At 45.3% G+C, this 72,089-nt stretch overlaps 2 protein-coding genes and 1 long non-coding RNA gene across 3 annotated transcripts; all 3 read left to right on the top strand.

Moving 5' to 3' along the window:
- The first annotated feature begins 15,079 nt into the window (after positions 1-15,079).
- LOC143002180 (uncharacterized) lies at positions 15,080-18,152 on the top strand. Its single transcript, XR_012963760.1, has 3 exons — positions 15,080-15,225; positions 16,660-16,761; positions 16,871-18,152. It is a non-coding gene; the product is annotated as an uncharacterized LOC143002180 (long non-coding RNA).
- A 9,219-nt stretch (positions 18,153-27,371) lies between these two features.
- On the top strand, positions 27,372-50,931 carry etv4 (ETS variant transcription factor 4). The gene is made up of 12 exons (XM_076152321.1): positions 27,372-27,557; positions 28,112-28,202; positions 28,393-28,440; positions 32,764-32,817; positions 43,448-43,577; positions 43,969-44,151; positions 44,285-44,706; positions 46,809-46,877; positions 47,233-47,280; positions 48,272-48,453; positions 49,722-49,823; positions 50,389-50,931. The coding sequence occupies exons 1-12, from the start codon at positions 27,501-27,503 to the stop codon at positions 50,614-50,616; spliced, it is 1,614 nt and encodes a 537-aa protein (XP_076008436.1). The 5' UTR covers positions 27,372-27,500; the 3' UTR covers positions 50,617-50,931.
- Positions 50,932-56,935: 6,004 nt separating this feature from the next.
- LOC143001909 (ADP-ribosylhydrolase ARH1-like) lies at positions 56,936-63,880 on the top strand. Its single transcript, XM_076151757.1, has 8 exons — positions 56,936-57,028; positions 60,381-60,515; positions 60,648-60,756; positions 61,064-61,162; positions 61,250-61,355; positions 61,876-62,142; positions 62,920-63,134; positions 63,681-63,880. Exons 1-8 carry the CDS (start codon positions 56,936-56,938, stop codon positions 63,878-63,880), a joined length of 1,224 nt encoding a protein of 407 aa, XP_076007872.1.
- Positions 63,881-72,089: the final 8,209 nt, after the last annotated feature.

Below are 72,089 nucleotides of genomic sequence, written 5' to 3'. Positions count from 1 at the left end.
AAAAAAAAAGAAGCTTACCGGCTGACCACTTGCGTATGATGGAAAAGGGAAATAATAGGTGGGTATGGGTGAAAAGACAGCTTCTCAAGTACAGGATGTTGTTGTAGCAGGTAGCCAGTCATCCAATTTCCTGCTTCCCAAAGAAAACAAGAGCTTGAGCATGGAGTCTCACAATGGTGGGCCTATGCTCAGACTCAGGCCAGCCAAACAAAGCCTTCAGAGGTTACTGCCCTTTCTGCTGGTCTGCAGGGACCAGGGAGGGGGGGGGAGGCTGGTGTGAGAGCAGGACGGCCGTTCCAACACACACACACACACATACACACACACCCACGCTCCTGGTGGGGGTCAAAGTGTGTTACTGTACGTCTGACCCCTCCGGGCCCCCGCCACAGCTGCTGGGGGGCTGGAATGACTCCGAGCCGATCTGTGCCAGTTTCCGCCCCCCCCGTACTCAACCTCTATTAAGGACTATTATTGTATTAGTGGTAATAGTAGTCAAAATAAACGATGTCCAATTGTAATGATAGTATTAATATCAGCAGTGTAAACTAATGAAACTGGAATGTTTGTCTTTCACCGCGGAGGTTCCTTTTAAAGACGCAGGGGTGGCCAAATTTATGGATTAGATTTAATTTAGTGGTATTGTGATTGTGGGGATGTACCACGGTGCCAAAAGTCCCAAGACGGCAGAAAGTGCAGGTTTCCCTTTCACTTATAACACAGAGAAAGCAGCTCATCCAAGCTGAGTGTCATTAGTCTCGTACGGCTTGTTATGTTTTCCTTGATTTAGTACGAGGTGATTCGGTCTGGAGGCGCACAGGTGCAAGTTCAAGCCCCGGATTTCAAATAAAAAACACTTCGCCTTCTTCACTTGCTAAATCTGAGCTGGCAAGTGGCAGAGGCCGGAACACACTGAAAAGTAAGGACAGACGTAATCCTCTCGCGAGCTCCTCCGACGTGATTATAAAAACAGAGTCAAACGCAGGAAACAAACTCCCGATTCAATACAAAAGCTTTCCTGCAGCACATAAGACAACATTTGTAAGCCTTGGAAGCAGCCGGTGACTTCACCCTTTGCACTCGACACAGAGTCTCAAAATGGGTTCCCGACACGCAGAAGGTATTGCCATTAAAAGCAAAAAATATTGGGCCAAACATTCTATTTATGTGAAGGGGGCTCTCAAGAAAACCACGTCACCGGCATTACGCTAAAAATGTGGAGAAATGCGACTTGTGGTTGCACGGGCAGCTGCTCGACACAGTTTCCATTTAAAAAACATTTCCAGTTATGAATCATTCCTCTGGATATAACAGTATTAATCAGTAATGTGGCGTGTACATAGTTGTTAACAGTTAGCGACCAAAACGTCTGACCTATGACTAATTTTGCTCTTTCAGACAGTCTCATATTTGTGCTTTTCCATCACTCCATCAATTCTTTAGATACCCTCCGTCTGCCACGCCAACAACACGCTCCGCTGCGCTTTTATTTTGAAAAGCCAGGGCTCTGCTTTTTGGCTGCAGCTTCTGGCGGGAAGGCAGCTTTGATGGACCGCCGGAGGTGTGAAGGTCAACCCTACACGAGGTGACCATAGAAGTTAAAGCGTGTCCTTCTCTGCTCCAGCAGCTCCATCTGCACGCTGTTGTTCTGCACTGAGGTGTCGGTTCAACGCTCACATCAAACGCTCCCACGTTCCCACGAGCCAGGCGGCCTAATAAGGAAGCCCACCGCTGTGAGGACGCGAGATAGCGAGGGGCTACGACAACAGGGTTATGTGATCATATTAAGATATCATGATGGCTGCCTGTGTGTGTGTAAGTGTGTGTTTGTGAGGCTGTGTTATATCCAAAATGTTTTTTTCTGGGTTTCATTAATTAGCAGGTCACAAAATATGTTGTAAATGTACAAAAAGAAGAGAAGAAGACATTAGAGACAAGTTCAATTCTGGACATTGCTCAAAACTCAACATCTGGAGTGATTGACACACACAAGACATTCTCTGCCTTATTTTCCACTCTGTCTGTTGTCCTTCCTTCATCTTTACTCCTCTTGACACACGTCAGGTCTGTCCGGGACATGTCCGTCTCACCCTGCCTGAAGGACTGCAGAGGAAAAGACAAAAAAAGAGAAAGAAGCACGCTGGCTTTTGTCAAGTGAAATGGACCCGGGAGAAAGTTAATGTAACAAAACTGTTCTCTCTCTCTCTCTCTCTCTCTCTCTCTCTCTCTCTCTTTTTTTTTCCTGGCCCTGTCCTCTGCCCTCCGTCTCTCTCTCTCTCTCTCTGTCCTACCTCGTCCAGTGGCCTGCAAGTGGAAAGAGGCCGAGGACGCACATCCTCTCTTTCTTTTCATCCTTATTGTTGTTTTAAGGCCACCTGCGAATCCATTTCTCCTCTTTCTCTCTCTCTCTCTCTCTCCCTTTTCTTTTCTGCTCTTTCGGGCCTCGCAAAGACTTCTGTGAGAAAGCGGCAGAACGGGAGAGGGAGGGGGAAATATGCGATGTCTTCCACACATCCTCCCAAGACGGCCGTTGTGTTGAAGGAGGCATACAAGGAACGCGTGTTTCCTTTTATGTGTGTGTGTGTGTGACTAGTAAGTGTGTCATGCTAGAGTGAGCGTGTGTCTGTGTGTGTGTGTGTGTGTGTGTGAGGTTGCGTGTCAGCCGGTGTACCTGTGGGTAAGGGATAGAGCCTGACGAGTAGGCCCGTGTGTGCGCTCGGGGTCGGATGTAGCCGGCAGTGGACACCGATGCTGCTCATCCTTTCCCCCACAAGCCTCTCGTCTCCGGTGATTAGTGACTCCTGCAGGGGAGATAAATCGTCCGTTTCCATTGCAAAATCAGTCGAGACGGGCCCGAGTCGAGGATCTGCACAACATTAAATTATCTGAGACTTCCTGCCAAGGCTCCTTTTGGATGTTGCATCTTCAGCAAAGTGCAGAGCCCAGCCGAGGGTCAGGGGGACTCCGGGTCTACGGCTCCCTCCGGTTGGTGCTTCTGACCTTCTGCGTCCCGCCCGGTGTGGAGCCAGGAAATCCAGCAGCACTTTGACTCGCTCATATCATCACACAGAGGACCACTCAATCACGGCTCTCGCCGCGTGTGCACGGTGGAACACTGAGGGCCTTGTGTTCGCCAGGAGCAGAGTACACAGCGGTGTGTAGGTGGAGGCGTGGGTGTCTGTTGCGCAATGGCGTCAACAAAACCAAAGCAAAAGTGTGTTTAAATATATTTTACACGGAAACGTCAGTGGTTCACAAACTGCAGATCTTCAAAGGGCTTTTTCCTCATCTATGGTACTTCAGTATTTGAGGCCCTAATCTCCTTTTATTCCACACATTTATCTTTCCTTCCTCCCAATGCAAGAGAATAAAACTCATCTCAAAATGTCTCTTGATACACATCAGTTAATTTATTGAAGTTAAGTATTATTTGGATGCTAAACATGATGTGACTCCAAAACAATGTGATTCTTCTGATCTTTATGTACTAAATAGTACCATCTGTACCAGTTAATAGTCACCACAAACAGAATCATTTTACTATCACACATATGACGTCATCTATCCAGACTGTTGGGGTAAATAGTGCTCAGAGCTGTTTCCTAACATGTCAGATCAATTTTGTTCAAATTTGAGTTCAAATGTAACGTCTGTAAAGAATTCCGCAACAGCGAGAAACATTCTGTATGCATTCCACCGTAAAGGACGGGGGCTCGGTCCACAGAAAAACATATCAATCACACACATCACCAGCCTCACACTCTCTCTCTCTAGAATAGTCAGGCTTTGTCCTTCATGGTAAACCAATCCCGCATTTAGAACTTGTAACCCTCCAGCCTCTCCATCACGCGCACAAGCTCAGCGAGCCAGCGAGATCTCTGTCCCTCCGTGAGCGAGTAGATCCCCTATCCAAACAGCTCAGGTTTGGGGGGTGGACGGGGGCGGGAGCGGGGGACGGCCCTGGAAGTCAGTGGCATCGGGCGGCGGAGGAATCATCCATCAGCGCGAGGGCTCCCAGAGTGCACTGGGAATCATAAAGGTGTCATGGCTGCCGGACAGCGGCGTCCTACAGGACCGCAGAGGACACCGGTGTCAGTGTGACTATGAGGATGCAGTGTGTCCGGTTTCACAGAAGTATGTGAAGACTGGAGACTGCAAAGGAAAGATTCAGAGGAAGCAATAGATCTACACGATTACGCAATTGTGAATGTAAAATGAATTGAATTATGTCATATCTAGAAGGAAAACATATGTAAACAATGCAGCACTTTTATGTTATCTTGATATAGGCAGAACTTTGACACTTATTGCATGATCAGTAAAGAGTCGAGGTCAGTCAGCATCCGGTGTCGGTTCACTTCCGCTAGTAAATTCGAAAGACTTGTGTTTCCATACAAACTCTGAGACGAGAGATGAAGGTTTTGGAGTACAGGTGCTGTCGTAAAGAAAAGGCCAACAGGATCCGACAGCCCAGAGTCTGGGTCAGGTAAAGCGATCAACATGACGGCTTCGCAGTTTGCCGAAAATATGTACGTTGACGTTTGAGCCTTCTGCAGTCCATCTGTCCATACCAAATTTTAAACCAAAGCAATGGAGTGAAATCGGCGAGCGCGAGTCTCAAATCGTGTCAAATTCCATCCAATGTGAGCGAATATTTGCTAACAGCGTATCATCCAGGTCTGTGGACCATTTTGAGCAGCCGCGCAACGAAACGGGGCTCCTTTGAAAATACACAGACTCGCGTTTCTGCCCCGTGTGTTTTAATGATCTGGCGGTGAGGCGGCGGGCCAACAGTGTGACTGCGCTCACCTGTGCCAGCATAACTCCAGCCTGGCCTCCATCCAAACCCCACTCTCAGCCAAAACTCAGCCCACGGACCAACCAGGTCTCCCACCATCTCCTCATCCATCCACTCACCAGCCACCCATCCCTCCAACCGCCCTGGACTCACACACTCCCAACTCCCTCAAGACCCTCCCCAGACCCTCTATATCCTCTATACGTCTTGCATGTCTGCGCGCGTGTGTGCCTGTGTTGCGTCTCGGCAGGTATGTGTGTGCGTGCGTGTGTGTGGGGTGTATAATATCGACCGAGCCTGGCGTTTGTTATTCTCTCTACAGTCGCACTGTCTTTCATCAGAGCCCGTCCCCGCAGCCCACAGACTCTCGGTATACAGTTTCACAGTCTCGGGCCCCCGTCTGCTGCAGCACGTGGGTGGATGATTTCTAACACATGGGAGCCTCGGGGGCCCACGCAGCGCTGGAACAATAGAGGACCTGTCAGTGTCGGGGCTCGCTGGAAGAGGACGAGACGGCAGGCGGTGATGATGTCAGAATCATTCACACCCACCCACACTTCATCCGCCCCTCCTTGGCTCTCATTTGTAGGGACACACACTCACACGCATGCACGCATACAGAAGCGAGAGAGGAGGGGGGAAAAATACTTACGGTTCATAGAAATCTCCCTTAATCTCATCCTAGGCTCCTACGCAAGCACACGTAGCAAAATATACATTATGTGTGTCGACGTGATTGTATGGGCGAGTAGTATATGGAAGGGGTGTGCGTGTGTGTGTGTGTGTGCCTCCTGTGTGTGCCCAGATCTCACTTGAAGCCCTGAGGATTAGGCCTCTCCGAGCAGCCGTTCTCCAGCTGCAGACCTCTTGCACGCCCCGGCGGATAGCAATCTGGCTTCCCGTGACACCTCCACCTCCCTGAAAGTGAGAACATGCACTTCAGCCCCCAGTGTGGGTAGTGTGTGCATGCGTGTGTGTGTGTTGTAGCCGGCTGGCAGAATGACCTGGGGCGAGATTTGGCAAACTTCCACAGGATTACGCCGTCCGCTGGGGCTGGATTCACCGGCTCGAGCGCTACGTGTGTGTCTCTGTGTGTGTGTTTCCGTGTGGTGTCTGTCAGCACGTGCGTGGTGTATTTACAGAAAAGGAGGAGGTTTTGATTGGACAAAGTGTAAGATGATTATAGAGTTACGGTCCAGCCCTCCTGTCACATCTTTCCGCGACTTGAAAAGGAACCAGAAGACAGTCATCGGCTCTATTCCTCTATATTGTCTGGAAACAAATTTAGGAGCAATGGCAGCCTGCTCGTCTGCCAGCGTTGGAAAAAATAACAGCCAAAATGGTCCGTAGGGGGGGGCTGGTTTGGGACCGTGGTTAACAAGCAGAGTTGCTGACTGTTTAGAGAGTGAAAAGGGTCGAATGGAGTCCGGCGAGGCCGCAGCACACGCCGCCACACCGCAAGCGAGGAAAGCAATTCCATCAACCTGGAAGTCCAGACAGGAGGAGGACAGCGGGACCGGGAACAAACCAAAACAATACAGAGTGTGTGTGAGGCCATTGTTAGCCGGCCCAGGGTCATTGCGTGCTCGTTTGGTCGCATCCACGCCCTCTGATTTTCAGTGAACGTCAATACACGGAGACACTCCCAGGAAGGGGGCAGCGCGGAGGAACCTGTGGGAATGCATGGAACATCCTTTTCCATTCTCACACATAACACACATAACACACACACACACACGGATGGGAAAATGCCCCTTTAAGAGCAGGAGGGGGGGGGGGGGGATATGTTCTGTAAATAAATCTGCCCTGGCTTTGGTATTTTCTGCTTTTGTCGTAAATCATTTGAATTTTTCGCACCTATCAGGGTTGGGAATGACCTCAGGGTGCAGAGCTTCGTACATTTTGACCTTTCGAAAGTACAAACGCATCACGTGACTCCGGCCCGCTGGTCAGAAGGCGAGTTTTGACGAAGCAACACAGCCTTTGGAGATCACCACTGTGTTTGTTTATTTGCTTGTTTGTTTACCCAGGGCCGCCCCCCTACCCCCATCAACCCCACCCCCGCTGACAGCGACACCAGCCGTCACTAACGGACCATCTGTGGACACGGGTCAATATTGACCTACAGCTCTCCAAACGCCATTCAGCACCTTCAGCGGGAATCTTTCAGCAACACAAATAGGATAACAAGGGAACGCCGGCTGTCTGTAACGCTCCAGTTCCATCCCACTTACTGATCCGGACCGGAGTTTTAGTGTGTAGTGAAAAGAAATAATCATCCACCAGCACACACATGGGATCATTTATTTACTTTTTAAATCATCACCATTCAAAGCTGATTTGAACATATTTAAAAACAATTCTTCTCATTCTGTTAAAAAGTGATTTAAAAGCCGGAAACAAACAAATTGAACTGTATTGCACGTAACTTTTCTGTTTGTTTACCAAACAATTCACACGCGGCCTTGAGTGGGATCTTGCTCTGGAAACAAACTGGTCAATTCATTTACGATGGATAAAGAAATCAGTTCAAACTAATAATTAAGAAATGAAAGGAAAACTATAAAAGAGTCACTAAGATGATTAGCGCTGATTAGATTCAGGTGTTCCAATCAGTGAGATGGGATTCAGGTGTGTGTGGTTTGTACCCCACTCTATAAAAGGACACACACTCCTGTGCTCTTAATTGTGTGAAGCTATGAAAAGTTAATAAAGTGCTGTTAAGAAGAAGAAGAACCAGAAGAACCAGAAGAACCAGAACCTTTTTATTATCCCACAACTGGGAAATTCAGTTTCCAAATCACATGCAAACACACAATGCAGTTACATGATGCATCACATGAATTTGAAAAGAAAGATCTGTGTGTTAATAAGACAAATAGTCTACAAATGAAGGAATGTTAAGAAAAAGACACTGGACATTTGTGGAAACTTCTGTGGGATGAAGATCTCAGACGAGATAGATGTCATGAAACATTTATATGGCCGCAAATGTCGAAAAGTTGACATCTCCAAAACATTTTTAAACAGGATTATAAATGGACTGGCAACTCTCCAGCTGCCAGTTCACTTTCTTGGTCCAGAAGGGGACTTGAGCCGGCAACCCTCCAGTTCCCAGCTGAGTCCCCTTTGGATTGAGCTACTGGCGCCCCAATTCATATCTATATAATTATATATTATATTATATATAATTCATATCTAAGAAAGAAAAAAATCTATTTTTGATGTGTCTGTGAGGAACTGCAAAGTATAAGCAGAGTCCTGGAGGGATGTATGTAGATTCTATTGTTATGGTTTGGAATCAATCTCTTCAGGCTTTGACACTTCCTACTGTCAGATTATAGCGGCCATTTAACACCACATCACAAAGATTGGCGATTGAAATACATAAATGCTGTAAACTCTGGCACCAGCTGGTGTGAAGCCAGCGGCCTGTATCCTATTCCCTAATCCAGTCCCACAGATGACAGGAACTATCGAGGAGAACGTCCAGCTCGCTTTGGCTTTGGGGCGAAACACCTGGACGAGGCCGGGGGAGCCAGAAATGCCAACTCTCCCTCGTACATCATCGTCACTGGCTTTCACGGCGCCGTAGTCGGCCTTCATCGCTCTGTCCTCTCCCATCAGCTCGTTTCCACAGCACCGACTAGCTGCAGGTCTGCAAGCACGAGCATTGGCAGACAGGAAGTCTAGCCTTACACCGATTACACTCCCGTTCGCCTCCTCGTCTGAAGGGGGGAAAGTTTCTGCGTCCGTGTCTTGCCTTGGCTGTAAACCAATTCCTGCCAGGCTATCACCTTTCAGCCCCCCGGCCCTTGAGTTATTACAGTGCGGCTGTTCACAGCGGCCCAGGCCTGGCATGTTCTGGCCTGGTCCAGACCCAGCGCTGAGCCACCACCCCCCTACCTCCCCTCACCCACCCCCCGACAAAACAGAGCGCTAAGGGCTTCCGCCGCAGGTGTCTGAACCTTTCTTCTCCTCCTCCTGTCAAGTCTTCTCCTCTTTGACGAGAGCTTTAACTCCCCCGTCCTCCTCCTCCTCCGCTGCTCCCTCCCACGCTCCCTCGCCCGCTCGTTTCCTCGCTCTCTCTCTCTCTCTCTCTCTTTCTCTCCGGGTTCGTTAGCTCACACAGGCAGTTCCAGATTGTTCTCATTTAGTCGGGTGAGGTCAGGGCCCTGTATCTCACTTCAGACTTCAAGTTCTCGCTGTCCCCCTCTCTCTCTCTCTCTCTCTCTCTCTCTCTCTCGCTGTCTCTATGTCTGTTACACACACACACACACACTTTTCAGTCCCTTCTGGGTTTTACAAGTCGGAGCAGCTGGTTTGGCTACTAAATCTCCGGGGATTTGGGATAGTTAAAAAGATAAAGCTTGAAGAGAGTGACAGAGGGAATGTTGGAGGCTCAACACTAAAGGGACATACAATGTTTGATTTTAGCGCGTGGACGGCCGGGGGTCAAAGGTCGTGGGTAAAATGTGAAACTTGTTCCCACCTACTCTCCCCTAAGCCACCTTCTCCTCCTTTGACACTCAATGTGACGGCGAAACTCATTTTCTCCTCTCACGCTTTGCACAAAATGTGATATTGCACAACCAAAGAGCGACACTCTGAGCAATAAACTGCCTACAAATGTTCAATTATTTTATATGGTGGTGCAGCCTTTATGCCCTGGTTCTTTTCGTTTTCTGAAATACACCCAAAACACTAGATGTGGCACCGAAAACAGCTATAAAGGCACTTGCAGCTCTGTGTAATTCTTCTTTGACATAATCGACAAAAAAGTGAGAAAGCGAGAAGCCGTCCAACACGGTAGCACCACCTCGCCCTCGGCCGTATGTCCCAGCGTGTGGGAGGCCATGATTGTTTGTGTTGTGTAACTACCACTGGTGAACCAAAGCACCAGCGGTAATAAAGCCTAAAAATCACAGCCTGTGGTTGAATATTTACCTTAGACTAATCTGACCTGGGGTTTATTCTATCCGAGTTCAGCGAGTGGATGGAAACAGACATGTCTGAGGAGGGAGAAGGGGGGTGGGGGGGGAGTGAGGTGCACCCAGGCACCTCATTCTGACCCTTTGTGAAAACCAGTAGACACGTTTGAGGAAACCCGATCGGCAACGAAAACAACGATGAAGTCAGATCTTTATTTAAGGTAGTCGGCAGGACCGGCGCAGAGCTGTGATATCCAGAGGAGAGGAGACAAGAGAGGAGGCGAAGGAGGTGTAGGAGCGTGGAGTGACAACACCCCTCCACCCCCCACCCCACACACACACACACACGCACGCACACACACACACACACCCCTCCTCTCTCTCTTTTCTGGGTTGTTTTCTGAATGCCTGCCAGGAAAGTTTAATGGCTGTGGAATTTGGACAGGAAAAAAGCGGCCCTGGAAGTTTCAGAGGAAGTGGGGATTTGTGCCTCACGAAGGCAGCACCTCTGTTTGTGTTGAGCGAGAGAGAGAGAGAGAGAGAGACAGAGAGACAGAGAGACAGAGAGAAAGAGAATGAAAGACGAGGAAGAGCGTCAGAGAGCCTTTCCAATGAGCCCATAGCCCTTGTGGGACAAACCTCAGACAGACAGTCCATGATCATTCAACCTCACATATACATGACCATGCATAGAACAATACAGAGACAGACTGCCAACAACACACACACAAACACACACACACCGTTCGCAAGTACGTATATGCAGAAATAAACGTATGCAACTGCACAAACACAATATGCAAAGAGTATCAGCTACACAACCGCAAATATACACACAACACATGCAAACACACACTGCTTCATCAGGTTCTTAAGTGGAGCCTCAGACAGTAGTGACACACGTTGCACTGGCAGATACTTTTGGTTAACAAAAATAAGTACACACTGAAAAGAACAAACAAAACAATAACGTTTGAAATTGTGAGGGTCAGAGTTCCAATTTCGGGGGGAATTATTGAATTGGAGGGTTCTTTCTTTGTTTCTTCTGACATTTCAGTCATATAACAAGAAAACATATATGTAAACATCAGAATAAACATCTATATTCAAAGATGATCAATTATCCAAACAAACCACCATCCATTGTTTAACACCACAATATCAATTATAGACAATGAGAAATTATTAAATGTAAAAAAAGACTAAATGCATCAGGGACAAAATGGTTACATATTACAGGTAAACCTATATGTGGTTTCCTTAGGGTATTTCCTTTGGTTTGGTATCTGCCTGTGTCCATTCTCTGCCTTCCCTCAGGTTTCTCAGACCTGAGGCTCTCACCCATGTCACCACTTAAGAGCTGTACATCTGCCTGGCTCCCAATCCTTCACCCCACACCTCTGTGAGCCGAGCCCAGAGACAGATGGGCAGACATGGGGACAGACAGGCCAGGCGCCCCCCAGCCAGCCAGCCAGTCACTCATTCAGCCCTGGGAAGAGGGCCCTGATGTTTGGAGACCACTGTATCCATTACACACACACACACACACATAAAACACACTCATGGCTTCCTTAAGCCCGCACTGTGCCAGCAGCTACCAAGGGATTCCCAAACACTCACGTGGACTCCCAGACTCACACACAAACACGTACACACATGTGCGTCCAGTGTCCACACACAGAGACAGAATTGATGGGGACGCATCCACCTCTCATCACGCGGAGATGTTTCTAAGAAGCCACACAGACTTATGGGTAAACTGTAGCAGATGTCAGTCAGCGCAGTGGCGTAATGATGATGATGATGATGAAGGGCCATATAACACACTCCTAGAATAAGCAAGGTTAAAAGAGTAATAGAACAATTGAAATACTTAGATGAGGTATAGAATGCAGTCAGAGAGCATTGATCAGTGCAGCACTACACAACATCAGCTGTGTTGTGGGGGTGCAGGGGTGTGATGTTTGACACTTTGCAACACAAACACACCCAAAAGAGGAAATGCCGATCGACAAATGGCCCCAAAAGTGAGCGCTTTATAGGGCCCCCCTCCCTGTTACATCACCTGTGAAACAAAGTGCAGTATAGCCGGCGTTTAGAGTCGTTAGAGCCCCCATGCTGAGTCTGGAACATAACGTTTGACACCGCCGACCGACATGAGAAACAAACTTTTGACACCCGGCTTGGCCCTAAAACAAACTCAGAGCTCTGCTGGACGCACAAGTGCAGAGAAGCAAACAGCATCTCCATAAACAACACAAAAGGAGAGAAAGTCAGCAGAGATTTGTCGTGATTTCTGATTGTATCTGACTCGCGGTGTTCCTGGATGTGGAAAGTATTTCTGCGTTGTTGCGTGCTGGTGGTTCTGGTAGCAACTACTGCTGAATAAAGCTGTTTTAAATTCCATAAGCTGTTGGCCATTATGCTGTTTGCTACCCACAAGTAATTCCTTTGTCGTCTAGGTATCTATTTTGATTAACCAGCCTGTCAGGGCGTCAGATCCATCCCCAAACATGCTGCCAAAAGAGAATCTTTGCAAAAATCTGGATTTGCTCACATTGGATATTTCTGCAAATAAGCAGACAAAATTCATCCCTCAGAAACTCAGATGGTTCCTATAAAACTCTGCCAGACTTTATGAGATGTGTGTAATATTTCTAAGAGAGCGTGCTGGTTATTTATGGCTTTCACTTATTATTCGTAATTACAGAATCCTTTGTCTGAACGATGCAACATTTATGATGACGCTGAATTTATTATAATTTAACAGCTGAAAGAACAATTGGACACAGAACAAGGCACATGTGTGTGTGTAACTGATTCCATCCCACTATTACTCACATTCATTCATTACCTCTGCTGACATGGCAGTGTGTTATTATATGACAGATATTCACTGAAATATACTTCACACAGGATCCATTTATATTTAACGGGACTGGAACTAAATCCCAAAGAGGGCTACACACAGTATATAGGCCAGTATGAACCAATGCATTCACTCATTCAACAACAAACTGCTAAAAGACAACAACTTGTGGAGATTTCAAACTTTCATAAGTGGAAGATACATATTCTTTGTGAGTCCTTGTTCGACTTGTTGGATCCTAAATTAATGTAGAAACACGCTCAAGCTGCAACTTATAAATAGCCACGAGGAGCTCATATGTGTGTGTGTATGAATGCATGTGTGTGTTCTGCACATGTTGGAGGAGCAGTCAGGGTTCGAGCAGGAGGTCTAAGGAGATTTATCATTCACCTGCAGACACCCAGGTTGTCTTTTGTTCAATCGTCATCTTGACTAAACAGGGTTTCAGGATTCGGGGGGCAGCACGGCGAAGCTCTGACAGATTGCGTCTCCACGGGTTAGAACCTGCGGTGAAAGCGAGCGAGGCTTTCCCTGGTTACCTACAGCCCGGGATGGGGCAGCAGGGCGGAATAGCAGATCTGGACCTGTTTACTCAGCTGTGGGGCTCCCCAGGTCCAAGGGAAAGAGAGGATGTGTTCAGGGCCTCATTAATCATGGCCGCTTCGGAAGAGATAAACAGGCCAGGCTCAGCAGGGATGCTGAGGGGGGAGGAGGGGGCGGGCTGAGAAGAGGTGGATGGGGTAAAGGGGAAAGAGGAGGTTCAGTGGGGTAGATGGAAGGGTAGAAGGGGTGTGGACGAAGGACGAGGAGAGAGGAGCTGGTGGACTCACACACCAGGGGATACACCATAACACTTGCTCTTTGGTTCCACATCTGCGTGGCTGCACAGGCTTGTAAATCTACATTCCACGTCTGGACGGATACACAAACACACCGTCCCATCCAAACTGCGTGAACCCCAGGCCCCTTTTTCTGTGGATAATGTTGAATTATGTATGGATTTTTGGAATATGACGCCCGGATACGCACCTACCAAACACACCGATAAAAAGTGAAGAAGGTTTTTGAAGTAGTTGTCCTTTACTTGAGATTTCTATTGCGTTCCATTGTAGTTTTTTTTTAAAGTGAATCGAAACCTTGAAAGCAGACTAAATATCATAAATGTTACCAGGAAGAACTTGGATCTCCTCTTCTTCACTCCACAGTTTATTGCCAATTCTCCAAAATTAGAGATACAAGGGTGTGCACTCTGTCAGGTGGAAAACCTTGTATTCCCCAATTTTGGATTGTCATTATTGATCGTACTTGTGAACAGGTAACATTCCTTTCAATTCTTATTCTTTGGATACATGAGCCCATACTAACTGATGAATTACTTAATGGAGTCACATTTTTCCCTTCAACAGAAATAAAATAACTTTAAATTAATCAATATACCTGAATCACATTATTTTCAAAGCTATGTGAGATGTGTGGGTTGAAGCATATTGAAGCCCAGAATGCATCTGTCTTTGTCTTTCTCTCTCTCTCTCTCTTTTTGTCTGTTCTAACTGCTGGGCTCCAAACCCATAACCGCAATTATTTGGCTCCTTTAATATAAATTTAAAAAATCCTCAGTAACCCTGCAGAGTTCAGATGAAACAGATAATTAGCGCACACACACACACACACATTGGACCCACTTATACACACTGACCCTCTTAGCTTGACTTGGCTTGAATCCCACCGTAAGCTTCACTTCCAGCGTTTCCCTTCAACTGTGTTCATTTTATACTTCCCACTCTCTCATTAAAGAAAGGAATTCTGGAGAGATTTAGATTCATCTGCGAGAGAAAGACAGAGAGAAATAACTTTTCTGTCAATCTGTCATGTGGACGAGACACCGGGTCAGCGCTGTGTTATTCTACACCCACAGAATATGAAAAGGGGAAGAAATAATAGGGGGACTGGGGGTGAAACCTGCGCCGGCTCGGGTCTATTCCAATGAGGGCCGCCATTATTACCTGCTTGTCTTCCCCTCTCCTCCGACTGCATACTTCCTCTCAGACTCAGACTCTCTCTCTCTCTCTCCGCTTGAGCCCTTTTGTGTGTCAACTCAGGCAAGATTTCACTCATCTCCTGCACCGTATTTCATCAGTCCTGGGGAAAAAGAAATGTCTGAGAGAGAAAGAGAGCGACGGACCAATCAGTTTGAGAGACCTGACAAATGCAATAAGTCAAAGGTTTATTTCAATGCTGCAACTAAATGGGTTTTAAGATATAGTATTACTCTGTTTATATAAGCTTATTTCTTAATTATAGCATTTGTGTGTGTGTAAGTGCCTGTGTGTGTGACTGTCTATGTGTGTGTGTGTGTGTGCTTGGGCCTGTCTGCGCCTGCGTGCACGTGTCCTTGTGTCGTACACTAATTGGTCTTGATGGGCTTGGAAAAGTGACATCATTACCAGATTGTCTGGATTTCCCCCAGAGGTCAAACAAGTGGGCAAGATTGAAACGCTGCTCCGTGCTGCGGCGGCGAGGGGAGACGGATCGCTGAAATACCCTGAAACACACAGACTCTCCACTTCTGCCATGATAACCCCATCACCGCTGAGTGTAAATGCTTTGGACACCGCATGGGATTGTGGGTATGTATTTTGTATTTTCTGTAGTTTTAATCTCGAACATACGCCGAGCGGGTCGACGGAGTGCGCTGGATCATTTTAAGCAACATCTTGCGTCAGATTCGTTTAACTGATGCAAAATTACAGATGAAACGCTTATCTAAAAACATCTACAATGACAAGAAACAGAGAAAGAGAAAGAGATCTTGATTGATCTGTTCTGAGCTTTATCATAGAATATAATCTTAATAAGAAATGAATGAAAAACGACACAGTACAGAACTGTATTACCTAATGTGGTGTTTTTTTAAAGAATACAATGGAAATATCAAGGTGAAACTGTGACATCTGCACTATGAATACGTACATATACATATAGCAGATGTCAAATAACGCCTGTAGAATCTGTAGGATACCACAGTCACATTTTCAAGGCCCGAACAGGAGCGAGATGTCTCTGCGGCTCTGTCCTTAAATGGCCTTTCAAACACAAGCAGACTGGTACAGTGAGGGGTGATGACTCGCAACTTATTTAAAATCATTCAATTCTTCATACAAGTTATGACAAATGCCACCGCAGCTTGCGTGTTGTTGTTGTTGTGGTTGGTCCTGCTGGGTTATTGTAGTAAATGGCTGCTCATCACATTTTCCTCCAAGGGACAGTAAATATTATATTATTTTTAAAAAGCAGCCAGTCTCTCTGCCGCCATATTTATAAATCATGATATCATTAATTGAAGGGCAAAAAATGTCGTAATGACACAGGAATATTATGGCAATCCATTAACATTAAGATCTTTTTTCTGTTTTGTTTTTTTACTCCATAATGCAGACATATATTTTTAAATTAAGTTTTCATTCATATTTGTGTCCTTTTATTCTATTATTAGGATTTGTATCCAGTTTTTTAAATGATTATTGTCATTTATTCCTTCCTGACTAAATGCTTTCTGTCAGATTTTGAGATTTGATCAAATAATAGTACATTACCGCCATCTAGTGTTTTTATCAATAATTACAGTTACATGGCTAGATGGCGAGTTATGATTACAAGTGACCACAAAGCACGTTACCAACTTCGAGTCAAACAATTTGTGGTTTAATTTTATCTATCTATCTAATATGAGTCTCAATCTAAAAAATACAGCTGATCCTGATTCTGATTTTGGTCAGCGGAGAGATATTGTTGCACTACAAAAGTTGACCACGGGAGGGCGGTGGTGACTAAAAGATGAACTGTGTCATAGCTGCAGAACATAAAAGGATCTATACCAGACAGTCGGCAAAGGATCATGAAGAGAAGCCATTTTTAATTATAAAACATATCCCTGCTACTCTGTCATAAATGGAGGTATTAAATATGAAAGTTCTGTCACGTGGTTTCCAGCACAACCATTCACTCACCTAAATATTTACTCAAATCAAACACAGCAACAGAGTTTTATATCGCCCACACAGTGTTGCCTGGGGACCTCGCCATAAACTGCATCCTCTCCTGTCGGCCCTTCACCTCCACCATCTGCTGCTGCTTACAATCTGCGGCGCAAGACACTGGCTCAGGTAGGAAGCGGATGTAAGCGATGACAGGCTTGTTTTATCACTCTGGTTTGCTTAGATCTCACCGCTAAAAGGTTAATGCTCAGTGGAACGATGATCATGTGATTTACAGTAAAAGGCCTCCAACTGAAGAAAACACATTTCCACTGAATTTCTCTGACGCAGGAGCCACACACAGGTAAAATAAAAACAACAACATACCATTAAATCTTTGTTTTTTTTTAAGTCCAATATGTTTTCTGCTATTATAGTATTCTGTTACTGATATTGCTTCCTCAATCAAGCCAATCAATCAGTCTATCTTTATCGCACAATCAATTCCCATGTGAAACCAGACTCCAGGCCGGATCAATTGGCTCGGCTGTCAAAACAGGTCCTCCGAAGATCTTAAATAACAAGTGGCTGAATGACCTATTTAGAAACACTTGTGATTATGCAATGGTATGTGTAACAGAATAGCACAGGGAAAATGTTTTCAGTGAGGCCGACCCGCCCATATCAGATACACTATGTGTCATAACAACATGGCATTATTAGCCTCGGGGTTAGAGCAGGTTCCTTCACATGCAGTCAGATGGTGAAGAAGCTTTCTGACTCACACATAAGCTCTTTATTTTCCAAAGCAGGGTTTCGATGCAGAGAGTGCATCTATATCTACTGCATCAAGAGTGTATGTAGGTAAGGAAATTAAATAAAATGATTAATCTTCCACATGATTCCATTTGAAAGATCTGATCAGGATTTGTTTTGTTGTAAATAACTCAAATATTGGCATTAAAATCCGAGCTGGGTTGAGACTGAGGCTGGGAAATTCTCAGTTGTTGTGCACCTTTTGCTTTATCTGACATCTCATCCACATCTCCCACGAGAAAGCAACAAGAGGGACACATGATCCACCTGCACTCTGCTCTGGAGGATTCTCTTGTATCATTGGTATATGACAGGAATGTGTGGGAAACATGTTCGTGTAGGCTGATACAATACAACGACAAAAACATGTATATGACCTGCCAAGACAGGAAGTGCTTTGAAAACAAGCTTACATATAAACGTTACATTTGCTTAGGTAGGTTTTGCATTGTTTAACATAATTTGTTTTAACGTGTTTTCTATTCTATTCTATTCTATTCAATCTCACAACTACATGTGAGATCCCTGTGCATTCATTCCCCAGTGTTGCCAGTAAGGTGATTACTGAGTATCATTTCCTCTGGCTGAGGAAACCCATTTTCTGGGTCATTGGACCCCACCAAAGGCCTGATTGAGTCTTAAAGGGGGCTCCCTCAAGCATGTGTTTGCTCTCCTTGTGTGCTGGACAATGGACCCAACCCACCAGCGCAGCAACAACGCCCATGCAACTTTCCTGAGAAATAAAGTTGAATTGAATTGAATTGAATTGAATTGAATTGAATTGAATTGAATTGAGCTGAATTGAATTGTTGGAAGAAGCAGCTTAAGGCGTCACACACATCCAGCGCAACTCTCACAGATAGTCATGTTGGTTAGAATTTAATGTATTGTGATTGCTAATGGAGTGATGTTGCAACTGTTAATGAATTAAATTGATCAAATATTGATGAGAATCTGCAGTGTGGTTAAGTTTATTCTTGTGCTTCAGGATTGATGAATGTATAATTTAAAGAATTGATAACAGTAAAGCATGGTTTAATATAGTATATAAAGTTAACACATCATTATATTTGATCATTTAATCATTCTAATCTTTCAGCAGCGCCAGATTAATTTCTTTATTATTAAATTCTCCTTTTTATTGTTGTCATGTGAAAATCTGTAGCAATGTGTTAAAAGAAGCCTGCCAGTTTCCGTTTGTGCATGGCACCAGTGAAGAGGATGAGAGAGGAGGAAGATGAAGGGAGGGATTCATTGCTCCCTGTGTAACGAGATTCCCAGCTAATCAGTGACTTTCCTGCCTTATCTTTGCCATCAGGACACTCGGGAGGCCGAGTAACCCAGGACGAGCTGATGTCATGCTGAGAGGGGGGGGGTTAGTGTGTGCGTGTTTGTGTGTATATGTGAAGGGTGTGTGAGAGAGGTTCATTTGAGTGTGTGTGTGTGCGTGTGTGTGTGTGTGTTATTGCCCTCAGAGAGACAGAGAGGATGGTAAATCACGTGAGGATGACTAACTGTGCCCATGGACAATATGATGTAACACATGCAGGAGTGTTGAGTGTGTGGATGTGTGAATGTGTTTGCGTGGAGGTGTGTTTGTTTGCCTGTTTGTGCGTCTTCACAAGTGTAGAAGTAGCTGCGTATCAAGGCCGCTGTGTATTAGATGTGGTTTTGTATACCCCAAGCGTGTGTGTGTGAGTCACTGGCCTCACTGAAAGGACAAGGTGATACAGACCTGCTGTCAGCCAGACAGGTTGGCATGCAGAGAGACAGGCAGACAGGCAGGCAGGCAAGCATGAAACAGGTATACAGGCAAGTCGATAGACAGACAGGCAGGCAGACAGACGGGTAACATCTCCCTGATTGCCACAAGAGGTGTCCCTTACACTGCCCCACTCTGCAGTCAATGGAAAAATGATCTCACTCCTTCAAACACCACTGACTTCATCCCCTGATGTTCGCTGACATCAGTGCAGCCGTACCTGAGCCTGGCGAGCGGCGGGCAGCCAGAGGGGAGCGGTCACTCAGCTCCTGCTCCTCAGAGGAATATTGTTTTTATAACGTCACGGCAGCAAGCGGCCAGCAGGGGAAAACCAAGACAAGGTGGCACATTACATCATCGCTGTGAGTTTACCAACACCATCGGTTGTACTTGAACCCATACACCTTTCCTTTCCCTGTCAAACTTCATCACTTCATGTACTCGTATGCTACTTATGATGATTGGTTTGATCAAATAACCTGCTGACTGCACCTCACACGAGTTGATTCACTTTCTTCCAAAGGATGTCACTCATTAGGACCTTATTGCACAAAGCCCGCTGGCATTTCCACTACCAAGGACACAGCTTATAGCGCTTACACCGTGTCCATGCCGCATCTAAACTGTCACTTACACACATGATCCGCCGTCAAGGGCAGTCAGGAAACATTCCAGGCCCGACTGAAGGCCCAGATGGCACAGGATGGCACGGGTGCCAGGCTCACATAATTCTCCCCCTGTTTGCTCACATCAAAGTCAGGGTGAGTTGCCAAGTATTTCCTATATGCAGAGCTTGAGCTCGCAGTTACCAGTGCAGAAGGTCACCTTTTGATCCTTTGATTTGCTGCTTTAATTGTGTGAGTGACCTAATACAGGTGGTTGGAGAGGGTTGTATTTATCTATTTATCTATCTATTTCTATTTTTGATTCATGTGCCTATAACAGATCTGATCATTCAGTATTATTGCACTTGAGGTGACGAGTTCATCCATGAGTTGTTGGCCAAGTGCGGGTGCATACGTTACAAATAACTGAATGTTATCATGCAATTTGAAGGACATATAAAGAAAGTCATAAATTGAAACAGTGATAGTAGTAAATAGTATAATATAGTATATTACTGCTAAAAGGAGTAAGAAGGCAGGATACTACATCCAAAGACACGTGATGTCCCTGTCTTCTCCACATCCCCGTCAAATTCACCGTGGAACATGTTGGGACATCTGCGGTCAAGCTGAGTGACCTTCTGTTATCAGGTCTCCCAGCACCGGATAAACCCAAACTAAATACAACCGCCCACTTATTTGGGCTTCCAAACAGGCCTGTGTGTTGTTTTGGTGGAAAGATCTGGGGGCAATGTTTACACCACAGAGTTTACAAGGATTTGGAGTCATTACAAGCAGGAATCCAACAAAATTAGACCGTCTCCCTTGTGAAAACAGTACAATACAGGCTTGCAAAACCATGAAACCTCAACAGAAAATGTGAAACAGAATCCAAATAGCAACAAAACCTCCTATTAATCTAATTTTTGTTTGATTTGGGATTTATCTCTAAGCATTCCATTGTTAAGCGCATACTGGACGTCTTCTTCTCCGGCTAAACCAAACATTCCTACCATGGACATATGCTGCTTTTGATTTGACAGAGAGAGTTTTGATGAGGCAGAGGCCGTGCCCCTGGGCCTGACCCACTGGTTTTTCCCTTGTATGGATAGATAAACCAGCTGCATCATTATAAGTGACATAACATGGGATGTTTTTGTCCCCCCTCAAATTAGCATGGAAATGAAGTGGAAAAGGGGATATAAATGGAAATGTGGGTGAGAAGGGCCTGGTGGCAACAATAGGCGCGTTTACACAAAACCAGCGTTATGTGGGCTAAGAGAGAGAGAGAGGGGAGAGAGAGGGAGAGGGAGAGAGAGAGGGAGAGAGAGAGACATCAACAAGGCTCCTCTGTGTCTTCTCCTAAAAGTCATCCTGCTTTTAGAACAAAACAATGTCTCCCACAACACTGTTTGGTCTCCCTGATGTCCTCTTGTAGGGGTGACTAGTGTGTGAATATTTGTGAATGCAAAGTATTTAGCTGTAAATTCCCTAGAATAAATTTATAATAATGGGGAAATTCTGCTTAAAGCACTTTACATATGCTATGTCCTCACTAGTTTATTCTCTGTTAAAACGTCTTGTTTTTTGCAGTGTGTGTGTGGGTGTGAGAGTGGGGGGGGGGAGTTTAGAGTCAGCTTTGTGTTTTCACTGGCAGCTCAGCTGTGCCGGTGCAGCTGCATGGCAGCCACTTTTCTACAGGGCTACCAGTCAAAAACACCCCTATAAATGCTATTGTGCTCACCTGATTGATCTTTCACAGGCCCAGCACAGGCCAGACAGGCTGACTTTGGTGGGGAATGGCAAGGAATGGACGGAGAACAAACAAGTGGGCCTGTGTCTGCGGCAGAGGAGGTTGGGCCGCAGGTGGCTAGGAGGCACGCTTGGGTTGGCGCACTGGCCCTCCTCAGATGCCAACAGTGACATTTCCTGACTATGCCTATACACAAGCAGGCATCCCAGCAACGGTGCTGGGTCCTGAGGGAATGAAGAACAGGCCCTGGGCAGACTTTAGAACACACACACACATACACCGACAATAAGCAAAGGAGGGAGAGACGTACGGGTGTGCACATACATGGACACACATGCATTAAACATGAACACGCATGCTCTCACATACACACGGTACATAAAGATCTCTTTTACTTGTTCTTGTCCTTCTCACACGTGTACGCATGCACACACACACACAAACACCTCCATTGAAGCTCATCTGTTGCTAAGGACGGCAGAGGTTGAAAGTATTAAAGGACATTCACTCCGTTGCTACATTTACATCCAATTTTAGTATGAACTGTGAACTTGAGTATTTTCAATTTGTGATACTCTTCCACATGTAGTTTCTTTCTGTAAATGTAAGAATTCTGGAAAGAAAAAGAAAATGGAGATGCACATTAATTACTTCTACTTTGATTACTGCTAAAAGCTATTTCCTAGCAGAATATTGCATGCAGAACGTCTCGTAATACAGTAAATCTTCCACCATAAACACAACTTCACTGGAGCTCATCTGTTGCTGAGGACCGACAGGGCTGTTTGGAGTTTTGACTGAACTTCTGTGCCAGGAACTGGGTGGAGCATTGGTGGGAAATCACTCGACACATCTCTGTGGTCTCAAACCAGCAAGCAGTGACAATCCTCTGCACCAGCTCGAACAGGCGGCACGCAGCCCGGCAACGTAAATCAAAATCCGGTAACAGTCTCCAAACCAGCAACCCATCGCGTCAACAAAAGTGACACACAAATTGCCCTTAACTTTCTTGTAAGCTGCAGCCTGGATATGTTTCATAATTAAGGCACTAACCACTAATCTGTTTAGGGCAGCGATCCAAGAGCAACACGACATAGAGTGCTTGGGCGCCCGACAACACTGTGAGCTTTCCAGGGTGGTTGCAGGTTCAAATACTCTGGCATTTGCCCTTTTAAGGTAGCATTCTTTGCGTATTAAAAAATCATGCAATAAACATCGCTGGCTCTGCTTTGTCCGGAGTTATTTTCAGGTGTGTATTGTTTGCTGTCCCAGACCATAGAGGAAACTGTCTCTCGGATTTACATCAGGCACCTTGGGTTTGGCGCAGGCAGGACACGAGGCAGCCCCCAGGGTCCAGATTTGGCAGCTTGGCATAGTAAGGATGTGAGATAAATTAGGTAAGTATTTGCGAGCGCAATTTTTTTTGGTCACTCTGGATATGAAACTGGGAAAGGTTTGTCTCCGGGCACACACACACACACATGCAAGCGAGCTACAAGGTCGAATCCAACACACCCACACAGGCCCTTGTTTCACACAATGATTGTTTGCATTAGAATCATTTTCCAGTTGGCATGCCACATGAGAGCGAGCTGCTCTTCCTACGAAGCATGTTTCCACTCCAAACAACCAGCAGCGCTGTCTGGCTGCTCGCTGCCCTGCCCGCAGCCTGAGAGTATGTTGTGTTTGTTTTAATGGCCCCGTGGTGCCCGGCTACCATGATGAGAACTAATGACATCCATGTACACCAGACCTCTGTTGGGATAGATGGCAGTTCTTTTGAATTACATTACAGTTGAAATGCATTAGAGTAACTGCTGCTGCTGTGAAGCAGCAAATAGCAAATAGAGAGACAAATATTTCTCTTAGGAGTTGGTGGAGGAACATGAACACAACCAAAGTAGAGGGATTATTGGTCTTATGTTCATCCAGTTTACAGAAACGTGACACCAGTGGGTTGTTAATGTTTCTCCAGAATGTGTTAGGAAAAGGCTAGCCTCTAGGTGTGCATATCCGTCCATTATTGCAACTTTAAATTGTTTTCTAAAGAATGTTTACACCCCAGTCCTGCCTCCACAACTCCTCCCACCTGAGAACATTAGACCTGATTTACAACCATGGTAGCGAGTGGTAATCAGTGGTATTATTTTGGAGAAAAAGACACAATTTTTATCAAAAAGGATGGAACCTATCAATGTTCTTCAGGGTGTAAATGAAGATTATGCCAACAAGGAGGCTTTTGGTGCGTGAAAATTGCTACTTGATGTTGCGATATAACACTTTATCTGAACGTAAGGGACAACAACAGACAATATAAAACTTGTAATCGTTGTACGGGTGTGATTCATTGTTTGGCACACGTGGACTGAACCCATATGGTTTGGTTTTGGTATGTCTCAGTCAAGCGCAGCACTGCTTGTTATGGGAATTGAGTGTATTCCCAACAGGACTGCAGCTGCATGTTTACTATGGACAGATTGAACAAGCTCTGCTCTCAATCCTATGAAAGAATCTGAGATGATGAATTCATATTAAGTTCAATATGTGAAGCATTTGCAGTTAATAATCTGTCAGTCCAGGCTTACTGTGTGTGTGTGTGTGTGTGTGTGTGTGTGTGTGTGTGTGTGTGTGTGTGTGTGTGTGTGTGTGTGTGTGTGTGTGTATGATAGATGTTTTGTGCTTCCAGTAAGTCCCTGTGTGATGTCCTTGTTTTGTCGAAGATCTTTATTTGTTTATCGGTCACCATCGGGCCTTATCAGGAGCAAGTGAAGAGAAGGGAGGAAGAGGCTCAGAGGAGGAAGAAAGGAAAGACAGCAGAGGTGTTGTCGACACACACACACACACACACACACACACGGCACCATCCCCCACAGACAACTCAGCCTCTCTTTCTTCTCTCTCTTCACTCTCAGCCGTCCTCTCTCAACTCCTCTCTCTTTCTTTCTACTCTTTAGTTCCTTCTTTCTTATATTTCATCAGTTCTTCTTTCACATTCCTACAGTCTCACTTGCTCGGCGTCTTTGTGGGTCAACCATGAAGCTGTTTTGCTCTATCCAAATATTTCTCTCCTCCAACCTCGCGCACACACACACACACACACACACACACCTCACTCTGTCTCCACATAACTAGAACAGCTGAAGCTATAATAACATTTCACTCACCCATCAAGCACAGCCAGCTTTGATCAATAAGCACTTTCAGTATCGTCCATAGCAGCACACAACTTCAAATGTCTCCCCTCTGTCTCTGTCTCTACTTATCACTCTGCTGACAAAGCTATATGAGACCCAGAAGTGGATGACTCTTACAATAGATTTTTACAGTGCATTTCAGGGTTGTGTTCTGTGTGTGTGTGTGTGTGTGTATGTGTGTGTGTACTGTAAATGAAATACATTAGTGATGATCTAAAGCCGCCACTTGTGTCTTTTGTTTTTCCATTTCAATTCACAGAAGGTATGAAGATCCTCTGATTCATACCTCCACCCAGGCAGCACAGCTCTTGTTATTTGAATAATGAAAAAATATATAGAAGTCTCTGCCGAGGGAAATGAAATTGAAACAAATTCTTATAATAATCATTACATTACATTACATTACGGTCATTTAGCAGACGCTTTTATCCAAAGCGACTTACAATAAGTGTGTTCAACAAAGGTAGATAAAATCATGACCTAAACTTCTCCAAAATGTATTATACTCTGGCGGAAAAATTTGAGAAGAAACAGACGAACAAATGAAATTGAATCTTCAACTAACTGTGATATGAGGAGTTAATGTTCCGAAAAGGTTAAATGTTTATTTTCCTCTTTCCTTTCTTTATTTCAACCACATGTGAAATGAAAACACGTGTGCTTTTGGAATACGTGCCTCTTTTCAACGTCAATGATTTTTTTTTTTTTTACAGACAGTTTTCACCTCACACATACAAATACAAATCGATTCATTCACAGGTGAAAATTGGAACAGAAGCCGAGAATTCATACAAAATTTATTTTTTAAGGCTGTTGCTCGTGATCATTTCATAGATAAAAGCTAAAAGTTTCATGTTCCCATTAGGGGGGGAATTCCCTGCACAAAAACACATGTTTCTTCGAGGACAAATGTGGGTTTTCGTGTTCTGTTTTTGCCAATTGTGTACGCAAACAGCACAACAATGGCTAATTGTCTCATGATCAAATTAGGTTTTTGGGATTGGAACACACAAGCTCTTTCAGTAAAAGGTGATTTTAGTGTGTATGTTAATAGAAAGACCCTGTAATGGAGATCAACTGGATAATACAACTATTATACAACCACAATGGCTGTACTGCTGTGGTGTCCTTGAGCTGGCGCTGCTTCCATGGAGCTGCTGAGTGAAAAGATCAGGACTTGTGTAATATTTCAGGCCTGTTGTGTACATTTAAATGTCACTGATTAGGAAAGGAAATAAGATACAGCGAGGTCCTTGTTTTAACAGTTGAATGGAGGTTTAAATAAATGTCAAGAGGAGGGTGAACTTGCTCTTTAACAGTGTATTGTTTATGCTTAGATTGTGTCATGGTGAAGACGTTTTTCTTCTGAATCTCCTACACCACTGGCCTGGAGTCAAATCCCATCACAAACCTTCTTTCCTGTCTCCTGGCTGCTGCCCACTCGTCTTTAAAAAACAGTCTGCTTGGCTTTGGTCCGGCTCATTTCAGTCAGAACCAAACATTGAACCATTCTGATGGTCTTGTGTAGAAAAGCCCCCGTGGAGGACTTTAAATCCTGTGGGTTTGTTTGTGCGGCGAGGACCTAAAACCACAAGAATGCACAGCCAAAATGTAATCTGTGTCATTTCTGATGCTGGTTTGGATACACACAGTCTGTGCAGAGATAGTGCCGTGTTGTTCATTCCTGCCTGCTTGCTTTTGCTTGGAGGAAATCGCCCCGCTCGTCATAAACACGGAGACAGAGACAGGCAGGGAGGTAAACAAAGTAAAGTTCTTTGAGTGTGTCTGGACAGGAAGAGAAAAACAAGTCGTGCTCGGGCAGGTTTTTATGAATGGAACTTTTTTCTAACTTTCCCTCTCTCTCGTTTTGTGAATGAAAAACAACTGGAAAATCCTGTATAAAAGCCTGTGGACCTGCAGAGAGCTGATTGGCTGCTCTGGCGTAAGATCCGCCCTTAGTTGCTAGGATCCCGGCTACTGGCTTTCTGATTGGCTTAGAGAGAGAAACCGAGATTTCATTCATAAGTCAGTGTGTTCAGCAGGACAAAGGCGAGAAATTTGAGCCCTTGAAAGAGGAAATCAACCAATCAGCGGCCTCCTCTACCCCGTGTATGAAAAGCAAGTTATGACCCCGAATCAACATTCATGTCTGGGACAGAAACGAACAGCAGTCACTCAAAAATCACTTGACTCGGAACTCAAACGGACAGCAAAGCCGCGTTCGTTTGATTCACTCTTGTTGAAACAGGGTTCGGTTTTGTTTTTTGCCGACACTCGACTCTTTAACACAACATCTGTTTCCCCTCACAGTTTCCCCTCACGGCGCTTGGACTGTGTCCTAACGCTGGAAGTGTAGCCTGCATGGTAATCTGGGCAGACGTGGCAGAAGCACAAGAATATTCTGCGAAATAAATAACACGCAGAATTCATTAAGAAAAGCCCGTCCGCGTCCCACTTGTTTTTATTTGTTATTTTAAAAGTCTGAACTCGCTTTTGTGTTTGTGACGAAGTAAATCAACATTTCGCATTCTTAAACAAAATAAAAACCGGTGTTAAACCATAGAAGTACACCTGAGGAGCTGTCTGTTTTACACACACGCGAAGAAGAGATTTGTATAGAGGACAGCAGCCTGCTGGGTAATCACTCGCCATCACTTCCCCTTGGTATTTTTTGTGAATGGGGCTCATTATGCATGCAGCCTCCACGCAGCTCCATTCACAAACTGCTGCGTTCCCTCTCTCCCTGCAGGCTGCGTGGATCTCTCAACTCAGCCTAAATGACCACAAACGGTTAACGGATGGATTATAAGATGGATGGATATTTGGACCAGCAAGTGCCTTACACTTTAGCAAATGTACGTATGGAGCGACTCTTTGTGTTTCTCAAATGTTTTCGCCGAGTTTTTCATGACTCGGCTACCGGGTTTTAGCTGTCTGCGACGCGTCCCTGCACGAGTTTTTGAGGCTGAAAGCAGCTGTGTGCGCCGATACAGACTATATCGCTTTTAAAAAACTGCCATTAAATCGTCACAAAGCGTTTTAAATGCTGCATTTCACGATGATTGTCAGCGGTTTGCTGCTTCGGGATACTTTGGTAGAGGAACGTGTCAGTTTGTGCCAAATGGTCACTGACTTCAGAGCGCGTTTGTTTTTCCCAAGATTGCATTTGCTGCCGCTGGGAAATATGATGTTCCCCTATTGCAGTAGGGCGCTATATGTTATTTCTATCCCATGACAAAGAAGCTTTATTACTTTTATTGATGTTGTTATTATTATTATTATTATTGCAAGTCACTGTTGCCTCTGTTTAGTTTTTGTGTTTACTGTTTAGTATTTTCCCAGTTTTGACTCTCATGTCCCACTGGACTCTGTCTCACCTCTCTGTCCACAACATGTATGTATTCTGCAGAAGTCGCAAGGAAATGGGCCCCTAAATAGACTGTTGATGGCAGCGAAAAGGAAATACATGGACACAGAATTACCCCCTCAGGAATCCGAAGGTAAAAAAAAAAAGAGAAAAGAAGTCAATTCAAAGTTCATACTTTCCACCTGGCGTCTCTCTTGTAAATCTTCCTGCATTTTGATATCATGGTAATGTGACACATTCTGACCTAGTTTGTTAGAAAACGAGTCTGCGGTCATTCTGCAGTTTACTAATGGTATATTCCTTCTTTCTGTTCTTTGGTTCAGACCTCTTCCAGGATTTAAGCCAACTCCAGGAGACATGGCTGACAGAAGGTGAGACTTGCCCGAGGGCTCCCTTTCATTTGGTTTTTTACTTTTCCAGGCTTATTTCCACATTTATGACAGTCACACGGCTTGACGATGTGTCAGTCAGTTACACACATGTTCTGCTTTAATTGGTCTAATATGGATTCTGAAATAAGCATGAGTGTTTATTTACAACAAGTATATTTAAATCACTGGATGTCTGTGAGTGATTGCAGCAATTGTGCGGTAAAAGAGGATCACTTCTTCTGTTGAGCTGCTGTAAAGACTATCACTGGTGAACCTAAATCCTTCTGATGCAACACACATGCTCATAAACCATACAACAGCAAAAAAAAAAAGAAAAAAAAGCAAACAGTCCTGCTAGAGAGAACACAGACGGGACATTATTAGCGTTGAGCATGTCCTATTTTGGCCATGTTGGCATGTACAGTAGTATGCGTACCAGACGGCGGCCAATGCAAACAAACAGGGTATTTGGCTTGTGTCACTCAAAAGGCACATTGCGATGAAATGGGGCCCAGTTAGCCAATTGTCAGCGAGTAGACTTAATAAGCACAATGATGCCGTGAGCTCTAATAGAGTAATTATATGTAAGGAATGGAAAACAACACGGAGGCATGAGTCATTAGACCTGCTTGGTAATATTTGCTAACCTGAAACAGAACAGTGGCACTCTAGTAGGTTTCACAGTGTTAGAAACAGCAAGTCAAAATGAGAACTGAACCAAAAGGTGTGAATTTCCCGTGTGAGCTGCTTTGGTGTTCTTTGATGTAGACTGGAGGGTAATTCCACTCAATTTTGACATTCACATTTAACAGAATACTGTCAACCAACCAGATAAGTCTGGATCTGCTGATGGAATAATGCTGCGTATGTTCTGTGTAAAAATTCCCAATGCTGTTTTCTTATCAATATACGCTGTGGAAGGATGGGTCGGGTTTCCTTTAAAACAGAGCTTCACTTATTTACATCAAAATGTCATAAGAACGGCAAATTGCTCGTGTCCCATGAACGTTAGTATAGTGTTTCATTAGTTGTGGCAAAGATTTCAAGCCCAGTTTTGACTGAGTCATATACGGAGCAGGTCAACACACTAAGGAAGTCAAGCGGTTGCAATCAGCAGATTGGGGAAGCGGGTGTGCTTGCTTGAGAACAGCATGAAATGTAAATAGGCCCAGCGATCTGCTCGGGCCACTGTTTATGCCAAACAATGCCGTGTCCACCTTCAGGTGTCTCACCTTTTCTCATGCAGTGTCAAACCAGCAAGTTCACTTCACACCGACGTCTCACGCAAACAAAGAGACGAGAGGCAGCGTCAATAAAACAACAACAATGGGGACTTGCCTCTGAGTCGGGCTGTATTTGTATTCGCTGATTTCGTCACAAAGGGCACCCTTGAGTGGAGACGTTACTCATGTGATGTGGTGTATTTACAAATTGTGAGGCAGTTTGAGTCACAGAAATGGAGCGAGGCGAAAAAAGAGGACGTGAAACTTTATCAAAGTGTTATTTAACCCTAAGCACTGGCTTGTTTTGCTGCTTCCCTGGCTAAGGCCTCTCCTTTCCTGTTGCATTAATTAAAGACCTTATCATGACTGATTGTGGTTGTGAGGGATTGACAAAGATTGTAAAAGCTCGGTAGCTGGAGGGAATTTTTGCCAAAGGAAAGACTGGGGGAAAGGGGGGGTAGGAAGAGAAAAGTACTGAATGGCGAGAGTTTGAGAACTTGTCACATCTTGTCTTATTGGCTTTTAGGTTTATATGACTGAAGTTGCTTAGCTCCGCCCAGGATCTCCCAGCGAGAGGGAAAAAAGTCATTCAAGGTGCCTGGAAGTTCAGAGAGGAACATGCATCTATGCTCGTATAAACACACTTTCTTTCTTGTGCTGACTTGCATCTCAAAGCGCCTGACGAGGTGTTCATGGAAACAAATCAGATACACATGCATGCGCCTCAGACACACACGGGAAGACACACACACATACAGCCGTGGTTACGATCATGTCTGATGCTCAGACATCCTCGCAGGGTTTTTTTCCTCCTCCTTTCTTTTCCTGTTTCTGACGTCCTTGCCTGTTCCATTTTGGACATGTTGAAACTTGTGGATTTGATTGATTGTTTAAGCTGCAGGACTAAATGTTATCTTCTGCTCTGTCTCATACGACTGCTTTATTTCCAACCCCGAGGGCGAGAGAGACTGAAAAGTTAAAAGGGGCTAATATTATTATGGTATAGTAAACCACAGGATGCGGCATTATATAAGAAATCGATGTCATTTATCTGAACATGCTCCAAAACGCCATCATCCGGTTTCCTCTGTACAGGAAGGAGCATGACAACAAGAAAGAAAGTGGATTTAAATTTCTTATTTCCTCTTTTTGCCCTCTGTCTCTCGCCCTCGCCCTGTTCTGGTTTCCGTGCTGTGTTTCACGGTTCTTGAAACCATAGTGGGCAAAGTGAGAGAGGAGAGGCTGTTGAGGTTGAGTGTTGGGATAGATCTTGTTTTTTTTGCCGGGCTGGATGAGGTTACAATCACAGTGCTCGCTGCTCAGCAAACCCAGCGTTTATATGGAGACATAAAAGGTTTCAGAACCAACGTCTAAATTTGTGATTGAATGATAAGAAAAGAGCGAGCGTCGGTGCCACAGTCGGGCTGTAATGAACCACTGGAGCTGATGGGATATCTGTACCCGCAACATGGTGCCATTTTGTTTTTTACTGGCCCTGATTTGGGTTTAGTGATATTTAACGATCGGCTTTTCCCTTGTTGTTCCGTTTGTACCATGACGCAAATGTGTGCGAGTTCCAAGCTATGGAAACACTTTGAACCTGTAGAGCTGGAGAGGTGCCAGATTCAAACGTTTGCTCTCCCCGGTTTCTTGCTCTGCGTGTAGGGTTCGCTCGTTAATCCAGCGCTAGTGAAATGAAATGAAAATGCCAGCGGCTCAGTGGTTGAATGTGACCTCTTCACCCCAGCTGGGGTGTTGGCAGTCGAAAGATGGGGCTTTACTAACCTGTTTGTGTGACTCAAACTGCAAAGCTCTATAGGACAATTGTGAATGGGGTTTGGATTCCTACAATAAGACCCATACAATAGTGTCTGTCTAGCTCCAGTGCACCTGGGCTTGGCATCACTGATTGTGCTTATTCATTTAGAGCCGAGATGAGTTTCATCGTGGAAGAATGCCTAATCAGGACTATTGATACTTTCTGAAATTGTATAACACTGCAAAAGAGGTAATTATCTCTCAGAATAAGATAACAGATATTCGCATACGGCATCATTGTATTGATTTGGCTGTTCTTTAAAGGGGTGAAGCATTGTGACCCACACACGTCTGCACGCCGTGTGGACTGTTACCTTATTAAATCTATCAATGGTTTGACTAAAAGGTGGAGCAGGTGGTTTAAGCTGAGCGTGTTCTTGCTTCAGTCCTCCTCTTGCCTTCAGTCTTGTTTCCTGGTTCCCGATGCCCTTGTTCGCTGTGCTTCCTCACCTGCTCTTTGGATAGAAAACAGAGCACCATTAGATTGTTAGACATAGTCCTCTACATATTAAGACAGTTGCAATGGAATATCTGGCTAGTCACACTATTTGGCAGATTTCCGCAATAGTTTAGTCGGAACAGCCTGTTTAGTTTGATTGTACAATGGAAATCAGTTGTAAATGAGGTAAATTGGTTGTCGGTCATGTGGGAAATGACTTTGCATCTCTTTCTTTAGTTCACTCACACTTAAAATGTGTCTGTCTGCTCATTGTTATATATTTATTCAATGGTTTTCACCCAGAAACCTTTAAAATTTAGTAGATTTCCACCTGGCTGTTATGTCCATGTGCACCCTTAAATTGTGTGTTATTCTTTGGCACATTTGCTAGGTTTTATCTTCCCTGTTGTTAACTGCAAACATATTCATTTAGCAGCCAAGATAGTTCAGTGTCATAGTTGAAATTAAAGCAAACTTAATAAATTATTCTTTCCGACTAATGTTCAGATTTCCTCAATATAAGACAAATAAGCAATTAATTTATTGATTTGATTTTTAGTTTTCCATTAGTGACTTTCCCTTTTTTCACAAGCACCAAAATAAGATAAAAGAATCCAGTCAGAAGAAATATTTTATGCTGAATGGAAGGTATTTGTCCGATCAGGTCAGAAGCTTCATCTTCAGCTCCACTTGAATGGATTCATCTCTGTTATACTGCAACAAATTGTGAGATGAAGGTCGCGTGAATGGCACACGGACTCAGATTTCATGGGAGAGAGAAAGAATGTCTGGCTTTCAAAAATAATAATAACTGATGATTCTTTTTTTGTCTTGTATTTTCAGCTCAGGTTCCTGACAGCGATGAGCAATTTGTCCCTGATTTCCACTCCGAGAATTGTGAGTACCAAACTTATATTTTTGTTGTCCCCTCTGCAACCTCTGCGTGCGTCCATACATTTATCTGTACTGTCGTGTGTGTGTGTGGATCTGTATGGTCGTGTGTTTGTGTATCTGTGTCATAAAGTGGATTTAAGCATGCCCCCAAAAAAAATCTTCTTTTCTGTTCATATATTGCCTAGATCTAATTATTTTCATTGCTGGCCAACGGTCAGATATTTTTGATATGACTGATTCATGCCACATGCACGCATGCATGGACAGTCTCACCAAATCTACAAATTAGATTTGGCCTATGAGCCTGCGGTATGTGTGCGTGTGTGTCTGTGTTCATACTGTGTGTGTGTTTGCCTCCATGCATATCTGCTCATGGGAAAATGAGGATAAAAGCAGTGCAATGGGTCAGATTTGTGATGTGAAACTGTCACAGGCTTAGTGGAGGATACTATAACCCGGTGATGTCACAGTAATGTGGACAGACAAGGCTGTGTAGAAACGGAAAGCCTAATGACCCAGTCATGATGAAGAGAATTTGGATGTCAGCATTGTCTACCTACCCCAAAACATTTGCATGGCTTTGAAAAGCCAAAAGGGAACAGCCCAGGAAACCGGTAAAAAAAAAAAATCATTGAGGTCGCAGGTACAAAGATAGGAGGCCTTTGTACACATCGGAAGGTGTAAAGTGGGAAGCAAATTCCTGGGCAGCAGAACTGAGTGGCTATTTGAATGAGTTTCCCTTTCTTGTTGTGTGTCTCAACAATAGCGACTCAGGATCTGTGCGGGAGTACGTGTCACTCCACCAGCTTTTTTCTGCCCCATTCAACACACTCCAACCTTCTGCATCTTTGATATTGACACTGACACCCAAATGGTGAACATACAAGGGAAACACCCCAAGAATAATCTTTTCCCCAAAACTGAAAGTGACAGCTTTCAGTCCCAGTCAATGGCTTTTCCTCCGGCGGAAACCTGTGCGTCTTTTGTGTGTCAACAAAGTGTGATTTAACCAGCCTTAAACCACAAATGGTCAGCGCCTTGGTGACACATGGCCTGTGAAACATTGTCGCTGTCTGTTGGCCAACAATGCCACGGAGGAAGTGTAGATGAACCCCAGGGCACACAGAGGTCGTGTTTACTTAACCTCCTGGCCTGTAGCCAATCAGCTGTCAGGCCTCTGCCAACGGTTGACCCGGGTATGATTTGAGGGTCAGGGGGGGCTCCAGTTTGACGGACAGCTCACTTATACACAGTAGAGACTCTCCTGCGATGACAGACAGTGTCCCTGCTGGCTCGAGTCAATAGCCAGCGAGTCAAGTTGGATCATCTCTATTCAGCTTTGTTTGATGGGAGATAGAAGATGACAAGCCGCCTAAAATATATTCATCTTTGTGTGAGCTAAATCCTGCAGGGGGCCAACAATGTGCCTGTTTAAAAGTAATGAATGTTCCCATAGTAAATTCAATGCCACTCACACCCTCTCTGTGCGTCTCAGCAGCTCTAAAAAACAGGTGAGTCACTTCACTTGTTTTGGAAACTGGCATAGAAAAAGTATAAAGCGAGCTCTAATCCCGGGTGACCGAAATATAATTGAGGCCTCCATTGAAAAGACGGCGAGGTAAAATTAAACATTGTTGTTTACTGAGTCAGGTTGTTACCTGCATGGGTGTGGCGGAGGGGGAGAGAAAGAAGGAGGGAGTGACGGAAACGGCAAAAGAACAGACATAAGAGAGAGAGAGACAGACAACAACATCAGGACATGTTGGAATGCTTGATCAAGGAAGAGGAGGGGAGGAGGAGGAGGGGGGGGGGGGGGAGAGAGAGAGAGTAGGGATTGTGCAATACCTGCACATCTGGTAAATCCATCTCATCTGCTCCATTCTCCCTCAGTCCACAGCTAACAAGCGTGCTCTGTCTGCAGGCCGCCATTGAGGGAAGGTTACGTAAACGGACAGATTTTATGTTCTTGCTGAACCTGCCCGTGTGTGTGTGAGTGTTTGTATTTAAAGGTTATTGTGCCATTGGTAGTAACGCAGAGACCATGACTTGTTGGTGGTGACTGGTTTCTCTATCCCGCGCAAACAAGTGTATGTTCCCCCTGAAGGAAAGCAGGATTTCACTCTCATTTTCACTCCACACTGGGGAGTAGAGGAGATCTCAGGTTGGTGGTACAGCACCCACAGGGGTCGTCCTCGGCCCTCGTGGTACCTTTAGGGGTCGTCCTCGGCCCTCCGCGCAGTCAAGACGGTTTTCTTTGTACGGGAAGAAGCACTCAAAAGGCATCAGTCAAATTTCTAGTTAAATGCACCTCCAAAGTGATTGAGCGTTTCAGTGCTCAGCCTTTTATCAAACCGGTTCCTGACGTCCGGCTTGTTTTTCTGTTGTTGTTTTTTGATGACACAGGAGGACTGGAGGCTTTTTGCGGTGGAGACGTTTTGCTCCTCCCGTTCCTCTTTTGTGTCCAAGTATGTTGTTTACACTCAGAGCAGCCGGGGAGAGATGTGACCCATTCATAAATTTTCTTCCCTGCGTAAGAGGAAGTGTGCCTCTCCCTCTTTCTCTCTCGCTCTCTCCCTCCCTCCCCCCTCGCTCTCTACTTGCTCTGCTCTCTCCTTCGCTCTTCATTCATAAAATAGCCCTACAGTACTACAGACCCCCCCCCCCCTCTCTCTCTCTCTGACACCCCCTCCTCTTCGAGTGGATACTCCAAACCCCTCCCTCCCTTCCTGTGTCTGTACAAACTAAGCCAAATTAAAAATCTCAACCCCCCCCCTCTCTCTCTCTCTCTCTCTCTCTCTCGCTCTCTCTCGCTCTCCTGCTCTACACATTGAGTGTTCCAAGATGTGCACTAATCCAGAGATTTCTTGAGTTTGTGTGGGATGATTGTTTAGTTTTTGTGCCTCGCAGTAATTATATAGGAAGTTGTGGCTATAGAATGCCGTCGCAGTGCTTTTCAACGAGCACGTTGAGCAAAGGAGAGGGAGAGAGGGAAGAAAAAGAGGGGACGCGTGGACAAAAAGTAGTAGAGAAGAAAGATGGAAAAGGGAGAGAGAGAGAGAGGGGGGGAGAAGGAGGGAAAACCGAGCGAGGAGAGCTTCCAGTAAGCCAGCTGGATCCAAATCCTCCCAGCAGTCCGTCTCTCCCTGGCTGCGAGCGTTCTTGCTTTGTCATGAATTCACAGCCTTCCTCTTGTTTTTGCTCCTTTTTTTTCAGCCTTTGCTCACTTTGGGTCAGAACTGGCCCCCGGTTGGGCCCTGTTTTGGAGCGCTATGAATCTCTCTCCCTCTCTCTCTCCTTCTCCCTCTCTCTCTCTCTCTCTCTCCCCCCAAAAGAGAAGTATGCAGCTCTTGTGTTCGCCACTTTCCAAAATACAGCTGCTATGCAACAAAGTGTGCAGGAAACAGCCAGGTGCGTGCCAGACGTGCATGGATACGGATTCGCTCTGGGGACGCAATGGCTCCTTCAATGAGTGTGTTTGTTGCGGTGTTTACGCGGCCAGACTGTGCACGCTCACACATGCGCACACACATACACACACACAAGGGTTTACTAAATAGACGATTTCTCTTAAGTGAACTGGTGATTTCTTTTGACAGCCACTCATCCACTTACACACGCGCACACGTAAACACAATTGGCCTAGTGTACACACGCACACACACACACACACACGCAAACACACAGATGTAGACTTTCGACACACACAACCTTCAGCCCCACGGTTTTATGAATGGGCCGGTTGTGAGAGACTGGCTGAGGCAGCACATTGAGTTAAGGGGAGTGAACCTCCATTCATGGCATGGCGGGGGTAGGGATGGGGCGGGGGGGTGAGGGGGGACTTTACACCACCACTAACGACACCTAAAGAGAGGTACGAGTCTATTTTACTGTTAGGTTTCATCACAGCAGGGTTCAGTCTAACGTATTATCACCAAATTAGAGGTTATGATCCCAAATCAGGGAATAAAATGTTAGATATATACATTCTGAATTGAGTAAGTCAAGTTTTCGTCAGTCAAATCCAATGAAAGTGGCTTTGTGAAGGCCGAGGCAGTGTAATAGGCGTCTCACAGCCTCCAGTCTGGGGGGGTGAAAGCCGTGCGTCTCCTTGTTGATTCAGAACAGTCCTGTCAAAAGCCAGGGGGGCCGCAGGGGTTTGAGCGTCAGCCGGTCGGCGTAGCAAGCTCCATGAATGGCTGACTGTGTGTGTGTGTGTTTTATTACAGAGGAGTCAGGGGAGCTGTACGCGCATGTATGGCTGTGCGTAAAGTGTGTGTGTTTGCCTGCGATGCGTCGTCGTGGTCGCGTGGGCCTGCTTGAATGTGCCGCAGCTGTATTGTTGAAAGGTGGAGCGTGACCCTCAAACTAAAAGCAGTTGGAACAATGACTAAAAAGTTTTGAACCACACACGCACAAACAAGCACACAGGCACACACGCACACACACACACACGGCACTGCTGACGTCCAGTTAAAGCCTGTTTTACTTTTGCTTCCTTGTCCGACGTTGATGCTTGTATGTCATGTGAGAGGAGGAGGTGGAGGAGCTACGGTAACTTGCTGACACGGATCAGAAGGTGCACAGGCGGGGGTGGCTGGCTGGGGGGGGGCGAGTTGAGAGGCGGCGTACGGCGGTATATCGATCCGGCAGAGGAGTAGGAGGAGATGGAGGGGTTTGATAGATGGATGGATAAAGATAAAGCGCGGATAAATCAGGGTGAAGGCAGATAAGGGGGGAGGAGAGGCGTAGAAGGGGTAAAGGGGGTCAAGTGTGTGGCGAAACATTACGGCCGAGATCCTGATCAAGACATTGAGAGAGAGGAAGAGAGGGAGGAGGGAGGAGGGAGGGAGATGGCGAGGAGCGATCAGAAGAGGGGGAGGAACTGTAGATGTGGCATGTGCTCTGATAATTCCAAAGAAGGTGTCCAGGCCTCTCTGTGCTGCACGTGTTATCTCCCTCTGATAAGGCAGATGGCACCCAGGTGTGTCCATTCTAAACACACACACACACACACACACAGGCATTCATTCACACACACACACAGCTGGCTCCCACCCTGGCTTCCATGATACCCTGGCGGACAGCGGGAGCTCATTATATCATTTCAGTAACAGTGTGGGGGTGGATCGATGGCTACATTAAACATTAAGAGGGGACAACTATATTGGGGGCTGAGGGATTGAGAGCGAGGAGTCAATACTGTGCCAGATTAATTACATCCACCCCTCGCCTGTGACGGGACGCGCCTCTCGCTCACACACGTCCCAGGACGGGGATGTATTGTATCAGGCGGCCAAACAGTGAGATTTATGATTAGTGAATGGCCATTTATAAAAAGCAAATGCAGCACAATTCAACGCAAAGTGGACAATGGGGAACACGGGAGATGTCAGAGGATTCACAGATTAATGAGGTTTTATACAAGACTCGGCATGTGTGTGTGTGTGTGTGTGTGTGTGTGTGACTTCTGTGTTAATTTAGACATAATCTAACATGTCTGCAGCAGAAACAGTGACAAATTCAAAAGCGGAAAATAGTTACGGACCTGAAAAACCCTTAAATTGCTCCTATTCAAAACTTAATAATTCTGCTTTATTTGTCTTTGATCCAGATTGGTCTAGAAGGTTCTGATGATCTCTGACAGATATTTGATGATACTAATGCTGATTTAGGTTGAATCATCCAGAGTAAAGAGCAGACTTTACTCACACACACACCCACACACCCTGTCAAGAACACCCCACCTTTTATTTTAGCTTCGTAAAGGGGAAGTGAAAGAGAAATGTTTGCAGAATTTGCTTTCCTATGATGGGTGTCATTCAGCTCCACATCCTGTTGGCCAACACAACATGATGCGCCAGAACGTTTTTAATGGCCAACAAACATCCCATTTGTGAGAGGGGTCTCTCTCTCTCTCTCTCTCTCTCTCTCTCTCTCTCTCTCTCTCTCTCTCTCTCTCACTCCAACAATCATCTGTCCCGCTGATACCATTGTACTTTCCATCAATCTCGTTAGGCTTGTTTGGCAGGTATCTGACAGCCATTCTTTAAATATTCAAGGAGGCCTGAACCATTATCAGATGAGAGAGGACGACCTGTAAATCAGATAGAGGAGACACTAATGGATCCAACACTCCTGAGCTCCCCGAGCGCTCACACACACACACACACACACACACACACACACACACACACACACACTCAGGCCACTCTCAGGACTTTTGCCTCTCGGGCATGAGGATGAGTGTCAGTGCGGGGCCAGCATCTCTCTCTCTCTCTCTCTCTCTCTCTCTCTTTCTCTCTTTCTCTTTGTCTCTCTCTCGATCTATCATTCCCTGTCTTCCTGATTGTGCAGTGACCTGAGAAGCACACACACACATGTCCAGCACATGTTTCCACGCACCAGTGGAATGACTGGATAGACTCTGCAGTCGAAGTGGTCTGGATTATATTGTATCGCCCCGCTTCCCTTCACTCTCTCTCTCTCTCTCTATCTCTCTCTCTTTTTCCAGTGAAGTATTGGATATACAGTGTGAAACGCAGCACATTTGACACTCTGATGTCAGCTTTTCGTTTCCACCTGACGTCTGGTTGGATAAAGAGACGTAAAGTCAAAACCAAACCATAGATGTCTTCCTTGAAAACCTCCATTCAAGTATACAGTATGTTACATCTAACTTTCAAGGCCTGTGTTGACAGTAAATCAGGCTGTTGCTCATCGCTGTTGCGCCTCCCTCTCACCCCGGCTCAGCTAATGTTATTTGCAACCTATGCCAATCAATAACTTCCTTTTTAACCTTTAAAGCCGTTGTGGCATAATTGCCATCCTTGTTCTTTGTATTGATCCATCACTTTGTAGGGGATCAGTCTGTGGGCCCGGGGCACCAGGTGTAGCCGCTCGCACGTTTCCAGCTCGCTCTCAGATAGATGGCGTGTGTGTATAGAGCAGCAAGCCCCGTGTGCACATACAAGCAGGAACACTACACAGCAGGGACATGAACCAGACCTCACTTTTGCATGTTCAGACCCATTAACTGCGTATTTACTCTACATTCAAATGTTCCTCGGTTTAGTTGGATCCAGTCACCCCGGTTGACGCCGGTTGGGCCCCGGCGACGGCTGAGTTATTGCGCGAGAAGCTGTCGTGTGCTGCAGACTTCCAGAGGCTCAGGACTTGGCCGAGTCACGCATAAACATCCAGTGTAAGACTCTCCAGATCCACTCCTGTCTTCAGAGTGGATTTCCCTCCACCAGGGCCTTTAATGGTAGGAAATACTCCGTCTAAAATAAGATGGGGGGGTTCACAGGAAGGTCTCCTCGCCTGCTTTAAACGTCTCACGTGCAGCTGATATGTCAAACGCTTGATTACAGTGCCTTAACCGCCGATTTCCTCATTTCCTCGCCGCTTCATAACTTATCTGGATGAAATACAAAGCAGATTTGTGAAATTATAGCATTAGGAATCTAGAATAATGGCTGAATCCTTCATTACCACATGGCAAACATGCTGCGTCAGAACCCCCCGCCCCCCCGATCCCCTCTCTACTATCAGGCTGTTTGTGTTTTTAGCTTCAGACAAGAATCCCATAGGAATCCAATAGTGTTTTCCTACATGTTTCCACTGCCTCCATATGCTCCAGCTAAGGGGCCCATTGTGTAAAGGAGTGTGTGTCCATCCCTGTGTGTGTGTGGGGGTGGGTGTGGGTGTGGGGGTGGGGGTGGCGGTGCCATCTCTGCTCCTGGGATTTGTTTGTGGTGGGTGTCTCCTTGAATGGGACCTCCCCCGTGTAATGATCCCTCTACTTCCTAAAGCACTCAACCATGACCATCACCTTTCACCCTGCGTCCTCCTCCTCTTATGAGGCACCATTTACATATGTAAAAGTCCATCCCCACCTCTGCCTTTGGCTTGGAGGGGGGGTCATCACTATAGACCGCGCACAGAAGAGGGTGTGAAAGAGAGACAGGCAAAGAATACCACAAAATACGGAAGGAGGAGATAAGACATGTTCAGCATGAGGAAGAGCCCCCACAACCTCCCCCAGCCTAACCTTATCAGTTTAGGATGTACTGAGGGTCACACACACACGCGCACACACACTACGCGAGCAGTTACATACACACATACACACAAAACTTCTGCGTTGTATCACGACGCTCTGCTTTAATGTACAATCTGTCTCGAGGTCTAAACACCTTTCAGGACCTTTGCGCTCTGTGCTTCATGAACCTGAAATATGAGGACCTCTGTGAACGCGTGATGTAACATTGAACAAAGCCATTGGTGGAGGTCTCATTGCCTCGAATAAAAGCAGGAAGAGGGGAAAACGTGGAAAACATAACTCTCTCTGGCTGCGTTTACACGACTGCCACCAGCTTATAAACTCCAGCAGCAAATCTGACATCATTTGGACGTGAAGATTGACTGTAATGTGCAGCGAATTTCGTAATAGTAGGCACGAAAGACGAGAGGAGACATCCGGTGTTGAGCACAGGAGTCGTTGCACCGAGTGCTTCTTACTTAGCATACATAGTACTTTTCTGCTGATTTACTTTTACTAACAAATTTCTGGTTCTGGTGCTTTGATCCTTTAGTGTGTGTGTGTATAAGCTTCATTTACATAAACACACACATGCACACAGACATCACCGAGCACAGCTGACGCCATTCCCAGGCCGGAACGTTTGAAATGGAACTTCCTCATAAACCCAGAGCCACATCAAGGGCCATATGCCTGCCAATTGCATTAGTGGCTCCACTTGGCTTCATTGTGAGCGGACTTGTACTCACACACACAAACACACACACACGGAGGATTGTTTGCAGTTCATGACCACGGCAGAGAAAAGAGAGAACGTCAATAGACAAACACCCTGGTGTCATTAGCGCGGCGGTCATGCGAGCGTGTGCGAGCAGACTCGGTGTCGCAGACTCGGAGGAGGCAGGAATCCCATTGTGTCTGTCTGGGAAATCTGTGTAAATACTCCCTAATCCCACTGATCCCCGGCTAAAGCCAACGCTTCCTTACCTGCCTGGCTGCCATGGGAGAGTGAGTACGGATCGGGATTGGGAAAATTTGAGTTGCTGAGCAGCGCTGATTGAGTTCACTGCTTTCCATGCTGTTCACTGCTCATTGCGTTCCTGTTTTGCTCAAAGGCAAACGAGCGCAGGAAAGAATCACTCAAGCTTGTAATGCTTACAAAAAAGGTTTACCCGGCCTCTCCATCTTCCTCCTGAATCCGGTTTAGTAGACGATGCGCAAGCCTCCTCCTTTATCTTCTTTGGGATTAGTTTCACTGTTGATTAAACCTGGGACCCTCCTGCGCCCCCTGCTGGCCCTTGCTTATTCAGATTTTTGCGACGTTTCTGCAGGTTCCCTCGCTCCCTTTAAGTCCTCTCTGGTTTTGTCACTTTCTATTCCTCTCCGGACTGGTCAGGTTGGGCCTCGGAGCCTCTCGTCGACCCAGGCAGTCTCTTCGTTAACCCCCCCCCCTTTTTTTTCTGAATGGGCCACAGTATGTTATTACCTGGGCTCAGCTTTCAGTGTGGCCTGTTCTGTCAGCTCCACACCCACTGCAACACACACACACACACACTTTGGTACGCATGCACGCCAAGATAACACACACACACACACACACACACACACACACACACACACACACACACACACACACACACACACATGCATGCTCTCGAATGCTCGTGCGCACTCATAAATACAGGCCTCCTCAGCTGGAAGTGCACAGCTGCTGCTGTTTACCCTGTCGGGACCAGAAAAACATCCTGTACAGTTCTCCGGGTGAAAACCTCCCCTCACATAATAAACACAAGCCCTCGGCACAGTTTGAAGCTCCACTTTGGGTGGTTTCTGTGGCCGTGGAGTCTAAGGTTCCCCCCCAGCGGCCCGGCTTGATAGACAGTTTGACGTGTTAGAGGAAGATTTAACGGGTGAAAAGAGTGAAAACGCTGCCAATATTTTACACTCTGTGGAAACGCAGATCAGGCAGTATTTGTGTTTTTTCTGTTTCCTTCTTTAAAACCAAAGCATATATGCGACGGCAAACATCTGGATTGCAACTGGAAAGAATGCCGAGTCACAGATCCGATGTATACGCTGCTCTCACAGAGGTGTGACACAGACTTTCATCAGGTCAGAGACATCTCCGTGGCCCGTGGAGTTGTTTAGGTTCCAGCTTGACTTTGAAGGAAGGTTTTGGCTGCTGTTGTGTCTGGAAGAGCGAAGAAAAAGTGGGCGAGGACACGCCGGGTTTCTAAATGACTGCTGGAATGCGGTCGTGTGTGTTAGCGTGTGTCTGTGTGTGTGTGTGTGTGTGTCTGATCCCTGCTGTGTGTGCGTGCTTGTGCGCACGGGTTGTTAGATGCGTCTGTCTTCTGCTGCCGTGTGTTTTCAGTCACTTAAGCAATTTGGCTGGCATGTAAAAGAGATTCCTGTTTGGATACAAAGTATTTGCTTTCGCCTTTGACCTGAACGACGACAATAACAACACCAACCCTCATCTCTCTCTCTCTCTCTCTCTCTCTCTCTCTCTCTCTGTCTCTCTCTCTGTCTCTCTCTCTCTCTCTCTCTCTCTCTCTCTCTCTCTCTCTCTCTCTCTCTCTCGTCTGGTAGCGGTGGCATTTCACAGCCCTCCTGTCACTATCAAGAAGGAACCGCAGAGTCCAGGATCCGACCCCAGCCAGTCCTGTAGCCACAAGCAGAGCTTCAGCTACCCCAGTGGAGAGCAGTGCCTTTATGCCAGGTACCTCGACACTCCTGATGACAAAAACTATTACACAAAATGTCTTCTTTGTGAATGAATAACAAAATGAATACATGGGACACAATCACCAACCACAAAATTTTCTGGAAATCAGAACAAATCCAATAAAATATATAGTGAAAAAAACAACAGTCCCCCAATCCTTCCCTGTACTAATATTACCTTGACAATGATCTTCTGTACAGTGACGTGTAATAGAACAAAGAGAAATGTGCACCGAGCGGCTGCTATTGACCACTACAACCCCCAACCAACACACACATTAGCTTTGTATTGATGGAAAAACAATAGTCAAACTGGCGCTGCTCCCTAGTACAGTACAGCCAACGTGTTTCATGTGCATTAACGTGTGTGTCTGTGTGTTCTGCAGTGCCTATGAGCAGAAAAGGGCTGCTGGAGGAGCCAAGAGCTCCTGCCCGGGGACCCCCATGTCTCCCATGCAGCAGCATTACTCCCCCAAACCTGCCGTGGCCGGACGGCCTGACGCTGGCTACATGAACCCTGCTGCCACCTCCCAGCCGCTGCCTAGCAACAGTTACCCGATCAACAACAGGTGACACCACAAACTCCGGGCAGTAGCTCATCAGCGCTACTGTGAAAACAGTCACAACAACAGTGAAAATGTGAGATTGTGACTTGAGCTTCTCTCTCTCTCTCCCTCTCTCCGGTGCTCTCTCATTCCTCAGCTCCAGGTATCAGGGCCCCTCAGCAGAGTCCCCCATGTGCCCCCAGTTCCCCCCACCAGGGCAGGCCTTTCAGCGCATGCCATCCGCCCCTGCAGGGCACGGCGGTGGCAGTGGAGCCGGCGGTGGCGGTGGAGGTGGGGGAGGCAGCGGTTACCATCGGCAGCACTCTGACCCCTGCATGCCCTATCTGCAGCAGAGCTTTAAGCAAGAGTACCTGGACCCTCTGTATGAGCGGGCCGCTCACATGGCGACGCCTGGCCATGGACCGGGACATGGGCATGGACCCCATCCTCACGCCCACCCACATCCACATCCACATCCACATCCACACCCGCACCCGCACCCGCACCCGCATCCAAACAGGTTCCCGCCAGCCCACATGATGGTCAAGCAGGAGCCCACAGACTACACTTATGATCCTGGTGAGTGACTCAGTTCAGTCAGAGCCTTAATTCATATTAAGTAAGTGAAAGTAGAAATAAACATTGTTAGTAATCCATATTATCTCATTATTTACTCCTAAAACAATGGAGAAAATCATACAGATTATCTCTGATTTAGTTCTAATACAAATCATCTTGTTTTACTTAACTAATCTAACTTTATTGGCAGATTAATTTCACTTCATTTTAAGGACATTTGGCTTTCGGGAGGGAATAATAAGCAAAATCACTCAATTAGATGGAGATTTATTCCTGTTTAATGCTCAGGTATTATGTGGAATTACAGCGCTCCTGTAAAAGAGCCTCTCTAGCTCACACAGCCAAGGAACAAAATGTCCAAAAGGCAAACAAAATTCTTGACTGTATCTGCTCCTCACCCTCCTCCCTGCCTGCCCGCCTGCCTGCCTTTCCTCCCAAACTCCTCCTTTCAACCCTCTGACACTTTGCAAAGAGAAAAGAAAAAAGGTGTTTTTTCTTTTTCCTCCCCCTCATCCGCTCGCGACTACACTCCTTCTTCTTTCGTTTGCCCGGCCCTCTCTCTCTCTCTTTCTCTCTCTATCTGTGTGAGCGAGGCGGAGGAATTTCATTGAGAAAATGGAGGGCACTGGAAAGACTAGAGTCCCTGGTGGAGTGCTCCAGGGTTTCAGGTTGCACCAGCGGCTTCCTTTTTCTGCAGGCAGATGAACTCATAATGGAAAAATGAGCGTGGCCGCAGTAACCCGAGCCTCTCACTGGCTGGGCTGTGGAGGAAGGTGAGGGGTGGGGGTGGGGTGGGATGGGGGGGGGGGGGGGTTGCAGGGTGGGGTAGCAGGCCGGGGCCCTTTAACAACAAGCTTTAACCCCTGGATAGCACACAAACCGGCTCCTCTGCCTTCCTCTCTCTCTGGAAACTTGACACTCTGCATGTTCTCATTCAGGCTGACAGAATGCCGACCAGCGTACTTCATTCATCATAAACTAAAAAAACAACAACAAAACAAATAGGAATAGCGGCCTAAATTCCTTTTCATTCAGTATCTCTGCTCAGTTGATTGATCAGGGAGCAGATAACGGCGACAAAGTTGAGCTTTTGTGTTTTGAGCAATCGTGCAGCCTTAAGGAAGAGCCAAGGGAGCAACAAAAGGGTGCGTGTGTGTGTGTGGCTGGGTTTCCTCGTCTGTGATACCAGTTGGACCAACCACAGCGGCAGATCAGAAAACATCCATTGTTTTGATTCACATTTGTCTTAAAATAGAGCTGCGTTAAAGGGGATCAATTAATCTTCCCCTTTAACCTTTACAACAATGACGGCAGCAGTGAAGGAGCTTTGAGCCCGATTCTCGGTTTCACCTACAAATTGGCATTCCGCCGCTTAATCGCGGCTATTGTGTCTCTCCAAACGACACAATGGTTGCAGGCACCCGGCGCAATTTCATCCCGACGCTCCCTCACGCCCAATCTGCCCGGCGCTCCCCCGATGGGATCCTGCCTGCCACCAACCACGGGGGCAGACGTATTATTTACGCCTCTGCTCCCTGCTGCTGTTCCCCCGGAATGGCAGGGCTTTACCCCCCCCCCCCCCACTTGGCATCTTATCACCTCCGCAGTTCTGCAGCCACATTCCCCAGGAGTGAGTCACAGCCCGAGCCGGAGGCGACACAGCCACGCACACCTTTTGTAGCATAAGTTCTTAGAAGCGCATCTGAGACTACAGATGGCACATTATGTTTTACAAAGTGTCCTAACCTGCAAAGACTTCAGCTCCAAGCTTTCTGCGCGAGAATATCAGATCTATTTTGGAGAGCGGCGGTCACCGGAGTCGGTCAATGATGTGCCCAGACAAAATGCAGACATTGTATACTGTACCACCTCTGTGCTCGGGCGAAGGTGCTTGCTCACGGCCTAAAAATACCAGCAGAGACGAGAGAAGCGATATGATAAATGCCGCATTTGTCCTTGCAGTGCTAGAGGTGATCGAGCCCAAACGTTCACGCGATCCAGCCGCCACTGCTTCCTCTCAAGGAAGCACAAGAGGCCAAAAGAGACGTCCATTTGTTTGTTTGAAGGTCAATGGCTGACCCTTACCCCTGTTTGTGTTACAGATGTGCCTGGATGTCCCTCTATGTACCATCACAGCGAGGGATACCCCAACCCCCAGCACAGCAATGAAGGTAAATATAATAGATACATTTAAATTAAAGCAGTGAATGATCCAGAGTGACGTCGTCGTAGTGCAATTACATAGTAAACCCAGTTTCCTGTCGTCTCCCCTCCCCTCTGGAGCTTTGCGGTCATTGGCCCGGCTGCCCGGAGTGTCCTGTGTTTCCATTGGCTGACCGGGGCGCCGCGTTTTGTGTTTCCATTGGCAGAGGTTTCTAGACCTCACCCCTGCTTCAAGAATCCCCTGAATAAATATTACTCTTGGAAAAGAGCTCGCCATTTTTTCCCTTGTAGAAAAAAAAAAGTCACCCCATTCTTCATCCCTGAGAATTCTAACACGCGACCCACCCCCCATTTGTTTTCCAGGTTACCTGTTTGAAAACGATTCCCGTGTGGTTCCAGAGAAGTTCGAAGGTGAGTCTCTGCACCGCTTTACCCATAATCCCTCTGCAATGTCAAGTCACACCAACATGCAAACACACTCACAATCCAGTCAGTTACATGACATGTGGATCAAATGGAATCAATTTAGGATGTAAAGTCAAATTATTTTACACATTTTCTGAAGACATTAACAGCAAAAACGCCATGTAATGCTAAAATCGATCAGACATTGATTGATTGATTGATTGGAGTCATAAAGTCACATAAAAGCAGAAGAATGCCTTGAGCTGGATTGGAGAACAGTTTCCCACATGGCGTGGTTGCCGTTGGTGATTGATGCTAAAGGACACTGGGTAAAGAGCCCGAAGGCGTTGGTACCGGTTGAACCGCCGAAGTACGCGAGACAACAGCGGTAACTTAGCTGTAGCTCTCATGTTCCCACACTTGTGTACGACGTATCCTGTAACTGGTAAACAAGGCGAACAGCAGGAATCAGTGTCTGTTTACACGCCGCTTCGCTCATTATTGATAACACGTCATTTTTCTTCTTCTGGGTCTCTGGGCCTGTAAAAAAGAGGCCGAGTTCCTCCACATGAACCACGTCACCCTCAGTTCGTCTTCTCACGACGGCTTAAAATTTCCCCTCGAGGGCTCAACAAATCAGGTTACACATCCTTATCTCACAGAAGTCAAAAGCCAAACACACTGCCTCCATTGTTAAAGGGCCAATTTAATTAATTTGTTAATAGGAGGTGAGATTCTACAGGATTCTATGGGAAAAAGTTATAAAAGATGAAATTATAAAGATGTAAAATGAGAAACTCTACATAAATGTTGATTAATGTATGTTGTTCTTCTTCTGTTCTACCTTATACTTCTTTGTAATCGTCTCTGGAGATTATTGGAGATAAAAACATATTGAAACCAATCCTGAGAATGTGATCCAGAGTTTATACAAATGCAATCAGATCACATTCCATGTCCACTTCTAAAACACCATCTTTGCTACCCCTCTGTCCAGGTGAGGTGAAGCAGGAGGGCGGCGTCAGCAGCGGCGTGTTCCGTGAGGGGACGCCCTACCAGCGCCGTGGATCCTTACAGCTCTGGCAGTTCCTCGTGGCCCTGCTGGACGACCCGGGGAACGCCCACTTCATCGCCTGGACCGGTCGCGGCATGGAGTTCAAACTCATCGAGCCTGAGGAGGTGAGCCCAATGTGACCTGACTGCTGTTTACACGCCACCAAACTACAAACATTGAACTTACATCACCTTCATGTTTCTGACGCACCGTCATGTTGTGATAAATGTGTTTAGCCCCAAAAATTGTAGCCTGGCAGACGTTAGGGGCCTCCGTCTCCTAAAGCTGCAGTAATGTTATTGCCACAAACGCACAGATTAAAGAGACAAAGACGATTAAATATGCATGAACTTATTTTACTGCCTGGCGTTATCCGCCGATAGTGGAGAAGTGTTGATAAGAGATCGCGACGTGAACGTAAATGCGATAACGGGCGGCGCGGGAGGGTTTCTGGGAACGGACTTCACGTTAGCAGGGGATTTAAGGCGTTACCCAGATGGGAGTGATTAGAAGTGAGATCTGGTCGCAGGCCTGGTCTCATCCTCCATTAGTCCCCCATTCATTATTCAGCACATGAAGCAGTGGATTGATACAAAATGAAGGACAGGCCCAACACTCCCCCCTCGCCCCCCCATTCGCCATCTCACATTTCTTTGGTCGAGACGTTTTTTTTTCCTTCGCGACGTTAACGTCCGCGGCCCTTCATTGGACGCGTCGGACGGCGTCCACTTAGTTTGGGCCCGAAGACCGACAGAAGCCTGCGCGGTCAGTCGTCTCCATTATCTTTTTACTGTACATTAAAAATGAATAGGGTAAAGAGTTTTACAAGAGCAATTAGGGCTGAGAGAGCACTCACAGATCCACGCTGAGCTGGATGGCCACTGTGGGATATGACCTGAGTCATATGTCCCTCACCCCACCCCCCTGCTTTGGTTTCCTCCAAATATCAAACAAATAAATGAATTCAGGACCTCTTGTCTGTTCTACGTTGTGAGTCATGAGGTCTGATATCATCATTAGCGTCTGTTCACAGCGTATAGGGTTCACGCCGAGGCCGCGTTTCGTTGGCTCCCTGTGACGAGCAGCCGCCGACTCTCGTTTCACTGTGAATGCTGTGGAACTCTGGTCGCATTCAAGTGGTAATGGGTTACATAAAAAAAGGAAGTGAGTCCACATGTGGGGACTAGCCCTGCGCCTGGCGTGTTGACGCTCTGGAGTCAAAGAGCAAGAGGCCTTTGACTCGTCTCCAAGGACCTCTAGTGGTCACAGGATGGCGTTACACAGTCGTGGTGCAGAAACCCGAGTGGAAACATCCCAGATGTTTGACCGCATCTCCTTCCTCTCCTCTCCTCCTCTGCCCCCCTCCTCCTCGTCTCCTCCTCCTCTTCATCAGGTTGCCAGGCTGTGGGGCATGCAGAAGAACCGTCCAGCCATGAACTACGACAAGCTCAGCCGCTCCCTGCGTTATTACTACGAGAAGGGAATCATGCAAAAGGTACAAAACACATTCTAATCTATGACTTAACTGGCACAAAACACTTACAACATGACTTTTTTTGTTAAAGTTAGTATTCATACTTTTAGGGTGACCCCATTAAGTTTCGTCACAACATTTTATTCTCAGGTTTTGTCTGTTATCAAATATAAACAGGACAGGATAAAGAAGTGGGCAGAAAATGGCCTAATGGCATCGAGCAGACTGAAATGTTGCGACGTGGCGGTGGACATTTGTGTCAGATGGAATCGGGTCAAATTAGTCCTTTTTTTTTTTTTTTTTTTCACTTAATAGCTATGAGTCACAGCTGAGTCACTGCAGTCCCTTTTGTGACGAACATCATCATTTACAGTTTCACAAAGGAATCACGTGTATTCCTTTTTCATGTCAGTGACCCTACGCCTTAATTAAAAAAGCCTAAATTAAAAAAGCACATTTGCAATGATTGAGACTTTCACTGATTCCTTTTGGGCCACATTCATAGTCTTTGTTAAATCCTCAAGATGTAAGATTTAAGAAGTCAAATAAACATGCAGCCTAAACTCCTCCCTCCTTCCTCCACCAGGTGGCTGGCGAGCGCTACGTTTACAAGTTTGTGTGCGAGCCCGAAGCGCTCATCTCTCTGGCCTTCCCCGACAATCAGCGGCCCAGCCTGAAGGCCGAGTTCGAGCGCTACGTCAACGAGGAGGACACGGTGCCCCTGTCCCACCTGGATGAGGGCGTGTCCTACGCCGCGGAGCAGGCCCCCCCGAACATGGGCCCCCAGCCCTACTCCAAAGGCTACATGTACTAAAGCCTCCACCCCGCCCCGCCCACCCACCTACTCACCTTCAGAAACCTTCCTGCCGTACCAATCCATCATCATACATGCCGACCCCCCCACCCCCCGCCCGTTTCCCCCCTGCGCACCTCTTGCACACGCCCACCCCACCCACTTGTATATAAGGCTATGGTGTTTTTTTTGTTTTTTGTTTTGTTTAAATTAATCTCATTAGGGATTGTTTGAGTTTTTAAGAGCTGCATTCCTCTCACAACAGAGGCCTATTCAACCCATAAACATGACTGTGGTTAAAGAGATTGCTTAATAAATACGCATAATAATAGTCAACCCGAATTCCTGACTGTTCTTTCCTGTGTCTGCTGTAACTCGCATGTGATGATCTGCAAGCCATGACAGGTCCGTGTGTCCGTTAATCCACCTTAACCAAAATGGCCTTCATCATAGGGTTCATACAGGTTTTGCAAAAAACCTTAAACCTCAGTCTTACTGGTTAATGATATGTATAGTATATAGTATTGGTATTCATGTAATTTAAATGGGTCATTATTAACTCAGCAATCTGTCTTTTATATCTTGGCTTATCCAATCGCAACTTTATTATATGTACATATATACCATATATAAACTATACTATAATTGGAGAGCGCATGTGTGAACGTTTGTGTTGGGGTTGCAGCAAGGGTGCTTTTCATTTAATTTACATAAAATTGGCAGTTTTAGTTTTTATTTGCATTACCAAATTATAGTAGTGGGAGACATGAATGGAACCACCCTAGCACCCCCCATGATGACATCAGGAATTATGTCACAGTTGAGATTAATATTACCAACCCCCGATCACATTGGAGAACAACTTCATATGAAAATCCTGAAATGTAATATAAAAAACGACTGAACTTCAAATAGAATGCTTGTTTCACCTGCTGATTACCTGGTGTCATATGGCGGTAACGCCCACTACTGGCGAAAGCAGGATTCGACTTTCGACAGGCGGAGATATGGGCATTAAACATAAAACGCAAGTGTTTCAAATACCAAAATGGCAATGCAATGCTAGTTTGTAGCTCGCTAGTGGTGTAATGACTCCTAGTATTGAGGCCATGTGAAGCAGCAGCGCACACCGCTTTGTTTCCACTCCATTAAGGGGAGGTGGGGTAAGATGGGGTGGTTGACTCATGAGGTTTACCTGTACGGAAGGATGGAGATGCAGTCTGTTCATCTTCACTGTGGGTGTGTTTGCATGCACACTAGGGCCAAATGAAGCAGAGTGACTACTTACATCACAGGAGTGTGAAGATTCCCTTTCCATGTCTTTCTTTATCCAAGTCTAATAAAAGGACAAACCCCATCAGCTGCCCACAATCAGCTGATTGATGCAGTGATGCATGACTCACTCTTAAGCTGTGTCTATATTTGATATCTAAGTAAATGAATGACCAGGTTTAAATTCATATAATACATTTATATTAAATGATCTATACTATCAATATTCATCTCTTAATTATTAATAATCGTTTTTTTTTATCCACACATCATTCAACGTCAATCAATTCCGAATAGAGGGTTGATGACTAAAACTCGCCCATGTTCCCTGCTGCTCCTTCCTCACCTCATGGCTAAGCAGCTGGTGTGAATGAGGGATTTATATTTGTGACCACAAGCCAGAGTGGCACAGCCCTGAATGACTTTCCTATCTCATACTGTACATGTAACGTTTTGCCTTAGATGATGTACTCAGCAGCTCAGTGGGTGAAATACTAGATTAATGCTACTGATTATGACAAAATGAAAGAGAAATGTAAAATTCTGTCTTCTGTCAGTAGTTCCAGTATTTTGGAAAAAGAGCACACCCCAATAGCCTGGACACTTTAGCAAGGTAGACTTGCATTTAAATGCAAACACATTACATATGTCTACCCAGGGTCCTATAGTCAATCTATGTACCCAACAGTGCTGCCTGAGAACATCTGACAGTACAACATCTGAACTGGCATGGCACGTTGACTGTCTGAGACACGGCAGTCACTCAGGGCCGTGTCACCCTGGCTGATGGTCACTTAGATCTTTGTGCCTCTCCCCTCCTCAGCAACAAACGAGCAGGTCGTTTCAGTAACGCAACTCAGCTGATCATTTCAGCAGTGATGTGGTGGTTGTTGGTTTAATGCAGCCAGTAGTCTACTTTGCTGTGCGTTTTAGAGCTCCAGCTTTTACATAAACCAAGACATGGGCTTTTTAGAAAAGCAAACAATTTGGGTTAGGGTTACACTGTCATTTTGGGAAATTGGACAAAAAATTTAATTTTCCCCAAATTTACAGAAAATAATCCTTGTGTGCTGTAAATGCTATGTTTTTAAATTTTAGAGCTCTACTATTTTTTAAAGTTGCCACCTGTATGCGGGCGAGCATAAGGACCAAAGAAAACAAAACCAAATTCATATTTCTTTATTTCAGCGGGTAATGCTGATGCTTGATGACAAGGTTGTGAATTCAAACCCTCTCTCTGCTCACAGTTTCTTTTCAAAGTGCAGCTCCAAATCAAAGAGAGAAAAGCCTACAGAGTGAGACTTCAGTTTAGGTGTGGCAGTGGCTCAGTCCATAGGGGACGCGGCAATTCATCAGATTTTTCATTCAGAAGTCAACAACACCATAATAGTCAATTTTGATCAATAAGTACACACTTATTTTCCACTGTTCTGGAATACAGATGCTTTTAATGACGTCATATATGTACCTTTTTTAATAGTGGTTGATGTATGGGCGACCCAAATTTTGTTAATCTAATGTGGGTAACATCAGGGCGTTTTGAGTATCAATTGTAACACGCAATAAACACCACTAGAGTGCAGTAATGTGCCAGATGCCGCAAGTCTAAGAAGTCCAAACCCCTGGGAATAGTTCAGATTTAGGTCCGTGTGTGTGTGGGTTGGGCACAGAAGTTATCAATCAACCCTCATCCACACCAGCTGCTTGGTCATGTGGTGAGGAAGTTCCTCCAATGATCTGTTGTGTAATGTAGTGGTCTTTGCAGTAAATGTAAGTATTGCCTTTCCATTATGATGACGTCATCTTATCTCATTGATGCTGTATTCAGATTTGAATGACGTTGAAGATGTGTGGATAAGAAATAATTAAGATTTTAATATTGTAAATATTGATACTTTACTATATATATTTATTATTATATGAATTTAAACCATGTCTTGCTCTCTCATTCTTATTTGACGTGTGTCACTTGGCTCATAGTGTTGTGTTGTCTTTTATTGAGGCTTTGGTTCCCCCTTGTGGCCATTCTCCAAACCGCAAACAACAGACAATGAATGATGTGTTGTAAATTTTAAGGCAGAACATTTTTTCAGATCTGCTTCACTTTGTTTGAACCTTAAAATGCCACGAAGAGTGCAGCGGTGGAGGGAGAGAAGAAAAGCATTTTTGAGGTTTTATTAATTTATTTCCATTCATGTTTTTGTCTGCATTTTGCTCTGAAACATGACACCGACTGCACTGTATGATGTCTGCGGGGAGAATGTCTTCGGTTCTAAACGTTTTACATGGACAAAGAGTATGACATGGTTCAATGTTTCATAGAAAATCATTGAAAACGTGGTTCAAAATGAAAAAAGAGGTATTCAGTTAAGACCATTTGTAATAAACGCTATATTTAAAGTCTTGCTTTTCACTTTTGCAATCCTATGAATGTAACTTTCCATTCAATTTAATAAGTCAACACAGCTTTTGTATCTGTTGTGTACATTAAAAAAAAGGATTTCACTTGTGTTGTACACAAAATGCTGAAAGAGTGTATCTTTGTTTGAATGAATTAAACATTTTGCTACAATGTTCATTGTTGAACGTTTCACCCCTTGCCTGCTTTCCCCCGGGTAGCCACTGGGTGGCACCAATTGATGACTTTAAAATCATCTAACACAACAGCAAAGAACACAACAACAGAGATAAAGACATCAACTGGTGAGTGTATCATCACAGTTGTGAGTGTCTCTTATATGCGAACTAGATCATCTCAATGACCTTCTTCCCTGCACCCCCACAAACATTGATGTACACTACGTGTTTTACTTTTAGGAACCATGTTTCAAATAACAAATAATGAATCAGAAGCATTTGTGTCTGGCACAACTGCAGCAGGCCCTTGCAGGCAGTAGACTCTTTGGAAGCTACTGCCTACAAAGACTTGTTCACTGTAGCAAGGTAGACCACTGGCTGTAATAAACCAACAACCACCACATCACTGCTGAAAACATCAGCTGATCTACGTTACTGAAACGACCTGCTCGTTTGCTGCTGTGGACGGGACTTTTAGATCTAAGTGGCTGCCAGCCAAGCTGACACTGTCCTGAGTGACTTCCCTGCCTCAGGCTCAGCTGTCATTCTAGCGGATACTTCAGAATGGCTTAAGGACCCATTGGTAATGTCTAAATGCAAGTCCACTTTGCTCCATCAAAGGCTAGCTGATCACTGCACCATCCAGGCCACTGGGGTGAGCAATTGTGCCATGTGGTTGGAAGAACAACTTACATTGAGATAACACAGTGTCATACCTGACACACACCGAAAATATCTTTTGATCTGGCAGAACTGTAGAACGACTGAGATGGGAAAGTCATTCAGGGCTGTGCCACTCTGGCTCACGGTCCCAAATATAAGTCCTTTTCAGGTATGGGTGACCATGAGCCAGAGTGGCACGGCCCTGAGTTGAAAGCCCGTCTCAGACAATTCATGATCAGTGTCATGGTGTAAACAATTGTGGTACAGCGCACCGTGGTTGGCCTTATCTGTAGGAACAAAATCTGAAATGTCACAGTAGCTCCCCAAGTCAACGGATCGCTTAATACATGCAAGGTACTAGTCAACTGTGCTGTACCAGTTCTCTGACAAAGTCGAGTCCTGGCTGCCAGGGCATGCGCGGTGGCAGCATGCTGAGAAAATTGAAGCTTTGATCATCCAAACATTTTGACAATAGGTACTGTTTCAAAGCCATGCTGAGAACATCATCTTTGCTGACATGGCACATGGACTGTCTGAGGCAGGGAAGTCACTCAGGGCCGTGTCAGCTTGGCTGACGGTCACTTAGATCCAAAAGTCCCCTCCTCAGCAGCAAACGAGCAGGTCGTTTCAGTAACGCAGATCAGCTGATGTTCTCAGCAGTGATGTGGTGGTCATTGGTTTAATGCAGCCAGTAGTCTCCCTTGCTGTAGTAGTGCACAGCATGCCTGGGTAGGCAGTAGATTCCAAAGAGTCTACTGCCTGCAAGGGCCTGCTGCAGTTGTGCCAGACACTCGTGAGTCTGATTAATGACTTCATGAGAGTCTGGCACAACTGCTGCTGCAGACCCTTGTAGGCAGTAGACTCTTCTGAGACTCTTTAGATTCTGCTGCCTGAAATGACCTGCTGTGCACCACAACAGCAGCGAAGATCTGCAGGTGAAACATGGGAGCGGTGAGCAGTGTGATGTGTGAACGTCTCTCCAGCTCTCCCGAGTTCCCGAATGACTTTACAAATCGCCTCTGTCTGCACTCCTCATCACCATCATCATCACAATTAACCAACTGGTAAGTATTAGACGACGATTAAGGGTTTCATTCTTGGGGGAAGAGAGAAGTGAGGAAGACAAATGAGAGAAGAGAGAAGATGAACAAGGGAAAGAAATCAAAGACAATATGGCCGTAACAGTGTAAACACATGGTAATATACAAGAAAGAAACAAAAAAAAAAGCAATAGGTATCAGTGACAAATTAAAAATGTAGGGCAAATTAGTATGAAGAACAAAAGACTCCTGAAAACCCTAACTCTCTTCCTCCAATAACAGCTCAGCATACGTGACATTATCTGGTCCAGAGCTCCTCAGATGGAACAAAGGCTTCAGATTAACACATTACAATCTTGCAACTGCAGTGCGTCTTAGTGAGAAAACTACTGAACTCTGATAAAAAGAAGTTGACGGATCCAGGAGCCTCAAAGGTGTTTGATGTTTGGAAGTCCAGGCTGAGATTTAGTGATTAAGTTAGTTGGAGATATTACTGAAATGTTTCATACTGAATATCTTTTACTTGGGTAGCAGACAACACTGACACATTCACAGGTACACACACTCAGGTATTGACACACACGCACACACACACACAAAACCCACTTAGTTTTCATTCAGACGAATGCTGTCACTCACCCTCTCACACTCTCACACACACAAATACTCTTACACACAGCAGGACGGCCCCATAAACAGTGTTAAATCCCCACCACATACAGCCCTGGATTGTAATTCGCCAGCCAGTTGCTAGGCAACAGAGGAACTTGTAATACCACTTGGGTAGCATGACTGCAGTGACCCGGGTGGGGCGGGGTGAGGGTGCCAGAGGGGGCTGGGAGTGCAGGGTTCAGAGGGTGGAGGGGTGTTTAGAAGAGGAGGTACAAATGAATTGATCCATTAACTCCGATTAAATCTCTCTCTCTCTCTCTCTCTCTCTCTCTCTCTCTCTCTCTCTCTCTCTCTCTCTCTCTCTCTCTCTCTCTCTCTCTCTCTCTCTCTCTCTCTCTCTCTCTCTCTCTCTCTCTCTCTCTCTCTCTCTCTCTCTCTCTCTCTCTCTCTCTCTCTCTCTCTCTCTCTCTCTCTCTCTCTCTCTCCCCACCGTGGGACCCTACAGACATCGCTAACGCCATTTCTGATAAGAGCCCTTATGTTGTGGTGGCGGAGAGGTGAGAGATTTCTCTTTCATTTCTTCCACCTATGTTCAGGGTGTGACAAAAACGCTGACGCGTGTGTGTGCAGTGTGACGTCAAACTATAGGCTGAAGCACAAGACGTCAGTAAAAAAGAAGTGAGTAATGTCAGGAGTGATGTAAGAAGATTCTAGTCGATATATTAAACAATGAAAATTCCCCAAACCGTAGAAACTGGACTTGTTTTCCACTGAGCGCTATGGATAAATATTGCATCTCTATATTTGGAGATTTTATAATGAGACAATACAAATCCCCTCATTTGGGCTTTGATGATAATTTCCTATTTTCAGCTCAGCTCTTGTAAACTTCCTAAGATAATGAATATAAAATGCATTCTGCCAACGAGCACAACAAGGCAGAGATATGAGGTTTTAATCTGCTGTATAAGTCACAACTGCAGACGTGGGATAAACTCCGCAGAGTACAAAGAGCTCTATTTCCCTCTGAGATCTACTGCACTATTACAAATCAGCGTGAAATAGGAAAGTGTCGGCAACATGTTCAATTGCCGCACTTGAGATCTTGGGTAGAGTTGCAGGGACATGATCAGATATAACCGATCGCTCTGCTATGGATAATTAGATTATGTTTTCGGAGCGACGGGGAGAGTCAGAAATTAAAACGTGTAGGAAGAGAATCAGACACGCTCAAGGAAGGAGGAAGCCTTAGAAATAGGGAAGGGAAGAGTGTGGCAGAGCTTCAGCCCACGTCTTCCTCTCTACCCTCGACCCCTCGGCCCCTCGGAGGCCGCCCGGGAGCCTGTTGTGTGAGGCTTAGTCGAGTTTACCAAACACAAACCCCGTGGTCCTGGAGGAGAAGCCGCTTGGCTGGAGCTCAGGCGTGCCGAGGGCAGCAATTTAAAAAACATTATAATCACATGAGGAGAAATGTCTCTGGCTTGGTAATTAGCGCTGGCGAGTTGGGACCCGCTGCTGTTTGCATTGTGCAAGTGCAACAGCGTAATAGCCTTCATCATTAGCCAGTTTCCAGCTGTCTTCAAAAGCACTTTTAAGAGGAAGGACCCATATTCATAATGCACGCAGGCCCGTGGTTCCTTCTCGCCAAGGTTACATAAGATGACTCATGCGGCACGGCAATACATCAATGCCAGCTGCCTTTGTTTACAAATCAAGACATTCAACATTATGACACATTCCTATCATGTCCCCCCCCCCCCCCCCCGCCCTCCTTTGATGAGACACTGTTTGATATGAAATGGCAGAGAGAGCTGTAGGTTATGCAGGAAGTCTGCTTGGTGACCTGGGCTGCTTACTCACTTCATCAACCTGCAGCTCAGACTCTGTAATCCAGAGACGTAAAATATGAATCCTGAGAGAATACAGGTGCGGAGGAGGAACAGAAGAGAATTATGGTTGGATACTGGGCCGATATCGACTCACGGGGAGCTTCTGCAGGTCAGAGAGATCAATAGTCAGATCCCCAGTGTGGTGCTAGGCTGTGATCATCCCACCATGTCACCTTGAACACACCTGCTTTCATTCCTCTGCATTCGATTAGACATCTTCATGTGACAGCTGGCTCTTTATGGGACTTCACCAGGACGCTGGAATGTGTGTGAGTGCACACACCCAGCACCCCAAGAGGGGCCTGGCAGTGTGAAATCGATCATAGCACTCATTCATTTCTATTTGATGTAGTAACTTAACCAGGCTACAATATAGGAATGTGATATTATGCAATTTTTCAATGAATTATTATAAGATAGCAGGTTAAACACAAAGTATTACATCTAATACGTTAAGTGTACATTGATCCCAGCGGGTAAAGAGTGTGTGGTGCTGCGGTGTGTGTGTGCGTGTGTGTGTGTGTGTGTGTGTGTGTGTGTGTGTGTGTGTGTGTGTGTGTGTGTGTGTTCTCTCGGATCCGGCTCTGGTGTGCCTGGGCTCCGTTACATTACATTGCAGCGGGTTTGCTCCTTTTTTTAGCCCGCACGTTGAGTCCAGCTGCTCCGGCCTGGGTGCGGAACTTTCTGCGGTGACTTTTCGTGAGTAAACGCAGGCGGATTCGATCCATTCCTGGACGCGAACATTGTGGATCTGAGCTGAGAAACAACACAGAGAGAGAGAGAGAGAGAGAGAGAGACAAACAGCCCGGTGATCCCCGCAGCCCCCCAGTGTCTGCTTGTTCCGGGTGACGCGTGGTTTCGGCCGAGACTCGCTGCCATGGCTCGGTGAGGTAGCAGGTGCACGGAGGATTAGATTTCACCTTTAAACTTCAGCAAAATCGATCCCAAATTGTAAATGTATGCTGGATATGAGTTATTGTTCCGTTTGGTTGATGATTAATTCAACACGCAGATATTTTAGCAAAGACTGGGGTTCAGAACAGGAACATTTAAACCTGCCAAATATGGAAATTCATTCATTCAGGCTCAAAAGCATTATTATCAATAACTCTTGTCACCCTGGATTTTGTCAAAACTTTCGGATTTGAGTGATTTAAAGAGTTTTAAAAGGGTCTGGTGTCCCCAAACCCATGTATGAAACAAAGAAGCCAACTCTAATTTCACTATTATATCATTATTTTATATATTTCTGTCATACATGTTTACAATAATCATGCTTGTGACGCACAGTATTTGATGTTATGAGTGAAACTGAACCTAAGAGCCTAAAGATGAACTGGATTTATTAGTATGACATCACTGCTGTAACTTTACTGGTCTGGATGACATCAGGGTTGTTACTTACTAATTTGATGACATCACTATTGTTTAGGTCGCCTTAGACTATAATGCTCTTACACTAACAGTAAGGTGTTTTCCCTTCAAATTAATTCATTAATAATTTGAAATTGCAGTGTGCAGAACAAGTGGCCATAATTAAAACCATTAAAAATAATGAAAATGTACCTGGGTTAAATGAACCAAACAGCAGCTGCTCATTAGATTTACCTTTTTGAGGAGTATGCAAATGTGAAAACTGACAAAAAACATGAAATAAGTTGCGGAGCCTTCTTTATGCCTTTGCTGGGTTCTGCTGTGTGTTAACTGAGTGATGTCGCCTGTTTTCCCCCAGCGGCCCTGCTACACTGGCACTGGCACTGGCTACACTCCCCATAAGGCAGCCATGTTGCTGAGCGGCGTGGGTGACGCTCTGGGCTACAGGAACAAGCTGTGGGAGTACAACGAGTCAGGACCAGCTATTCATCAGGTCAGAGGGCGAGAAAGACCTGCAAGGAGTTTCAAAGGATCCAAAAATGCAGTTTCTCTTATTAATGAAGTGGAGGAAATGTATGAATCGGTCAAGGACTTGTTGAAGGCTTCACTCTTTCTGTTATCTTAGGAGCTGAAGGAGCTCGGAGGGTTGAGCAGCATCAAGGCCGAGCTTCCTGATTGGCTGGTGAGCGATGACACAGTCTTGCATCTGGCAACGGCTGAGGCACTTGCAACCGGTAAGGTCAAACCAGCATTACGCCAATTTACTCCCTCTGTCCTGATTTCTGAGTAGAAATCTCTGGGTGATTGAATTGATCCGATAGTTTTGGCGGTGTGATGAAGCCGTCGCACAACGTAAAGGTTAACAACCATTACCGGCCTTGTGATTGGTTTAAAGCGTTACACAAATGGAAGGCGGATTGCAGAAATCACCTTGACCTTTACTGCAAAATGACAAAACAGCAAACCCTTGTTAACAGATCTGTTACATTCCTGAAAGTGTTAACATGGAACGACAAAAATTAACTCTTGTCTCTCTTGCAGGGAAGACGGGCAGGGAGCTCCTGCACGATGTGGCTGCACACTATGTGGAGGGGATGAAAGACATGGAGGGGAGAGCACCTGGGCCCTCGAGCATGCTGGGTAATTAAATCCAAATTTCAGACACATCCTCCACATTTTGGTCCGATTCTCAGAACAAGTTGCAACATTTTTCCGTCCCGGCTTCAGGCGTCTCCCAGCTGAGGCCCGGGGAGGAAGGGGGCTACAGGGTGCCCTACAACCCAGAGGGTACAGGCTGTGGAGCCGCCATGAGGTCCATGTGCATCGGCCTGAGGTAAGACACTCTCCTGGGGGAAGAACTGGGCCTGATTGATAAGTTCTGAGCTTCACAACCAGGGAGGTGGGGATGGGGGCTATGATGTTATTCCTTAGATGACTTAGTTAAGAGAGGTATTGAGATGAATGCTGATGTGACTCAGTAGGCCAGCATCCACAGTGCCTGTTGTTTCGGGTCACTAACTTGTAATTTTACTTTAACAAAGAAACTTTAAGGTTTGCATTGGAGGCACGTAGCCGCTGCTCTTACCCAGAGTGATTTATAATGATTGCTGCTGTGGAATAAGTATACATTCCCTGACCACAGAGCAGAAAATAAGAGTTCCACCATTAAACACCAGCCTGAACATGAAAATGAAAATAAGTAATTACTGCAGTGCACATCATTTCACCAGTTCCAGAGTGCTAACACAGAAGTGTTCAAACACATTCCTCTGTGAAAGACTTCATTAAGTATACACTGGAGAGCTCTTCAGCAAAATATCATCCATAATACCGGTTGTCCTTGTCCCCTCTAGGTACCCAAAGCCTTCGCAGCTGTTGTCGCTGGTGGCAGTTGCTGTGGAGACCGGGAGGATGACCCACCCTCACCCCACCGGTTTCCTGGGAGCCGTGGCGTCGGCCCTTTTCACCGCATATGCAGTTCAACGCAGGCCAATCACCACTTGGGGTCTAGGCCTATTGAATGAGGCCTGTCCAATAGCCAGGAGCTTTATTCAGGATCAAGGCTACGCCGTGGAGGAGACGGAGAGAGACTGGAGCTATTTCTCTGACAAGTGGCAGTGGTAAGAGTGGTAAGGCTGCAGCAGCAATGAGCCGTTAAACAATCTAGGATTTAAGACAGACAGCAAACCTCATTTTGGATCTAAACCTTTGCTCCTCAAGACAAAACAAACATGATGAATACATTCTATACTTAAAGTGATACACAGGCAATTTAAGAAAATGACATGACTTGTGGAAACTGTACATCTGAACGAGGTCACTGACATTAGTTTTCTGTAAATTGTAGCATAATGGATATTTACTTGCCAGGTCTTTGAATAGATCAATATGGAGCCATGCTGCTGTTTCTTCAACATCAGGTAGAAGTTAAACAAGCCGCAATATAAGCAAAACATATCCTCTAGAATATAATTCCTGCCTTTTCCTATCTGTTTGAAACACAGGACGTGTGTTATTCTGAAGTGGAACGCTTGTCACCACAGCCAAATGTTAAATTGAGAACGACAGCAGTATTTGTGGGCGCTATGAGGAAATATTAGAGGCTAGAATGTCCAAAGCACGACCACTAAGTCCCACGAGGAGGCTGATTTATACTGGCTGTTGGCAACTGATTTATACAGTCAAGGCTAATCTGATACGACGGTGTCTTGTCTATTTTATTATCTTATAAACCGCCTCATGGCGTCCGTCCTCGCTAACTGTATTCCTGACCATGCTGGTATGATGACAGAAAGTCTATACACCCCCCGAAATATCACATCACTTTCATATCACACCAGAGGATAGTTTAAATGTCTGGGAAAATCATTCTGTCCTCCTCTGCCCCCCTTCCCCAGGTACCTGGATTTAAGGGGCCTATCTAATGGGGCGGGGCCTGTCAGTTGGCCCGCCTCCTACGGTCCAGCGGAGCGAGACGAGGCCTACAAGAGCTTTAGTCTGAAGGGCTGGGCAGGACGCAGCGGCCACGACGCTCCCATGATCGCGCTCGATGCTTTGCTGGGGGCCGGCAAGGACTGGGAGGAGCTTATGAGCAGGGCGGGCTTCCATGGAGGTCAGAGGTCAAAATAGCAAATGACATCAGAAGGTTCCTCTTCCATGTTTTAATCAGAGGTGTCAGAGATAATAGATAGATTAGGAGTCAGAGCAGGATGGAGTATTGTCCTCCAGTCAGAGCAGGATGGATTATTGTACTAACTGGACTGATCTTTGATGGAGACGCCAAACAAAGGCAATATATATTTAATAATTATCTTGATTGAATCTAATAGCAGAATCAATGTCATGATTGATGTGTCTAAATCATGTAAGGCAATTAGATATTAGATTCATGTAGTCAAATATAAATTACATTTTGACCAAGAGTTACTGCAATGCTATTGGATATCTGGTTATATTTATTTATTCTCCCAGCCTGAATAAGAACACATCTACATGATAGATGAACGTTATGGCGAGTTAACACCGCCTGAACAACTTGAATGTTTGGAGCTAACTTCATTAATGATAGGAGAAGTGTATTGGTGCAGTGTGTCTTCACTGCAGGAGTCTCTGGCTCTGGCCCTTCTCACCCTGGCTGTCTTCCTTTCTCTCCTCCCAGGCCACAGTGACAGCACAGCTGTTATTGCCTGCTGTTTCTGGGGTCTCCTCTACGACACCCAGGGGGTCCCAGAGGGCAACTGCGCAAACCTGGAGTACAGGGAACGACTCGAGAGCAGTGCTGAGAAACTCAACGGTAGATGGGCAAACTTTGAAGTTGGATATGTATCCGTATGTCACACAGCGCCCTCTTGTGGTTAAAATAGAATACTGCATTCTCAGCAGCTCTTCAGAAAACAGTTAAAGAGAAACAAGTTGCTGATCACAAGTTGAGGATGTGTTTATTTGGAAACTTAGATGTAAATAATTTGTTTTTATTCTGACTTGAGAAGCTGGACTGTAGGGGGCCACTTGCTGCTTGGATGGAATAGGAGCCAACTGGGTGTTAAGCCAGAACCTTGCGGAGAAGAGCGCAGCGTTGGAGGGAGAGAAGAAAGGCATTTTTGAGGTTTTATTGATTTATTTCCATCCATGTTTACATTTTGTCTGCATTTTGTATGATGTCTGCGGGGAGAATGTCTTCGGTTCTAAACGTATTACATGGACAAAGGTGAAACATGACAAGGTTCAATGTTTCATAGAAAAACATTGAAAGCGTGGTTCAAAATGAAAAAAGAGGTATTCAGTTAAGACCATTTGTAATAAACGCTATATTTAAGGTCTTGCTTTTCACTTTTGCAATCCTATGAATGTAACTTTTCATTCAATTTAGTAAGTCAACACAGCTTTTGTATCTGTTGTGTACACAAACGATTTCACTTGTTATGTTTGTACACAAAATGCTGAAAGAGTGTATCTTTGTTTGAATGAATTAAACATTTCGCTACAATGTTCATTGTTGAACGTTTCATCCCTTGCCTGCTTTCCCCCGGGTAGCCACTGGGTGGCACCAATTGGTGACTTTAAAATCATCAAACGCAAGAGCAAAGAACACAACAACAGAGATAAAGACATCAACTGGTGAGTGTATCATCCGAGTTGTGAGTGTCTCTTATATGCGATCACGACAAGGTTGCGACTTCGAGGCCTGACATCTCCCAAATCTCCGGTTAGACCAGCTGGAGCTCTAGAAATCTTTTAATACAACCACGTGTCTCCTGCATGTCAGGGTTTGCAATAGTCTATCCTGCTTGTCCTGAGTGTCCTCCAGTAAGTTCAGGGAGACAAACTAGATCACCTCAATGCACCTTCCTCCCTGCACCTCCACATACATTGATGCACACTACGTGTTTTACTTTTAAGAACCATATTTCAGCCTGTTTATTGAATTGAGTTCGTGTTGGTTCAAAGGCGATTCCTGGTTTCACCGGTTGGGGCGCTGTCGCCATTTGAGACCAGGAGAGCAGCAGGTGAAATAAGCGAAGGAGTGAAACGGTATGTTATTGTTGTCGTCTCGTTATTTCTCTGTTATCAGGTCGGCATTGTGCTTATAAGTACAGATATGTGCTCACAACATGCAGCGCCATGTTTATTACATGATGCCACTGCATTTGAGGCAATAGAACAGTTAAAAAGTCTGTTTGCGTGTTTAAAGTTCTAATGAACTCTCCCCACTTAGGTAGCTCGGTGCTAATGTTGGCTAGCAGTGTACGTAATGTGTGCGTGTGTGTGTGTTGTATTAACTGTTTCACCAACAGATTTCTGGACGTTGTGTTTGCATTTATCAAACATTGTGTGAAGTCTTTTCAGGTCAACTCATCACTCGATTCCAAGTCCAGTCTAAGAAGTCCAAACCACTGGGAATAGTTCAGATTTAGGCCCGTGTGTGCTTCTGGCACAGAATCTATCGACCCTCTATTCAGATTTCATTGACGTAATAATAATAATCAATATTGTCAATCCTGATTCTTCAATGTATATATAGTTATTATGATATCGATTTTAACCACGTCAACTTTGAAGTTGGATGTGTATATGTCGCCCTCTTGTGGTTAAAATAGAATACTGCACTCAGCAGCTCTTCAGAAAACAGATAAAGAGAAACAAGTTGCTGATCACAAGTTGAGGATGTGTTTATTCGGAAACTTTGATGTAAATAATTTGTATTTATTCTGACTTGAGTAGCTGGACTGTAGTAGTGCACAGCAGGCCCTTGTAGCCAGTAGACTCCACAGAGTCTGTCCAGTCGTACCAGACGCTCATGCTTCTGATTCATGACTTTGTTAAAGTCTGGCATAACTGCTGCTTCAGGTCCTTGTAGGCAGTAGACTATTCTGAGACTCTTTAGATTCTCCGGCCTAAAACGACCAGCTGTGTGTCTACAACAGCAGGCCACCAGAGCACAGCTGAGCTGAGTTACTGGGTGTAGAACTTCAAACTCTAAGCTGAGGTCGAACCTCCTCCTTGGCTGAGTTGTGGCGCAGTGATTTTGGTTTCACTCCTGTTTATGGGAGGAGCCTAATGTAAGAGCAGTCGGGATGTCTTGGTTTTAGGTCGAATCCTGCTTTCGCCACTAGGGGGCGGTGTCTCCATGTGAGGGCAGGTAATCAGCAGGTGAAACCAGCGAACGAGAGAAAGCCGTGTGGTTGTTTTGTCGCTACCAGGTCGGTGTTGTGTTTATAGTTCATATATGTGCTTGATGTGCTACAAGATGTTACTGCACTCTACAAACAACAGGCAGGAAGTCAGGTGTTTACGTTCCTGCTGAAAGGTTAGAGCCGTTTAGCCTTCGTGGCGACGCACCGGTATTGAGCCATTACGGTGTGTGTGTGCCTGTTAAATCCATGCTACGGAGGGGTACAGTAGTGTGTGTGTATGCAGTAGTGACTGTTTGTTGTGTGAATGTTTTTATACGTGTGTATGTGTGCCTGTGTAAGTGTGTTGTGCGTGCATGTGTGTGTGTGTGTGTGTGTGTGTGTGTGTGTGTGTGTGCTGTTTTAAATGTTTGCTGTATTTCTCAAGCTGTGGTGTTTGGATGCTGCGTTTGAAAATTTTAGAGCTCTAGCTCTTAAACTGACCAAGATACGGGCTTTTTAAAAACAAATGATTTGGTCCATGGTTACACTGTCGCTCTGGAAAACTGGACCAAAAACGAAATTTTCCCCAAACTTACGGAAGATGATCCTCGTGTCCTGTAGAAGCTGCGTTTGGAAACAAGGTAAAGTATTTGTTATTATATATATTATATTACACTTAGACTAACTACTTTACTTTAATCTTACTGCTAATTTATTTGAAATATGTTCAATAAGTAAATATATAAATGACTTTTTGAGATGTGAACACATATCGACTTATACGCTAAGTCGATTGAATAACTAAAAATATCCTGTTTAAGTCATTTAGGAAAATGGGACCAAACTTTTTTTTTTTTTTTTTTTTTGTGATGTCAGCACCAAAACAAAGAGACAAAAGAAAAAAATGGAGCCTTCTAAGGTTGGGTGGGCGGTGGCTCATTGATAAGGCACGCGTCTGGGAACCAGGCACACGCTCCGGTGCTGGTTCGCCTCCAACCTCGGTCCCTCACTCTCCAGCTGGTAGCTGGAGAGTTGCCTGTTACCCTCCGGTCCAGAGCCTGTTACCTTCCGGTCGCCGCGCCCACCTAGGCACGGAATCTACTGCATTCAGTCAGTCTGTCAGAGAGAGTGACAGACACATAGCGAGAGACTGATACTCATAGTAGAACACATCACGTAGAGTTAGGGACACACAGTGTGTCGCTCGGGCTGCGTGGCAGGCACAGTTCTTGTGTCTGGCACCAGAACGAGTGATGCACTGTGATAGAACATATAGGAACACATAGGCACTGACACACAGACAGGCAGGCAGGGTGCGGAAGAGGAGGTGCTTTTAAATAAACTCACTAAGTGTTTCACTGAGAAAGATAGATAGCGGAAAAAACGTGGGAATTTTTTTTTTTCTTTAGCTCAGAGGGTTAAGCTGATGGTTGGTGACCACAAGGTTGGGAGTTCGAGTCCCAGTTACAGGAAGGTAACTGGCTCTGGACCGGAGGGTAACAGGCAACTCTCCAGCTACCAGCTAGAGTGTGAGGGACCGAGGTTGGAGGCGAACCAGCACCGGAGCGTGTGCCTGGTTCCCAGACGCGTGCCTTATCAATGAGCCACTGCCCACCCAACCGTAGAAGCCTCAATTTTTCTTTTGTCTCTTTGATTTGGAGCTGACATCACAAAAAAAAAAAAAAAAAAAAGTTTGGTCCCATTTTCCTTAATTACTTCATATATGACTTTAACAGGATATTTTTAGTTATTCAATCGACTTAGCATATATGGTAATGTCTTGTTTGGATCTCAACTACGTGTTCACATCTCAAAAAGTCATTTATATATTTACTTATTGAACATATTTCAAATAAATTAGCAGTAAGATTAAAGTAAAAATTTAGTATTTGGTCCAGTTTTCCAGAGCGACAGTGTAACCATGGACCAAATCGTTTGTTTTTAAAAAGCCCGTATCTTGGTCAGTTTAAGAGCTAGAGCTCTAAAATTTTCAAACGCAGCATCCAAATACCACAGCTTGAGAAATACAGCAAACATTTAAAACAGCACACGCATACACGCACACACATGCACGCGTACACAGGCACACATACACACATACACACACTTCTGTACCCCCCGTAGCATGGATTTAACACGCACACACCATAATGGCTCAATACCGGTGCGTCGCCACGAAGGCTAAACGGCTGTGACCTTTCAGCAGGAACATAAACACCTGACTTCCTGCCTGTTGTTTGTAGAGTGCAGTAACATCTTGTAGCACATCAAGCACATATATGAACTGTAAACACAACACCGACCTGGTAGCGACACAACAACCACACGGCTTTCTCTCGTTCGCTGGTTTCACCTGTTGATTACCTGCTCTCACATGGAGACACCGCCCCCTAGTGGCGAAAGCAGGATTCGACTTAAAACCAAGATTCGACTTAAAACCAAGACATCCTGACTTCTCTACATTAGGCTCCTCCCATAAACAGGAGTGAAACCAAGATCACTGCGCCACAACTCAGCCAAGGAGGACGTTCGACCTCAGTTTAGAGTTTGAAGTTCTACTTTATCAAAAAATATTCGCAGTACTCTCTCTCTCTCTCTACACCAGGAAAAGGAGCCATCTTGTGGTGATTTGTGAGAATACACACGCTTGTTTCAAATTAACAAATGATTTATTCAATCACAACTTTACATTATATGCGTCCATTTTAAAGCCAGTTTACGTGAACATTTAAATATAATAATAAACGAGAATCCAATGTGTACTCGCAACTTTATCAGCAAAAAAGTCAAAAAGTGTTTATTCACAGTATTTGAATTTATTCAATACATTGTGGTGTTCAAAAACTGACCACTGAGATGAATCTTTTGCGCCACAAAGCATAACATGTGTGGACTCAAATGTAAAAAACAAATAACAGGTAACATATATAATAATAAAAAAATGCTTTTTTGAAAAGCATAAATAACCTTTGATGTTAACAACATCTGCCCCCCGCAGGGCATGCAGCGCACACCCCAAGGAGCAGAGACCTCAGCAGCGCCACACCAGCCGTCTTGCTGAAGATGAAGGAGAAGGCAGAAGGTGCTTATAAGCACAGCACCGACCTGATAACAGGGAAATAACAAGACAACAATCACATGGGGTTCTCTCGTTCGCTTGTTTCACCTGCTGATTTCCTGGTCTGAAATGGCGACAACGCCCCCGACTGGCGAAAGCAGGAATCGACTTTGAACCAATATGAATTTAATGCACAGGCTGAAATGTGTTTTTTAAACATAAAACAAGTATTTCAAATCACAAAATGCCAATGCAATTCTAGTTTGTAGCTCACTAGTTATCTGTGATCTCACACATTTATACACAACCCATCTCCCCATCTCATATCTGCTTCTTGACTCATTCATCTTGCATGTATTGTAATGATTAAATCAATGTATGTGGAGGATCAGGAAGGAAGGTGCTGTGAGGCGATCTAGTTTGTCTCCCTGACCTTACTGGAGGACACTCAGCTGGAGGCATCCAGGTTCAAGAGGTTCAAGCATGGATGGACTATTGACATGCAGTTGACACATGTGGTTGTATTAAAGGATTTAAACAACTCCAGGTGGAGATTTGGGAGATATGCCCAGGGACTATGGTTAAAGGTCAAGTCCTCCCAAAAGACACAGACTGAAAATACTTGAGTGTAGTAATGTAAACGGTGGGATCACCACTTGATGTAATCATGAGGTCAGCGACTACATTATACCTCTGTACGCTTACTGTTCAAAAGTCCAACCAAAGGACTGCACGCCTTTCTCCTGTTGAATAAATCCACAAGCCCACTGCTGCAAACTCCTCAGTAAGGAAAGTCGCTATAAGCTGTCCTAAAAGTCGCCATATGACACACTCGCCTAATTTGCACAATTGGCGTGTTGGATGTCATTATAATGGACGCTGGAGGAGAGAAGGTGGACAGTAACTGCGGAACGATACGTCAGAGTCTCCAAAACACCAGAAGTCTCCAAAAGTCTCCAATAACACGCTAGTCGCTTTTGTCTCAAAAAAAGTCGCCAGATTTAGCGAAAAAGTCGCTAAAGTGGCAACACTGCTCAACATGTTTGTCTGTTTACAATTTGGGGACGAATGGAACGTGCATCTGTGTAAAATTCCGTCGGGAACACCGTCAGTGACTATGGTTCCTACCTGGTCACAGCAGATCCTCATTTCAGCCAGAAGTGACAGGCAAGGGACGAAACGTTCAACAATGAACATTGTAGCAAAATGTTTAATTCATTCAAACAAAGATACACTTTCAGCGTTTTGTGTACAACATAACAAGTGAAATCGTTTTTTAAATGTACACAACAGATTCAAAAGCTGTGTTGACCTATTAAATTGAATGAAAAGTTACATTCATAGGATTGCAAAAGTGAAAAGCAAGACTCAAAATATAGCGTTTATTACAAATGGTCTTAACTGAATACCTCTTTTTTCATTTTGAACCACGTTTTCAATGTTTTACTATGAAACATTGAACCGTGTCATACTCTTTGTCCGTGTAAAACGTTTAGAAGACATTCTCCCCGCAGACATCATACAGTGCAGTCGGTGTCATGTTTCAGAGCAAAATGCAGACAAAATGTAAACATGGATGGAAATAAATTAATAAAACCTCAAAAATGCTTTTCTTCTCTCCCTCCACCACTGCCCTCTTCGCCGCAAGGTTCTCTCAAATTTAAAAAACGCAGCATCTACAAGACACAAGGATCATTTTCTGTAAGTTTGGGGCAAATTCAATTTTTGGTCCGATTTTCAAAAAACAAAACACAATGTTCATTGTTGAACGTTTCACCCCTTGCCTGCTTTCCCCCGGGTAGCCACTGGGTGGCACCAATTGGTGACTTTAAAATCATCAAACGCAAGAGCAAAGAACACAACAACAGAGATAAAGACATCAACTGGTGAGTGTATCATCCGAGTTGTGAGTGTCTCTTATATGCGATCACGACAAGGTTGCGACTTCGAGGCCTGACATCTCCCAAATCTCCGGTTAGACCAGCTGGAGCTCTGGAAATCTCTTAATACAACCAGGTGTCTCCTGCATGTCAGCGTTTGCAATAGTCTGTCCTGCTTGTGGGAGGCAGTAGCTCAGTGGGTAGAGCTTCCGCTTGGGAACCTGAAGGTTGCCGATTCGAGCCCCTGCCGAGGTGCCCCTGAGCAAGGCACCGAACCCTCAATTGCTCCCCCCTCTGCGAAGGGTGGTAAATGTAATGTAAGTCGCTTTGGATAAAAGCGTCAGCCAAATGATCGTAATGTAATGCTTGTCCTGAGTGTCCTCCAGTAAGTTCAGGGAGACAAACTAGATCACCTCAATGCACCTTCCTCCCTGCACCTCCACATACATTGATGTACACTACGTGTTTTACTTTTAAGAACCATATTTCAGCCAGTGTATTGAATTGAGTTCGTGTTGGTTCAAAGGCGATTCCTGGTTTCACCGGTTGGGGCGCTGTCGCCATTTGAGACCAGGAGAGCAGCAGGTGAAATAAGCGAAGGAGTGAAACGGTATGTTATTGTTGTCGTCTCGTTATTTCTCTGTTATCAGGTCGGCATTGTGCTTATAAGCACAGATATGTGCTCAAAACATGCAGCGCCATGTTTATTACATGATGCCACTGCATTTGAGGCAGAAGAACAGTTAAAAAGTCTGTTTGCGTGTTTAAAGTTCTAATGAACTCTCCCCACTTAGGTAGCTCGGTGCTAATGTTGGCTAGCAGTGTACGTAATGTGTGCGTGTGTGTGTGTTGTATTAACTGTTTCACCAACAGATTTCTGGACGTTGTGTTTGCATTTATCAAACATTGTGTGAAGTCTTTTCAGGTCAACTCATCACTCGATTCCAAGTCCAGTCTAAGAAGTCCAAACCACTGGGAATAGTTCAGATTTAGGCCCGTGTGTGCTTCTGGCACAG

This window comes from Genypterus blacodes, unplaced genomic scaffold, assembly GCF_046128005.1.
Source record: "Genypterus blacodes isolate CSIRO-AG114 ecotype Tasmania unplaced genomic scaffold, CSIRO-AGI_Gbla_v1 ptg000055l_1, whole genome shotgun sequence".
Lineage (NCBI taxonomy): Eukaryota > Metazoa > Chordata > Actinopteri > Ophidiiformes > Ophidiidae > Genypterus > Genypterus blacodes.
Note: the sequence above shows the minus strand (reverse complement) of the source record. Positions and strands in the feature narration are given on the sequence as shown.

What these genes read in the sequence shown, in the direction of transcription:
- etv4 (XM_076152321.1), top strand. Translation starts at nt 27,501, where the DNA reads ATGGATTATAAGATGGATGGATATTTGGACCAGCAAGTGCCTTACACT. An exon ending in TGCCTTACACTTTAGCAAAT is followed by an intron (nt 27,558 to 28,111) that starts GTACGTATGGAG and finishes TGTATTCTGCAG; the next exon opens with AAGTCGCAAGGAAATGGGCC. An exon ending in CCCCCAGCACAGCAATGAAG is followed by an intron (nt 46,878 to 47,232) that starts GTAAATATAATA and finishes TTTGTTTTCCAG; the next exon opens with GTTACCTGTTTGAAAACGAT.
- LOC143001909 (XM_076151757.1), top strand. Translation starts at nt 56,936, where the DNA reads ATGACTGCAGTGACCCGGGTGGGGCGGGGTGAGGGTGCCAGAGGGGGC. An exon ending in CAGGACCAGCTATTCATCAG is followed by an intron (nt 60,516 to 60,647) that starts GTCAGAGGGCGA and finishes CTGTTATCTTAG; the next exon opens with GAGCTGAAGGAGCTCGGAGG. An exon ending in CAGGGCGGGCTTCCATGGAG is followed by an intron (nt 63,135 to 63,680) that starts GTCAGAGGTCAA and finishes CTCTCCTCCCAG; the next exon opens with GCCACAGTGACAGCACAGCT.